The sequence below is a fragment of the Dermochelys coriacea genome, chromosome 1 (genome assembly GCF_009764565.3).
Source record: "Dermochelys coriacea isolate rDerCor1 chromosome 1, rDerCor1.pri.v4, whole genome shotgun sequence".
Lineage (NCBI taxonomy): Eukaryota > Metazoa > Chordata > Testudines > Dermochelyidae > Dermochelys > Dermochelys coriacea.
In genome coordinates, this window is record NC_050068.2 from 134,823,114 (window position 1) to 134,895,202 (window position 72,089).

The following is a 72,089-nucleotide window of genomic DNA, read 5'->3' on the forward strand; positions in this document are numbered from 1 at the left end:
GGCAAATAATTCTGAACAACAAATAATTAGAAGAAATTGCAATCTTTTTGCAGACAACCTGCACACAGAAAAATATGTAATTCAAATGAGTTATCCATTATGAATTAGTCACCCAGCTGTCAAGTTTAAGATTAGTTGAGTGAACTACATAAAACAAATTCTAAACATCCTCTTTTTAGTTTGCATTAAAGTAGAAACGAAGGATAGTTGGCTTTGAGTTCCAATGGCAAATATTCTAATTCAGATATGGGAAATAGAAAACGTGTTCAGACACAGATCTGCTTTAGCTATCGGCTAAGGTTCAGTGTTTGGGTTGCAAGATGGATCAGAGCTAGGGTTTGGATTCAGGTCCAGATCTAATGGCACTGAAGTATCACAAGCTTTTCTTGTAAGATTTTGGGCCCACATGATCAAACATCCACAAGTTAAAGAAATGTGGGAAATTGCGGTGATTTCATTGGCATTCAAACAGCAACTGAAATACTGGCCCTTCCAGTTTGAACTCCTACCCATGGTTAAATCCTCACCAAAATCCAGGAAAATTTAGCTCTTGGAATTTGAAGTGGTTTGGATTCAAGGTTCTGATTTTAATATTCAGTACCATCAATCTTCATTTAGCATGCAATGGATAGACCAGCCACACTATATGAGAAATTCCTAACTCTGACATCTAAACAGGGCCAAATTGTGGCCACTTCCTAGTGCAGGAGAGCTGGAGGAGAGAGGACTCCCACCCATGGTTGGCCATACATTGACTGCAGATACTGGCACGTGCGATAGAGGGGGACAGCCAGTACCACTGGCAGTGCTAACAGCTTCACTGAAGGTGATCCGGGTGAGAGTGGGCAAGGGTCCCACAGGCATACAGGGCTATAATGAGGGGAGTCACTGGTTACACCTGTTGTACCAGTGTAGTAAATCTCTGTTCCCACACAACACAATGGTCCTCTCATTTACACTGTGTGAATGGGAAGAGAATGTGCAAGTTACACACCCACCAGCAGGATAAGGTGAAAGAGAAGAAAGCACAGATGTGTGCTATGTGACACAGCTGTTATCGGCACAAGGTGCTGGAGGACAGAAAACCATGGCCATGGGTTGATTGTGTGCTCTGTATGAAAAGTGCGGTAGGCTTGTGTGATGCTGGAAGACCAGGTCAACCCAGGGCCAGAGGCCAATTTATTTGCTATTAGGATAGATCAAAGTACTATACTATAAATATGGCTTCAAAGAAAAAACCTGCGTCGGTTTGGATTCTAACAGGGAAAAGTAACTGAACAAGAAGACGGAGTTCCCCAGAGTTATTCTGGGTAGCCCTGAAAGACTTTTGGGAAATTGACAATTTATTATATCACTGCCACCATTTGGAGTTACAAACTGATTTACTGTTTTTATATATTATCTGCTTTAACCTCGCAATAACTCTCATTCTTTTTTCTTAGCTAATAAACCTATAGTTAGTTTAATATGGAATTGGCTGCCAGCATTGTCTTTGGTGTAAGATCTGGAGTACCAATTGATCTGGGGTAAGTGGTTGGTCCCTTGGGACTGGGAGTAACCTGATGTGGTGTGATTCTTACTTTAAGTGACCATTAAATCACAAAGTCCAGTTTGTATGGGTGGAGATAGGTTGCAGAGTTTAAGGGGACTGTCTGTGACTCCATGGTGAGATTGGTATAGTGATCCAGGAGTTTACCTTTGTTACTGGTTGGGGAAATCTAGTTATAGAACACACCACCAGCTTGTGGTGTCTGCTCTTGTTTTCCGTCAGTCTGCCCGGAGGTAGGCATTCACAGTTGTGAGCTACTCCAGACAGCATGATCTTCTAAAAGGAGATGTGGGCAAAGCCAAACCCCTGGTGCTATATGTTCCCCATTCAAAAGCAGCCTACGGGAAGTGAATATAATAATTAGCAACAAAACTTGCCCTTTCCCTTCTGCATACGAAAGCATAACTATCCTGTATGCACAGAGCATCTGTAGTCCTACTCTGGGATTATCACTCACTGGGAGGAGGGGGAGGCAATGTACTATTAGGATGCATTGGTTTCATACTGTTAAGAGCTTGTAAGCTTCTGGATGTGTGCTTCTTGCTTAATCTTTAGTTAATGTGTTGGGAACTATGTGATGTAGTCTCTCCTCGGAGAAGAATCAGTCTCTTGTACATATGATATCTGTGCTTTAGCTACTGTCTGTGGTGATTAGTATTAGTCTTTTCCTGGTTTTACAGCACATAGTGCAAGTCTATCATACACATTCCAGACTCAGGATGCTCCTGTCTCCTGATGTGGTCCCACGCACAAGACACAATATATGCCACATTAGACAGTGGAGCAACTTCAGGAGCTCATTAGTGTGTGCTGAAGTGATATAAGGTCACTGAGTTGCAATGGTGGAAGCAGTTGGTTTATACTGGTAAAGCCTTCTTATTAATTACTGCCAAAGTCTGCAATATTGTTTGCAGTGTTGTTGTAGCCAGATTGGTCTCTGGATAGTAGAGGTACAAGTTGGGTGAAGTAATATCTGTTATTGAACCAACTTCTGCTGGTGAGAGAGACAAGCTTTCTAGCTTACTCGGAGCTCTTCTTCAGGTCTGGGAAAGTACTCAGAATGTCACAGCTAAACACAAAGTGGAACAGATTGTTAAGCATAAGGAGTCAACACATGTTGCAAGAGACCATTCAAGGTGAAGTGGGCAGTGTGTGCACATTGTGCAGTAATAGGACAAAGGAGGGTTGGTGGGTTATAAATTGTTGCAATGACCCATACATCCAGTGTCTTTAGTGAGTCCGTGATTTTTAGTGTCAAGCAAAGTTATAAATTTAAGCTCCCAGGCTCATCTTTTGAAGGTGTTGTGCAGGTTTCCTTTGAGATTGAGGACTGAGAGGTCAGATATGGAGTAACTGCTTTGTGAAAAGTGTTCACCCATGGGTGATATGGTATTTTTGTCTGTTATTTTTCTGTGCAAGTTCATTTGAGAGAGTAGTGATTGTCTCATTTCACCCATTTCACTGCTATCCAGGCATTTAGTGCACTGGATGAGGTACACCATATGTTGTGATAGGCATGTGTAGAAATCATGAATCTTGCAAGTTGTGTTGTTGGAGGATGTTGATCTTTGTATTAGTGGAGATATGTCTGCAGGTTTTGCATCTGTTGTTCTGCAGGGTCTGGTGCTGCTTTGAGTGGTATGTCTTGGTTTGTGGAGAGCTTGCTTCAGATGAGCCTGATGAAGTTGTGGGTTATTTGAAGGCTGGGAGATGGTGTTTGGGAAAGATATCTTTCATGATGTGGGTGGTAATATTTTAATAATACCACATATGGGTTCCAGTGTGGGATATAGGTGACAACTAGAGTGTGTAGTCATTGGGGGGGTTTTTTGGTCCTGTATTGAAACAGGTTCTATTGGGGTATTCGGATGGCCCATTCCATTGTCCGGTCTACGTCTCTGGTGAAGTGGCCTCACTCGCTGAAGAAGGTTTTAAGCGTGTTAAGGTGTATATATCAGACTTTCTCCCGGAGCATATTTTGTGATATCTGAGTGCTTGGCTGCAGATAATAGATTTCTTGGTATGTTTGGGGTGGTTACTGGATCTGTGAAGGTAAGTGTGTTGATCCATGGGTTTTTTGAATACAGTTGTCTGTAGGAAGAAGAAAAGGAGTACTTGTGGCACCTTAGAGACTAACAAATTTATTTGAGCATAAGCTTTTGCGAGCTACAGGTCACTTCATCGGATGCATTTATATACACACACACAGAGAACATGAAACAATGGGTTTTATCATACACACTGCAAGGAGAGTGATCACTTAAGATGAGCCATCACCAGCAGCGGGGAGGAGAGGAAGAGGAGGAAAACCTTTCATGGTGACAACCAAGGTAGGCCATTGCCAGCAGAAACAAATCAGATGTCAAGAATTAAAACATTCAAAAACCAGTCAGAGAACACTTCATTCTCTCCGGTCACTTGATTACAGACCTGAGGGTGGTTATCCTTCAACAACAAACAAAAAAAAAACAAACAAAAAACCAACTTCAAAAACAGACTCCAACGAGAGACTGCTGATTTGGAATTAATTTGCAAACTGGATACAATTAACTTAGGCTTGAATAGAGACTGGGACTGGATGAGTCATTACACAAAGTAAAACTATTTCCCCCTGTTATTTCTCCCTCCCAACCCCACCCCCCACTGTTCCTCAGATGTTCTTAAAAAGAAAAGGAGTACTTGTGGCACCTTAGAGACTAACAAATTTATTAGAGCATAAGCTTTCATGAGCTACAGCTCACTTCATCGGATGCATTTGGTGTCCACCAAAGTGACACCAAATGCATCTAATGAAGTGAGCTGTAGCTCACGAAAGCTTATGCTCTAATAAATTTGTTAGTCTCTAAGGTGCCACAAGTACTCCTTTTCTTTTTGCGAATACAGACTAACACGGCTGCTACTCTGAAACCTGTCAGATGTTCTTCTTAACTGCTGGAAATGGCCTACCTTGCTTGTCACCATGAAAGGTTTTCCTCTCCCCCCCCCCACCCCGCTGCTGGTGATGGCTCATCTTAAGTGATCACTCTCCTTGCAGTGTGTATGATAAAACCCATTGTTTCATGTTCTGTGTGTATATATAAATCTCCCCACTGTATTTTCCACCAAATGCATCCGATGCAGTGAGCTGTAGCTCACGAAAGCTTATGCTCAAATAAATTTGTTAGTCTCTAAGGTGCCACAAGTACTCCTTTTCTTTCTGCGAATACAGACTAACACAGCTGCTACTCTGAAAGTTGTCTGTAGGTTTTCATTGCTGAAACTGATCATGGTGTCCAAGAAATTAGCGCTAATATGATATTGTTCTAGGGACAGTTTGATGGATGGGTGGTCTACAATATTCCAGATATCTACACTTCTCACTTCTCCTACAATAAACAGAACTACTCATTGATGAGCAGTTCTTTGTTCTGTGGTCCATTCTGGTGTACCACAATGTGGTACACTTGAGGTGTATCAGAGGTTCCCCCCCCGCCCCCTTCATCATGAGTAACTGTCAAGCACATGGAAAGAAAAATACCAGGGGTGAAATCCTAGTCCTACTGAAGTCAACAGCAAAACACCTTGACGTCAATAGGGTCAGGATTTCACCCAAGGTCTCAAACACCGGACTGATCAGTACAGTATGAAAGATTAGGGAAGAGAGAGCAAGAGACGCAACCTGTCTCATTATCCATTCCTTATGTTGGGAGCTGTGTACAGTATTTTACAAGTATCACTCTTATATACTCCTGAGTGGAAATATAGCTGCTGCCTTGCACTGCTTCATCAGTTAGCATAAACCTAGCTGATTGCTATGGTTACGCGATATCTGCTGCTGATCTCTAAGAAAAATAAGATTATGTGGTTTTTCAGCATTTAGCTAAACATTGCTTTTTTTCTTATCTGAAATTTCCCTACTCATTGAAACTACATTCACTAATAACAAATTATAGACAATTATAATTATTATTGAATGCTGCATTACATCTCCTCATAAGACAAGCTACCACATCAGACCTGTCTTGTGCATTCTATACTGACTTCTCATAGAATATCAAGTCAACTTCAAGGTCTTGGTTCTTATCTCCATGGTCAATGGCTTGGTCCCAGCATATGTAAAAGATTGCCTAGATTCCAGGTTGAGGACATGACATCATTGACCACTCCTCTGGCACAGTGGAGCTTTTTTGCCAAAAGGGTAAAATTCAGCTGCATGAGGGACGGAGCTTTTTCAGGGGCTGATCCAAGGCTGTGATATGAAATCCCATGGGAGCTAAGGACAATCACAAAGCTCCCCACCTTCCACTCCAGATGTCAGGCACATGTATTAGCCCTTGCCTTCTCTAGCTTAAACACATAGTAGCAGGAATATTTAAAAAAAAAAATCCTACCAAACTGCAACACTGCACTTCCAGCCCAGACCACCCTCTGCAGGCCGGTGTCTCACCTGCCACTGACCCCCATGTCCCTCCCGGGTTCTGCCCTCTGCAGTACCCCCCACAGTTTCTTGGTCTCCCCTCCCCAGGGAACCCCCAACCCTCTATCCCCACCTTGCCTCAGTGGCTACTGCCAGTCATTGTCTAGCCCCCCCCCCCTCACTGGGGCAGACTGCAGTCTGTAATGGCCACTCATCATCAGCAAGGGGGGTTGGACCAGCAGCCTCTGCCTATTCCCAGGCTACACCTCTGCAGCCCCAGTACCTTTCCTGGCTTTTAGCAAGGCCTGCAGCCTGGGGGTTTTCCAGGTTGGAGCTCCCAGCTCCTACAGCTAGAGAGAGACTGTTTTTGAGCTCCTGGCTCAAAGCCAGGGCCAGCTGAGGCCTGATTGGGGCATGGACCCAGCAGTGGCTGCCTTCCCAATCAGCCTAGGCTTTTCCCTCAGCCCCAGCCCTCTCTAAGGGCTGGCTTTAACCCTTTTGAGCCGGAGCAGGGTGACTGCCCCGCTACATCCCCCTAGAGAAAGAATGAAAGAAAAAACAAACCACACGTGACAAATATCAATCTAATGCACCACCTAATGCACTACTGGAAGGTACTCGGATACTATAGTGATGATTGGAGTCCCTTGTTTTTGATCCAAAAACTGGCATGAGATTGTAGCCAAGAGAGCAAAACCCTCCTAAAAAAATCTGAAGGACTAGAAACTGCCAGTCTCCATGTGGAACAGAGGTGAAACTAGGTAAGCTAGCAAGCATGTAGACTGCTTCTTGTTTTCTTATATGTTTTCTCTGTAATGCTTTTGTCCTAAAATAAATGTATTGTGTTCTGTGAAAGCTAGCTGTTCACTGGTATTCACTGTCACAGCCTTTGAGAAAGAGAGAGAGAGAGAGAGACAGACAGGACAGAGAGTGCATTTGGGGGTATACGCACAGTAAAAGGCAAGAAGAACTGCTGCCTAAATCCCCAGTCTGGAGACAAAGGGATGCAGGTCTTCATCTTAAGAGAGGTCATTGCTAAGAAGTCTGAGATCCTTAGTGGGTGCCCTGAAAGGTGGTCAGAGGTCTATTTAACCTCTGAACTGTGATAGTGACATCTAGGGAGTTATATTCAACTCTTAAATAATAAATAACAACACTAATTGTACACATTTTATATCCACTGAGGAGAGACTGTAGATCAGTACGTGCACATTGACCTCATCTCCCATCATTCCAAGATGTGACTCCACAATTTGGTGCTTTGCTGGGCCATGAATCATCAGCTCAGCCTTCTACAACATCCCACATTAAGTACGTGTCTGCCAGGCAGAAACCAATTGAAAAGAATGCTGGCTGCCATGAGAAAGGAGGAAAGACTTAGGTTGGTAATGGAGATGACTCACTGGGAGAAACAAAAATGATAATCCAGAGCATGTAAAACAAATATACCAGATGGGAATAGGATAAATTAGTACTTCAAAGAAGCAACACTGGACTCAAGGCAAATGAAGTACTTCAAGACGAATGCTGTGCATATGTTCTAATGCTAAAATCATCAGCAAGAACGAGAATTAGCGGAATATTTTAACAGAGCAACCAGTGAAGTTAAGAATTGCAATAAGACATGGAAAAAGGACAAATGTAGCTGCTTGTCTGTCCTGGCAGTGAAAATGAGGCTTGTTGTTGAAAACTGGAGGCAAACAGCTAAATAGAAAGAAGGGTGAACATGAACACTGCTCAGCTGCTTGGCAACAGAGAATTTTTAAAAGGCCAAAAGGGACCATTATGATCATCTAGTCTGAACTCCTGAATAATACAGATCATGAAATTTCACCCATTAATTCCTGGATTAAAATAAAGGCTAGGAAGAGCCTTTAAATTGAGCCCAGTGTAATGGGTGGCACATAGCCACCTCAGCCCAGAAGGAGTACCAAGAAGCACTAATGAGTAAGGTCCAAATCCAAAGCTTACTTGAATGGTCCCTTGAAATATGTGTTAACTACTTCAATCTGTTCAAACCTTGCATTTAGCAGTGACACTTTGAGTTAGTTTACCAGACCTGAAGAAGAGCTCTGTGTAAGCTGAAAAGCTTGTCTCTCTCACCAACAGAAATATTACCTCATCCACCTTGTCTCTCTGAGGTCAATAGGAATGATTATATGGACTTTAGTGGGCATTGGATCAGACCCTTAGAGTCACCATTCCTTCATTGTTCCCCTGTCCTCTAGGGAAACACAATCTCCTAAATGCTTTTACTGGGGTATAGTATAGTCCTCCTGTCCTGCTCCCCAGGTGCCTGACCAGCTCCGTGCCCCATCCCCATGCACTTGCTCACAGTGGGGAGTATCAGGTTTGCAGTCTTTGCTTCACCCATCCCCCAATCCCATGCCTGGAGCCACAATCCACTAGGAGAGGAGACTCTACTCCCTCTTGCTCCCCTGCTTAACTGCAAACGACCAGAGCAGAAACTCTCAGGGCCAGACTGTGAATCCCTTACATCAATGAGTGGTTACAGGAGTTGTTGTGTTGACTTTGGTGGGGCTATTTCTTTGAGGAGCTGCTTGCCAGTGTGGGTTGGGGGTTCACAATCAGCCTTAGACTAGTGAAACGTCAAATGTTTAGAATTAAATTGTGAAGTTAATTACTACTAGGTAAGTATCATCGTCTTATGAACATTTGCTAAATCTCAGCAACAATAGGCTAGTAATAGCTATTTTGTTAAGGCATCTGCAAAGGCAACTCTCCCTGAATAAGTGGAACACAGGCACTTCAATGAATTCTGCAACTACTACTGGAAAACACAGTCTGATGATAGGAAAACTCTGTTAAAACTCAAAAGTGGTTTGGGACAAGCATATGGGTCAGGTATTTTATCCAAAACAATTTCCCCACCCCTAATTATATAGAACCCTCCTGAATGGACTATAAATTTAAATTTATTTACAGAAGGGTTTTATTATGAAGCCTAGGCCCACTATTGCCACTCGCAGGTGTTCAAAAATCGTGAGACACGCCTCCAAAAATCATGAGACGGGCTTAAAAATTATGAGATTTTTATTTGCCTTCTGGTTTTTAAGCCGTTTGGGTTCATATTTTCAAGTTTATCTGTGCAACCATGAGGGCTAGAAACTTTTTGGTTTGGTTAAGCCCCCCCCCCCCCCAAGATTCCATCTTGAGCTGTAGCTTTGAGAAAAATACGAAATATGGCAAGACTGTCAATAAAACCAGAAGATATGGCAGCACTGCAGGCTTTCAAGGGAAGGGTGTGCTTTGGTATGGTCTGTACTTCTACAAAAATTGCACAAGAGGCATTCTGTGGTGATGGAGAAAAGACAAATTGAAATAATTTTGTTTGACCCTACTGACAGTGTGCAGTGCCAACAGATCCCAGTCATCAACGGCATCAAACCTGGGACCGCTGGAGCTTGATGCACAAGCTACTACTGCATGAGCTAAAAGATACCTCTTAGCCCAGGTGATAGCAGACTCATCAATCTCTAGCTGGTCTGAGTGCTAACAGAGGGGACAGAGTGCCACACCAAGCAGGCATGGGTTAAAAATGCCTACTTGATGCAAACACCTGGAAATGCGATTCTGGCCTACCACGCACCCTGTGAAACCTTACTGCACTTATGCAAAAGCGCTAGACCGAAATCATTCTCTTGAGCAAAATCATGGATTCTGAGGTAGTTGGCCTTGAGATGTCAAAAGAGTATTTTTTGTTTGAAAAAAATTATTGCCAGGCCAGTCGTCTAATAGGCAGCACAATGCACCAGAACACAGGAGCGTCAGTTTGGGGTCTCAGTGTCCTCTCCCAATCCCAGGGGTGTCTCATGTAAATGAGTATCACAATGAGTTGCAGCAAGCAAAAAAGAAATACCCTTTTTAATTGTCCCAGTTCAATGTGCTATTGGAAAATAAAGAGGAATTTCTGCTTTTTTTTTTTAAATAGCTGCAGCTGATTGTGTGGTCCCTGCTTTCTGTTTAACTGGTATTGAGGTTTGTTAATGGTTTTGTGCAGTCAGGCTCTTTCAACGCATCTCTCATCATTGCATGTTTCAAAAAATATGACTGACTGAAGCCGAGAGCAATGCAACATGCATAACAAAATATACAGACTCCAATGATCTACACTAGAAAATTAGGTCAGTACTATAACTACATCCCTCCGGGGTGTAAAAAATCAATACCCCTAAGCGATGCAGTTAAACTGACCAAGGTAGATAGCCAAAGTTGGCAGGGGAATTTTCCTGTCGACCTAGCTACTGCCTCTTGGGCAGGTGGAGTACCTATGCAAACGGGAGAACCACTCCCGTCAGCATAGGTAGTATCTGCACTGCAGTGCTATATAGCTGCACTACTGAAGCATTTAAAGTATAGACAAGCCCTTAATAGCAGAATTAGGGACTTTTAATGCAAACGTGCAATTTCTTTCAAGAAACGATATTGAAAAGCTCCAATCCAAGAGACTGGAATGTGAAGCTTGTGGGAAATGTTAACTTACTGGCCTCTTGTCTGCCAGTGAGTGTGAAATTGCCTTATTATGCAGGGAGAAATCAACTGTCATCCCATGCAGAGAAAGATTAATGCAAACTTGTTAAACCTTCAGTAACCACAAATAGCATAGAAGCCAAGGGAAAAGCCTTTAACACACCATATGTAAAAGTGAAGGGTTGGGTTGAGGGTGTCTGTTATAATAAATACTTGCCATAAAAAAATAAACCTTAGGAAAATGGGACTATACCATAGATGCAGCTGGAAGATCATCAGGCATGATTGTGCTGTAAACCAGCTATCATCTGTATAATCAATATGGCACAGAAGTTAAGACACAGGATTGCACAGGATATAAATCCAAGGTGGAATTTTGCACTAAATAAATGAGAAAATTGCAGGAAATTTGTACAATGTTCACTTCACTCTTAAGTGAGGAAAACTCTTTAATTCATTAGAAAGAAGGAGTGTTTTTAACTCAAGTTAGCTAACACATGTTAAAATCCTAATGTAGACAAGGAAGTTCACCCCAGGGTTTGTCTTGCTAGCTAAGATATCTTAACACCACACCTTTGTCCCTAGAGGAGATATGTTCTAGGATAGAATACAGCCAACCCTTAGAAGTCTCCCACAAAGCTCTTCACATCACCAAACACCAGCCCTATCATGGGAGTGTTGTAAGCAGAACAACCACACAGGGAGCCCACCATGCTGCCTGCAAAACAATGGGAAAGATGAGATGCAGATTGTGAATAAGCTGCCATACAGGGGAATATTTGGGGTGGACCAAGGAAGGGGAAATTGGATATTTGCTTTTATAGGTTCAGTGGCTCACTATCTCCAGAGAGAAAACATACAAGTGAGTGCCTAGCCCATCGGTCAGAACAGAATCCATAGAAGGGCTGCACTGTGGGCCTGTGGCCCATCAGCAAGTTGGGTAGAACAGAATTTACCCCCAGCTGCACACAAAAAGCCAATCTATGTGGGTTTTGCATAGGCAGGGGTGAGTGGTTCTGTTAGAGCACAAAAGTAGATCCTATTTCCCTAATGTAGTAGATGGGCATTTCAATAGGTAAATCAACAAAGAATTTGGCCACAGACATAGTTGTAAATGTCTGTTAATTTTCACAAAACCAATCCAAAACAACACCATTCTGCAGAAGGGGTCTCACCGCCTCTCTGGCCAAGCTTATTTTTGGTGGTATCAAACTTGCATACGTCATCTGGGAAGTTTCCCAGATTTGTTGTGAAAATTATGTGAAGCTACACAGTGCCACCAACAGTAGCACCAAAAACATTCTGAGTACATACTGGTTGCTGGCCATCTGGCATTTTAAATAAGCAATTTAGAAAATGGCAGTTTCGGTGAGAGCTGCCCACGCAGTACTTCTCATTGGACTAAATTCATGTAACTTTGCAGGGCTTTTCTGAGCCAAGCCTCCAAACCTTCTGAGACTTGTCTAATGTTATTTTATCCTTCACAGATTATAGCCTTAAGAAAAACATAAACTAGTCAAACACATTTATTCAAAAGTACATGTATTTAGACTATTTACTGTATATATTTCTGTTGCATCTTTTACCATCGTATCAAGTATCTTCACAAAAGCTTAAATACCACCGTTACACTAGCCTTAAAAGTTAGCAGTATAGCTAAAAATGCCTGACTGGATTCGTAAAGATACACCATGAGCTAAATGTTGCCAGGCCTGTGCTCTGGAAGACTATTAGAGGAATATAAGTGAGAAAAATATGATAGACTAGTATTGTACACAACCAGCTAAAAGGTCTGATATAGCCCGCAAAGACTGGGGAGACTTCTTTGTGTTTTTTTGTAAATTCAATAGAGCAGTTTTGCATACATTAAGGGCCAACTCTTGGATTCACTAAAGCTGATGGCAAACTGCCTCCCCCTCCCATTGACTTCAACTGGGCCATGATTTGGTCCTGAAGGAAATATGAATCAAAATAGAATGACAATAGATATTGTTTTCTGTTAAGGTTTATAGCACAATTTTAAACTTTAATTTAGAATATTTGACCAATAAAATATGCTCTCCTAAGGCCCTGGAATGAACAATAGAATCTGACTATAATAAGTCAAATAAAATAGGTTGTTTATGAGGATCTTGAGTTCATCATAAATATAAAACACATGCTTAAACTGTTCTGTACATTTAAAAATGTTGGAGAAAATATGTTAAACCTCTATTTTCGTTAGACATTTGTTCAGGAACTGTTTTAGTACTGCTCTGGATGCACCATTTGCTAATTACTTCTTGTGAGAAACAGTATTTAAAAGGCTTCCAAATAATCATTAAATGATTTTCTCCCCTACACAGCTTTATATTTTCAAAATGCTAATTGATGCTCACAACCCCCTTGTGAGGGAGTTTTAAAAGTGTTACTGTCCCCATTTTACAGAGTGAGTGGGAAACAGACTCAGCATGGTGAAGTGACTTGCCCAAAGCAAGTCCGCAACAGAGCAGGGACTTGAACTCAACAATGCTTTGCATCCAGAGTTGTGCTCAGTCCATCGTACCACTTTGCCCCCCCAAATGTATATGGGGAGGTATGTGAGGAGGATGGGTGGAACAGGGTGGAGTTTTTGCTCTGAAACATGCCACATTGGCTACTGTCCCAGGTAGGATATTAAGCTAATTAGAACATTACTGGCCTAGTGGATAAGGGGGAAGCTATAGACATGATATATCTTAATTTTAGTAAGGTTTTTTTGACACAGTCCTACATGAGATTCTCAAAAGCAAACTCGGGAAATGTGGTTTAGATGAAATTACTATAAAGCAGGTGTAAACTGGTTGAAAGACCATTCTCAAAGAGTTGTTAGCAACGGGTCACTGTCAAACCGCAGGGAAATTATCTAGTGGGATTCTGCAGAGGTCTGTCCTCAGTCTGGTACTATTCAATATTTTCATTAATTAGTTGGATAATGGAGTAGACAGTACACTTACAAAATTTGCAGAGGACACCAAGCTTGGAGGCGTTGCAAGCATTCTGGAGGACAGAATAAAATTCTATGATAACAATATGACAGCAAGTTTCAGAGTAGCAGCCGTGTTAGTCTGTATTCGCAAAAAGAAAAGGAGTACTTGTGGCACCTTAGAGACTAACAAATTTATTAGAGCATAAGCTTTCGTGAGCTACAGCTCACTTCATCGGATGCATTTTATGACAGCAAGTCATTTAAAATGTTGTGTTTTCAAGACAACTCCTCTCCTTCACACTGGTTATGTACTGTGGTATGTAATGCAATAGAGTGAAATGTTAGATGCGTGGATGCTAATGATAGAGAGATATACTGGCTTTTAATATTTCCTCTTTTATAAAAGATTTTTAAATATGGCAATACAGTACTGTATATCTAATTTAAGATATTTCTATCGTAATTTACTATGTAAAAATTACACCATCCTATCTGCACTAGCTCTGAGAGAATGCTGGCTAAATGAACTTGTACAAAACCCTAATATTTCTAGTCTTTAACCTTGTTATCCTGTTAATTAGGAAGTAGGGCAAGTCTACTAACATTTAGCACTTCCATCTGTTGCTGACTTACTAGTTCACAAATTCTGAAAGTGTGCCAGACAAAAATTCTGTCCAATATATGTTGTGTTATAGTCTGTATATGAAAGATGGTTTAGTATCAACAATTAAGAATTCACTGGCCTTTGTTTTATTTCAATATTTCTTTTGTGGAGAGGGAAGTACCCAGCTCCAGAATAAATTGCCAAAGTAGCTCTGCAGATTATAAAAGAACATATGGCACAAGGAAAATGTCTACCCCAGTGTGACTTGGAAATAAATGGCCAGATTGTGCAATCCTTACTCACATAATGCAGTATTATTTATTTCTTATACTATATTAGAGGAGTTCCTGGAGGCTCCAAACAACATCTAGGTACCCCCTTGTGCTAGGTACTCTATAAATATATAGTCAGAGATAGTCCGTGCCCCCAAAGAATTTACACTCAAAGTAGAAAAGATAGAGGAAGGTTGGAAGAAAGATTACAACATATAAGCAGTAGATTAGTAAATGACGAAAAAAAGAGATTAAGCAATTTGTCCTCAGTCACAAAGGAAGTCTATGATAACTGCAAATTGAACCCCATCCACTTGAGTCACAGTCCATTACTTCAACCACAAGATCAGCCATCCGGTCTTTACTTCCTACAATATTTCTAGCAACATGAGGTTTTTGGCATTATAGCAATTCACATTTACAGAGTATATTATTGTAAAATACTATAGATTAACACTATGGCAGCTAAAGGCTACACTGGGTAAAAGGAAGAAATCTCTCTAGCAAGTGCCTTTCACTATACTGGAGCCAAACAGAAATCAGACTTACTGTATAGAAAGGAGATATCTTCTATATGAAAATAGGCAGACAGTGGATTTCTGGAATTCTGTGTCTTAGGCTGATGGGTATATACTAATTTTCTGTTATTTTCTGTAGCAGCAGAATAGAATAACATTTTCCATTGGAACCTTGACACTTTTATAGGGACACATGGGGAGGCAGCGGAATTGCATTTTGTCCTGTGCACCTCGTAGTTCAGGCTGCACTTGAAGGAATTTAGTGACAATGTAGCGGGAAAACCCGTGGGGAGTACACCGTTTTGAAAGCAAGCAAACAAATTTTAAATTATAATCTATTTCTCTACATTACCTCCCACAATCTATTACCTTTTATCCTCTTATTTCATCTGCATCATTCTCTGAAAGCACCAGTATTAGTTAACATATCCAAGCATAATCTTGCCTCTGCGTCATGTAATAGACTACTAAAATCATTTGCAAAACATGGAATCCCATCAACTAGTACATTGCCAGATGATAAACTGCACTACGTAGGCTGACATCATAGTGTGCTTCACGTCTCATTTTCTAAGTTGGGTCAGGACCTAAGGGATAATTACTCTCCTACTTGCCTGCCTTATCTAGTAATATCAAATACGTTATAAGGTTCAGGATGGCATGGTGTGTCTGAAATCTCAGATATCCAGCTGCAGCTGGCATTTGTCAGGGAGCAGTTACTAGAATTGTACATTCCTTGCAAAGCTCTCTTAGCCATATAAGGATTATTTTTATCTGCCAATGGCACCCTTATAAATACTAGGATTTTTGCATTCCTGCAGAATGCAACAGATCACCTGGATTGCTGTGCTTATCAGAAATTTGTGTTCTGAAAAAAACAACCACCACATTTATCAATACACATGGCATGTTTGCTTCATCAAGCAAGAACCTGATTCAACATGAAGAGCTGATATTAAGGCTACATGAAATGTTCCTAGTTTTTAATGTGTGAATCAGAAGGTTCATTCACTTCAGAAAGAACAAAAAAGGAGGTATGAAAGTATAAAATATTATGTTAATATGATTCAGGTAGCATGCACAAACTGCTTCATATTCAAATTCAGATAAGAGAAATCTATATTTGGGGTAAGGCAGAGGAGTATTTCAGTTATACAGGTAACCTCTGCAAGCAGTTGACTAAGTCCATGATTTTCAAAAATGGGTCTCTGCTGTTACATATTTACCTAAGTAATATTTAGTCACCTGAATAAGCTGTCCGATTTTCAGAAGTACTGGGCACCCACTGAAGTCCATGGGAACTACTGAATGCTTAGGATTTTTTTAAAAAATCAGGCTATATTTCTCCCTAGTGACTAAAAATGTCCACTGGTTTATACTGTAGGCCAAATCCCACCTATTTTATTCATGCCAGCAGTGGGACTACTTGCATGAATAAGATAAGAGGGTTGGACCTGTCTTTAACTGTGTTCACAGTTTGACACCAGTTTATTAATATGAAATCATTGTGGGGTTTTCAATGCAGACTGCAGATATGTCCTTTGTTCAAACCAGCCTATTTATTTTAAAGAACCTAGAGATAAAACTGACTCTGAAAGACAGGTTTTTGAAGCTGTAGTCCAAAGAGCAAGAATAAATTCCCTGCTTCAGTAAAACAGGTTCCTGCACTGTCTGGTGTTAAGAAACTTTTAATCCATTTTATTTTCAGATTTTTAAAAAAGATAAATGATTGTGTTATTCCACAACCTTGTCATCTAATATTATGTATTGTATGTCCTGCATAAAGCTGGTCAGGAATGTTCTGTTTGAAAATATTGATTTTGCTGAAAAGTTTTGGAACTTAGACCCAAATCTGAATACTCTGTTTTTTTAACTGACCCTAAATGTATTATGTTGAATCATATAAAAAAATTAAACTGCATTTCCTATGGCAGATTGTCTTATGGGAGCTGTAGTTCCAGCCAACATTCTCCTCATCTACAGGTTCCCTGAAGGATTACATCTCCCCTAAGTCAATACTTTGATTTCCATCTGATTTAGCTGCTGGTGCATCATGAGTCACATGATTCTGGATGCATTATGGGAGATATAGTCTTGCCTGGGAGCCTGGCCCATAGATGAGAATGGGTGCTGGAACTACAACTACCATAGGGCAGTATGTCATAGGCAAATGTAAATTAATGTTGAAATGAAATGTTCATCTGCTGCTGACTTACCAGTTTTTAAAACTAAGCATTTTAGGTAATTGGGAGTGCTGAAATACTTTGTGTTGATCAATAATGTTGTAAGAAAATGTTTCAATATTTCCAAAATGATTTTTTTTAAAATTCTGTTCAATGGAAAATTTTAAAATTTCAATTTTTTGTCCCAGTTTAATGAAAACAAGTGTTCAAATGTCAGCATTTCCCACAGGCCAGAAATTCCAAATTTCACTTGCCTCTACTCCTGCATAATATTTTTTGTATTGTATTGAAGTATACTCTATAGTGTAACTGCAGTTGTGCTTGGACACTCATGTGTATATCTCATGCAGGCTTCCCTGTGAGCAACATGATGATTAAGTAAGTATACAAGGACAATAACATCTATGGAGGACTATTATTTACTGACACCAAAAAGAGTTTTTTTATGAGCTAAGGCTAATGTATCTTGACTCCCAAGTACATTAATCCTAATTGTATATACAATCCACATAGTTATAACAAAATATCTTTGTATAGCACACTTAATCTTTATTCCAAAGCCTGTTGCTAGGACTAGAAAGGCTACATTTAGTGCCATTGTGCTCCCCAATTCTGCAGCTGGAGAAACAATTCTGAAAAATTACTCCCTGACCTATGGCCAGCCCTAGGTTTTCTCAATTCCCATGAAATATAAAGCTTGTGAGGCTCCAATCCAGCTTTCTCTTCACCTGTGGTCAGACAACCACCCCACCTTTGTATACAAGACCTCCTAGCAGCCACCTTCCTGTAACCCCTCCACCCAACTTCACTCATTTGCAAGGCTCTGTGACCTGGAAGAGAGAGGAGGAACTACATATGAAGCTTCTGTTTGTTTCGCCATGCACCATTATGTTTGGATCCAGTGGGTAGTTTACAGGACTGAGAGTCAGGAGACCTGGGTTCTATTCCTAGCTCTACCACTGACCTCTTGCATGACCTTGGGCAAATCACTTCACCTCTTCGGTACCTCATTTTCCCCTCCTACTCTTTGTCTGTCTAGTCTATTTAAACTGTAAGTGCTTCAGGGTAGGAACTGTCTCTTCCTAGATTTGTACACTGCCTATCACAAAGAGACTGTAACCTCAGCTGGACCTTCTAGGCACTACTCTAAAGCAAAGCACACAGACACAGGATATTTTTTATTTATGTATTTAGTATTTGTGTGTTTGTTGGAGGATAAATACTTTTTTAAAATGTTTTTATTTATTTGCATGACTTGTCTGTAAGGAGGCGGGAGTTGCTGTGAGGGAGGAGTGGATTTCCTTCAAAACCAAAACCAAAAGAGATATATGATGAGCTATGACTGGAATACAATTAACGTCACAATGTCTCAAATCAATTGCCAGACAGCCAATGGATTTTTTTAAAGGACTATTGACTGTTCAGCAGGGCAATAGTGCACAACTTAGGTCATATATATTTGTCTCAAGCAAGGATTTAATTAAGACAAAGATTTGCAGGTAACCCGGGTGGTGGAGAAAAAATAGGAACTGGCACCTGGGAAGACAATATTACATTGTCATTCAAGAAAATGACATACGGAGTGACATGCAAGAATTGCCACAAGTCTCTACTGCCCTTGGGCCTCTTTCTTCACCTATGAATTCCAACATGTGACCTGTACATGTTTCTAGTTGAAAGAGGTAATCACAACAAAAACAGAAGAATGTATGTGCGTGGTGCTTTATTGTGCAAGGAAGTGGAAAACAAGAATGTGCCAGCCAATTTAGACTGTGGCAATCCAAAGTACGTTTGTGGAACAGACAGGTGAAGAGAAAATGCTTTTCACACATATTAAGGAATATATTGTAATATTACCTCGTAACAGTAAGAAGATTCCTCTGAAGCAGCATATTATTCTCTGAGGCCTGTGTCACAGACAATAGAGTTTAACTTCATCTGAAAGATGTCTCCTTTTTTCTAATTTAACCTAATAAACACAACACTCAAACCCATAAACACTTTATGCTGGCAATAAACTGTACAAAACATGGGAAAATCACAGCACAAAAGTAATAAATGAAACGCAGTACAAAGTAAGTAACATACTGAATGCAGCTGGAGAAATTAAAGACAGGTCAAAGGATCAGGGAAAATCCTTCTGACCTGCACATAGAACATTACTCACTTAGAAGAGCTGTAGTAGTTTCAGGATCTGGAACCAACAGAAGTCTGGTACTTTCAGAAGAAAATGGGCATTAGAATCACTAGAGATTATTTGAAAAACATTTATTGAACAGTTGTTTTGAAAAGATTGCTAAGGGTGTGTTGTAACCTCCAAGTTGCCTGGGTATTGGAAATCCCTGAGGAAACTTGTTACTTTTGTATGTTTATGGTAAGGACAGGGGTTTCTGGGGAAAACTGGTTAATTGCTATGGACTACACAGGTGATCCCAACTTTCATTATTGTTAGTATTAGAATAACACCTAAAAGCCCCAATTCAGCTTGATGCCCCATTGTGCCCTGTACAGACACACAGTAAAAACAGACCCTGTCTCAAAGTACTTACAATATGAACAGACAAAACAGACACAGAGGTGCAAGGGAAGGACCATAATGAGGGACCCAAAAAAAGTTCTGAGGAAGGAAGGTGTAGGATTCTTTTTTTTTTTTGAGATGCGTCAAGTTCAATTTCAGAACTCTACATTAGTGATGTCCTAAATTACAGTAACAAATAATGAAGTAACACTAGGTTTATAGGTTTACAGAACTAATGGAGGTGAAAATGAATGACATATCTTATTATTATTGACTGTCAGCTGTGTACTCAGCTTTGTATAAAAGACACACTGGTAATGAGGTATGTTTGACAGCCATGGGAGCGTTAGGCCCATGCAGCTGAAGAGGACTCTATTCGTTAAGGGGCCATTCACCACACATACTAAACCCAATCTCCTCTAACCGGTTTCAGAGTAGCAGCCGTGTTAGTCTGTATTCGCAAAAAGAAAAGGAGTACTTGTGGCACCTTAGAGACTAACAAATTTATTAGAGCATAAGCTTTCGTGAGCTACAGCTCACTTCATCCGATGAAGTGAGCTGTAGCTCACGAAAGCTTATGCTCTAATAAATTTGTTAGTCTCTAAGGTGCCACAAGTACTCCTTTTCTTTCTCCTCTAACCGTTATCCTCAATTCCCCATCCTGGGACTTGTCTTAGGTTGTGCAGGCACTAAATCCCTATCCTGCAAACTCTACTCATGTAAGTAAAGACTGTTCAGGTGAGTAAATTTTCCTGAGTTCTTCTGCTCCCCACTTATGGTGCACTTTGGTTCTACCTGTTGGATTTCATGGGAGGCAGTGCCCAGATTCTCAGACAGTTGAGAAGGGGATCACCACAGTTTTGGGACATGGGATCATAGCCAGGCAGGAATTGGCTTGGTAGAGGTGGGAAACCCAGTGATTTGTAACAAGAAAGGTAGCTAGGGCTCTGTAAGAGAGAACGCCAGAAAACCAAGTGCTGGCTCTGACTGAGAGGTAAATCCTATCCCTGGTTAGGAATTGAATCTTCTGAATGATTTTAAAAAAAACAAACAAAAAACCAAACCCATCCAGTGAAGTTTAGAAAATGACAGTTGCTCCCCTTTTGCAATCTAATCATGTAAGGCTCTGGTTAACTGACCAGAATAAAACACTGGCAATGCTTCGATACATCATTTAGGAGATACAAAGTTCTGACCTGAGTCCAGACACTTACAAAGAATGGTGAGTCTGCAAATTCCAGTTAGTTGTTCTTGGTCGTTCTGGTTATTCTTAGTCACCCATCCTAATTAGTTACTGAAATAAAGCTCCCTTATTTTAAATGTTATTGTCTAAATGAAACTTCAGGCTCCGCGCTTCAGTGCTGATTAGTAATGATACTAATGTCAGCAGTTGACTACATGCTGGGTGACTGCACAAGCCAGGCATTTAGCTATCGTTAGGTATCGTTTTGATTTGTTTGATGTTTGATAAAATGTTTCAGATCATTATTCAAATGAAGGACAACAGACCTGTTGTAAAACCAGGTATATTTTGAAATATGGGATTCTGCAAGTCCTAAAAGTAGATTAATTACTTTTGGGGGTAAGGGAGTGGGAAAGGACACAGAAATTGTGAGTTGGATATGTTTTTTAAAGCACCTGCTTTTAATATGTTTCTGCAAAGTTAACACACAATTTTTTGCATAATGGTTCTATGGAGCAATTGGGAATAGAGGCAGTTAGGTGGAAGGATAAACAAAAATAGATCTCCAACTAGTTTGAGCTCAGTTGCATGCAAAGTCTCTGAACAAATTTTGAAAGAGAAAGTAGTTAAGGACATAGAAGTAAATGATAATTGGGATAAAACACAACATGGTTTTACAAAAGATAGATCATGGCAGACCAACCTGATTTCCTTATTTGAGAAAATAACTTTTTTTTTTTTTTTAGACAAAGGAAATGCAGTAGAACTAATCGCCTAGATTTCAGTAAGACATTTGCTGCAGTTCCACATGGGAAATTATTAGTTCAATTTGAGAAGATGGGGATTAATATTAGAACTGAGAGGTGGATAAGGAAACAGCTAAAGAGAAGACTACAATGGGTCACATTGAAAGGTGATCTGTCAGGCTGGAGGGAGGTTACTAATGGAGTTCCTCAGGGATCAATCTTGGGACCAATTGTATTTAACATGTTTTTTGATGACCTTGGCATAAAAAGTGGGAGTGTGCTAATAAAATCTGTGGATGACACAAAGTTGGGAGGTATTGCCAATACAGAGGAGGACCAGAATATCATACAACAAGCTCTGGCTGACCTTGAAAACTGGAGTAATAGAAATGGGATGAAATTTAATAGTGCAAAGTGCAAGGTCATGCAGTTAGGGACTAACAACAAGAAGTTTTGCTATAAACTGGGAATTTATCAGTTGGAAGTGACAGAGAAGGAGAAAGACTTGGGTGTATTGGTTGATCAAAGGATGACTGTGAGCTGCCAATGGGATGCAACTGTGAAAAAGGCTAATGCAGTCCTAGGATGCATGAAGTAAGGTATTTCCAGTCGAGACAGGGAAGTGTTATTACCACTATATAGGACACTAGTGAGACCTCATCTGGAATACAGTATCCAATTATGGTCTCCCAGGTTTAAGAAAGATTATTCAAACTGGAACAGGTGCAGAAAAGGGCTACTAGGATGATTCGAGGAATGAAAAACCTACCTTATGAGAGGAGACTCAAAGAGCTTGGCTTGTTTACCCTAGTCAAAAGAAGGCTGAGGGGAGATATGATTGCTCTTTATAAATACCTCAGAGGGATAAATACCAGGGAGGGAGAGGAGTTATTTAAGTTAAGCACCAATGTAGACACAAGAACAAATGGATATAAACTGGCCATCAACAAGTTTAGGCTTGAAATTAGACAAAGGTTTCTGACCATCAGAGGAGTGAAGTTCTGGAACAGACTTCCAAGGGGGAGCAGTGGGGGCAAAAAACCTAACTGGCTTTAAGACTGAGCTTGATAAAAATTAAGGAGGGGATACTATGATGAGATTGCTTACATGGGCGACTGCTAGCAGCAAATATCTCCAACGGCCTGTGTTGGGACACTAGATGGGGAGGGCTCTGAGTTATTACAGAGAATTCATTCCTAAGTGTCTGGTTGGTGGGTCTTGCCTACATGCTCAGGGTCTAACTGATTGCCCTATTTGGGATCAGGAAGGAATTTTTCCCTAGGTCAGATTGTCAGAGATCCTGTTTGTTGGGTTTTTTTTCCTCTTCCTCTGCAGCATGGACTGTGGGTCACTTGCAGGTTTAAACTAGTGTAAATGTTGGATTCTCTTTAACTTGAAGTATTTAAATCATGATTTGAGGAAGTCAGTAGCCCAGCCAGAGGTTAGGGATCAGGAGGTCGGACAACATGATGGTCCCTTCTGGCTTTAAAATCTATGAGTCTAAAATTGCTTTGTGGATCTAGTTCTGTGTGAAAAGTTTATTATAAAAAATTTCAGCCACTTGTACCATGGAGTGGTGCAAAACTGAATATAGGAAAACTCATAACACTGCTTGTCTTTTATGCTTCTGCCAATTATAAAATTTAAATCCAATGATAAAGATGAAGTGAATTTTCTAAATTTCAGGCTATGTCTATACTACACAGCTTCTAGCAACATGGCTGTGTCGCCACAACCGTGCCACTAAAAGTTGTGCAGTGTAGCCGCTGTTTGTCAGTTCTCCTGCTGACAAAAATCTTCCACCCCCAACGAGCAGCGTTTGCATTGTTAGCAGGAGAGCGCTCCTGCTGACAACACACTGTTCACACTGTCACTTGTTGTGGCAAAACGTTTGTCTTTTGGGAGGGAGGGGAGTATTAACACCTCTGAAAGACGAAAGTTTTGTCATTCAATTGCCAGTGTAGACATAGCCAGAGTCTACAAAACAACTAGGTAACGGCCCTGCTGGGGGCCATTACACAAGCATCCATTGTTCTTGCCAAGAAAGTGGTATAGTGAGTCCAAACTTTTGAACTGTGACCAGAGTTATCATTCCTAAGTCTGGTTGGTTGTGTTTTGTTTTTGTTTTGCAAGAGGCAGGAATAGAAGACAGAAAAAAGGAAATTAATTTTCCTTTGGTTGTGTGGGGGGAAATGGTGCTAATTGAATGAACTTCCCTTAGGAAAAATATCATGATTTATAATGTATTGATCCTTATTCCACCTTTGCTTCCCCATCACAATAGCTATTGATAGTGAAAACTTCAATTAGCTCCCTGCTGTATGACATGGATTATATGCTACTTAGAAAGCAAGAGGAAGAGGCCTTTGAAACTAGGACAGTGAGATATAACACCAGCTAGAATCAAAGGAAAACATTTCTGTGTATATTCTACCAGTTGTATTCAGCAAACATGAGCCAGATCTGAGCAGCAGGAATGGACTAATCAATTATTGTTACAAATTAATAATATATTGGGTTTGCACTCCAATTTCAAATGCCAATCACAATCTGGCAGGTTAAAAGTCACCCATTTGCCTTTCATTTCTTGAAGACAGTTTCTACCCTTTCAAGTATTTTTCTTCTTTTTTAAAAACCAAAAGAGCTATCTTCTGGCTCAAAAAGTGGTTTGTGGTTTCTGGTTCACCTTATCTGTTCACTGAACAAATGGGCTCTGCTGCAGAGCAATCACAACCCTGAGCATTTAACTCCCATCTTTAGAGAAGCAAAAAGGTACTCCACATAAATGAAAGAGGGCAGAGCTTAGACAGTAATCAAGGCACGTACTTTCTCTGAAAGAGTCTCCTGGAGGGGTGGCAATCTGGAGACACTGACTATGTTCTGAAACTCTTTTCAAGAACTATCTTGAACAAATCTTTCTGTTTAAAAACAAAAAGAAGTAAAACTGTTGGCTGAAAACTACTCATGGTTATTGTGAACAATTATTGTCACTAAATCTGGCCATCCACACTGCATACCATTGTCTAGCACAACTGTGTTGCCTGAAACATTTTTCTTCCTGGATTATTGAAAATAAATTGAAAACCATGATCATTTTCTTATGTTTTTTCCACACTATTAAAACAAATGCCCTCCATGCCTCTTTGCTCCTCTATGTGGCCTATGTGCTCCGTGGGTCACAACATGGGTCACAACCTCTGGGCATGACTACGGCCCCCTCCTCTACCGTTGCAGGACTGGAGAATAGACAGAACCTTGGTTCTGACCCTTTCTCTGCAACGTACCAGTCAGCACACCTGAGCCTGTGCAGTGTGGGTACCAATAGCAGATCAAGAGGGGAGTTGGGGAGAGAACAGTGTCTCCAAAAGTCACCGTTCTCTCCCTGGATGGCTGCTGGGGCAGTGCAGCTATGTACTTTATTGTGGGCACATTGTAAATTGATGATCTAAGCTTTAGTTTGGCTTCTTAATCTGAAAAGGTCCACGTTGATTTATCACTACTTTCAAACTATATGCGCTCTCTCCCCTGGTACCAATGGTGGGAAATATTTAGGGCTGGTCAAAAAAAAAAAAAAAAAAAGCGTTGACCAAAAAACCTTCTAATAAAAATATGGGATTCATAAAAAGTAAAGTTTTTGCAAAAGCAAAAATTTGTTTTCCAAAAAATATTCTAAATTATTTTTTTAAATGGAAATTCGTAAAAAATTTCAAAATTCCCACTTTCACGTTGCTTTGTCTACTGCAGAAAGGAAAGGTTAAAAGTGATGGAAAGCACTCTGACTTTTTTACATCTTTCCTCTAGAAAAGTGTGGAAAAGTAGGAAGTGAGAAGGGGAAAAATACTGAATATTTGATTTTTTTTTTTAAACACAATTTAATTTTCCATCACTCCCACCCTCCTCCCACCAAAGAAAACAGGAAATGAAATGAAAATTGTTTTCTTTCAAAACAGTTTCGGTAAAAAAATCCCAAATATTAACCAGTTCTAGAAATCTTAAAGAAAAAAGCATAATATGATGAAGGCTTGTGCTTGAACTCTGCAAAATCATGGTTGAATATAGTATAGACATGGCCTGAGTGTCACCTGGACCATGAAATATGTAAAAAGGAAAGAGTGAAAAAATGGGATTTCTGATACCCCATTCCCATATAAACCCCCTGCAGAGAAATGTCAGAAAAAATAGCTTTACAAAAATGCTGAGTGGAAACTGCTCTACCAGTTAAAACCACTGTCAACTTCACTTAAAATGTCTGTATCCTCATTACTTTCAAATATAGTGTACGTGCCCTGATTGCTGTCTAGGCTCTGCCCTCTTTCATATATGTGGAGTACCTTTTTGCTTCTCTAAAGATGGGAGTTAAATGCTCAGGGCTGTGATTGTTCTGCAGCAGAGTCCATTTGTTCAGTGAACAGATAAGGTGCACCAGAAACCACAAACCACTTTTTGAGCCACAAGATAGCTCTTTTGGTTTTTAAAAAAGAAGAAAAATACTTTAAAGGGTAGAAATTGTCTTCAAGATATGAAAGGCAAATGGGTGAGTTTTAACCTGCCAGATTGTGATTGGCATTTGAAATTGGAGTGCAAACCCAATATGTTATTAATTTGTAACAATAATTGATTAGTCCATTTGACTACAGTGAAGACATGTTGCTTTTTAAAAAGGATGTGGTGAAGGTAAGAAAAATACACCAGAAAGAAGAGACATTTTATCCTCCCATACCCTGCCTTATTGCTCTCATTAACTGTTCTGTTTAGTTGGCTGAAAGGTGTTAGAGAGGCTAAATGTAAGAGATCTCTCACATTTGTTGTTCTACTTTAAATTTCAGATTACATGAAGGCTAAATAAGTTTGGATGAGATAAAATCAGAGGCAAGCCATAGGTTAAGGATTATGAGACTATTAAATTATCCATGGGAGGGTGTAATCCCCAGTGAAACCCTGTGGAGAAGATTTCTAGTTCACCTACAGTGTGTGATCATACTAAATCGGTCAGGGTTGTCAACCTTTATTTACCTCAAGCAGCTCTGTAAGCTCTCTAAGCATTTTATTTTCTGTGGTTAGGCACAAGAACACAATGTTCTTTGGTGAATACAAAGGCAAATCATAGCAATAGACAGAACAAACTGTATTGACAACTTAATAAAAACTAATGCAGGAAGTCCTGCTTTTATTTTAGTGCAAGTTTTATGATTATAGAGTCAAACTAACTTTATGCTGATGTGGATATGAAACAAAACCACATTATCTATTCCTGTACTGTGCAGAAATTAAAAATAACTGGCTGTTCAGCTTTACTTTCTATGCAGCATCTTTATTATTAAAGTCATGCACTTTACCAGTCACTGATAACCTGTACTTAAGCAAATATAAGGAGTACTTGTGGCACCTTAGAGACTAACAAATTTATTAGAGCATAAGCTTTCGTGAGCTACAGCTCACTTCATCGGATGCATTTGGTGGAAAAAACAGAGGAGATCCTCTGTTTTTTCCACCAAATGCATCCGATGAAGTGAGCTGTAGCTCACGAAAGCTTATGCTCTAATAAATTTGTTAGTCTCTAAGGTGCCACAAGTACTCCTTTTCTTTTTGCGAATACAGACTAACACGGCTGCTACTCTGAAACCTGTCATTAAGCAAATATGTGACTCACAGCTCAAAATAGCATTGAAGATGAAAACACTTAATATATTGCCTTTCAAACCAAAATATTGAACATGAAAAATGGAGGGTTGGATCAGGATACCTAAATATTATAGGCTCAATTCTTAGCCCCTGAACCAGATGTTTTGCCATGCTCATACAAAGCTGCCCTAAAAGGACAGCCCAAGGATTCCCCAACCAGAGGGAAATGCCCAGGTGGCATAGAGTTGGCATATCTGGCTCTGTGCCACAGGCTTTTCATCTCCTCCAAGTAGGACATGAGGAGGAGGAGGAGGGGAAATGTAGAGAGATGCCATGTTGGTGGTAGGGAGATTCAGAATGGCTCATGCAGCTCTCTGCTTGATCCTCAGCAGGCACAGTGGGACTGCTGCCATCAGTGCAATTTAGGGCAGCCCTCGGGTCCCTGGTTAGCCAATGATCAGGGAAGTATAAAGGTGGCTTAGAGCTCTCCTCAGCTGTATTGGGTGTAAATTTAGTGCAATTGAGGATTGAGCCCTAGAACTTAAATTAAAGACCTTAAATCTCAGGAAAAAAATGCTGTGCTATAAAAACCTATTAAGAAACATGCTATAATGTACAAACAAAATAAAGTCCAAACCAGAAATATATACACTCAGTGCTTTAAAAAGGCCAGTTTCACAAAGCTAAAAACAATTCTGAGTCAAATCAGCAAGATGATTTTAATCAGAAAAATGTGAATTGGAAATTATTTCAGAACCTTTAACTTGATGATTAAAAAGCCACAATCCCTAAAATTGAGGAGGAAGGCCATATTGGTTAAAAAAAACAAGCTGGTTTAAAGGGGAAGTGAATTCAGCTATACAAATTTTTAAAATAATATGTAACAAATTAAAGAAAGGGGAAGTTGATAGTAATGGATATAAATCAGAAGCTAGGAATAGTAGAAAATTGATAAGGGAAGTAAAGGGACACAAGGCGAAATCTATGGCCAGCAGAGTTAATGACAATACGAGGATTTTTAAGTATATTAGGTACAAAAGGAATTCTGACAATGGTATTGGTCCATTACCAGATGGAAATGGTAGAATTACCAATAATAATGCAGAAAAAACAGAAGTGTTCAATAACTATTTCTGTTCTGTATTTGGGAAAATAAAAGATGATGTAATCTCATCACATGATGGGTAGGATGACAACATTCTTTCCAGTCCACTAATATCCCAGGAGGATGTGGAACAATTTACTAAAGGTCATGGGGGACTGACAAATTGTAAATTAAGATTGGCTGCTTTTCTAAAAGATATGCTCTGGGAATTATCTGGGGGGGAAGTTCTATGGCCTGTGTTATGCAGAAGATCAGACAACATGATCATAATGGTCCCTTCTGGCCTTGGCCTCTATGAAAGTATGAGCAGCTGTTCTTTCAATATCTTACAAAAATCATTTTAGAAAATTATTTTGATGGATAAAGTGAGAGAAATGATCAGTCCTGGAAGACATTTTATTTTCTTATCACTTTATATTGCTTAATTTATCAGGTTTCTCTAAAAGTAAAAGTAAACTTCAGTTTAAACAATGGAGAAGCAGGGCTTCAGTTTCCATTAGAAAGATCCCAGTCCTGCAAAGATCTATGTACTTGCTTAATTTGAGTTCAGTGGGATTATTCATATGCTTCAATTTAAGCACATGTATACATTTTTGCAGGTTAAGGGTTTAAATCATTTATACTACTTACAATAATGCAATCTCAAGGGGCAGGGTGGAGCAACCACCTTTCTAGTTCCTTTTCTTCCACTAATCACCTTAGTAAAGTCTACAAAAGCAGAGGGGGAGGAGGGTGGGTAGTGGAATACACATAGAGATCACATATCTTGAAGAACTTGTTACTGTATGTGATGGGGCGGACTGGCCCCACACTGGGACTGAGAGGGTTAACCCTTCCCTGCTGGCAGAGGAAGCCACACCCCTGAGGCTCTGCTGGGCATGCTCCAACAGGGAGTCATGTATAAAAACCTGCAGAGCTGCTCAGTCAGGGCTGGTGGCTGAGGAAGGAGGACGTCCAAAGGAGGCTCTAGTCCAGGAGCAGTGGCGACTTGTACAGGAGGGAGCCAAGGGGACAGGAAGTGGGACTAGAGACTGGCAGCTGTGGGAACCCCTGGGAGTGCCAGGGGCTGAGGAACCTGAAGACCCTGATGCCACAGGGACTGCTACATTTGGAGAACTGGTAGGAAGTGACCCAGGGAAGGGCGTGGCATTTCCCACCACTCTGAGGGAAGCGTGTTGCAGTAGGATTCCCCGCTGACCCGGGGAGGATCACACCATCAATGACAGGGCCCTGGGTTGGAGCCCAGTGAAGGTGGGTGGGCCCAGGCTCCCCTACCAGGGGTCTCTAACCCCCCCCATCCTTTTTTGTGATGACATAGTTCACCGACCCCTCTTTTACCTCAAAGGAGATAGATGAACTCTGGCTGCTGGGCTTCACTATCCTATGAGGGGAAAGGGCTTAGAGGGACTCTGGCCCTCGGGTCAGACCGCTTTAGGAACGCACTATCGAGACTCCAGCTGCTATGTTGGATCATACTAAAGAAATTCTGTATTAAAATCACAAATGAGTTTGATTCCCCATAGTTTAAATTCCAGGATATTACTAATTAAGAGGTCTCTTGGTTTTTGGTACCATTTCTCTCCCTCTCTGTGTGAAATTTGCAAGCTGCTAATTGTGTTAGTACATTCTAAGATAGAGTCTATTCTCAAAGCAATTCTTTGTAACAACAACTACTCACACAGACAGAGACTCGAAGCAATACTCTGTAACAACAGGTTTCAGAGTAGCAGCCGTGTTAGTCTGTATTTGCAAAAAGAAAAGGAGTACTTGTGGCACCTTAGAGACTAACAAATTTATTAGAGCATAAGCTTTCGTGAGCTACAGCTCACTTCATCGGATGCATTTGGTGGAAAAAACAGAGGAGAGATTTATATACACACACACAGAGAACATGAAACAATGGGTTTATCATACACACTGTAAGGAGAGTGATCACTTAAGATAAGCCATCACCAACAGCAGGGGGGGGAAGGAGGAAAACCTTTCATGGTGACAAGCAGGTAGGCTAATTCCAGCAGTTAACAAGAATATCAGAGGAACGGTGGGGTGGGAGGGAGAAATACCATGGGGAAATAGTTTTACTTTGTGTAATGACTCATCCATTCCCAGTCTCTATTCAAGCCTAAGTTAATTGTATCCAGTTTGCAAATTAATTCCAATTCAGCAGTCTCTCGTTGGAGTCTGTTTTTGAAGCTTTTTTGTTGAAGTATAGCCACTCTTAGGTCTGTGATCGAGTGACCAGAGAGATTGAAGTGTTCTCCAACTGGTTTTTGAATGTTATAATTCTTGACGTCTGATTTGTGTCCATTCATTCTTTTACGTAGAGACTGTCCAGTTTGGCCAATGTACATGGCAGAGGGGCATTGCTGGCACATGATGGCATATATCACATTGGTAGATGCGCAGGTGAACGAGCCTCTGATAGTGTGGCTGATGTGATTAGGCCCTATGATGGTGTCCCCTGAATAGATATGTGGACAGAGTTGGCAACGGGCTTTGTTGCAAGGATAGGTTCCTGGGTTAGTGGTTCTGTTGTGTGGTGTGTGGTTGCTGGTGAGTATTTGCTTCAGATTGGGGGGCTGTCTGTAAGCAAGGACTGGTCTATCTCCCAAGATCTGAGAGAGCGATGGCTCGTCCTTCAGGATAGGTGTAGATCCTTGATGATGCGTTGGAGAGGTTTTAGTTGGGGGCTGAAGGTGATGGCTAGTGGCGTTCTGTTGTTTTCTTTGTTGGGCCTGTCCTGTAGTAGGTGACTTCTGGGTACTCTTCTGGCTCTGTCAATCTGTTTCTTCACTTCAGCAGGTGGGTATTGTAGTTGTAGGAATGCATGATAGAGATCTTGTAGGTGTTTGTCTCTGTCTGAGGGGTTGGAGCAAATGCGGTTATATCGTAGCGCTTGGCTGTAGACAATGGATCGAGTGGTATGATCTGGATGAAAGCTAGAGGCATGTAGGTAGGAATAGCGGACAGTTGGTTTCCGATACAGGGTGGTGTTTATGTGACCATCGCTTATTAGCACCGTAGTGTCCAGGAAGTGGATCTCTTGTGTGGACTGGTCCAGGCTGAGGTTGATGGTGGGATGGAAATTGTTGAAATCATGGTGGAATTCCTCAAGAGCTTCTTTTCCATGGGTCCAGATGATGAAGATGTCATCAATGTAGCGCAAGTAGATGGAATTAGCCTACCTGCTTGTCACCATGAAAGGTTTTCCTCCTTCCCCCCCCTGCTGTTGGTGATGGCTTATCTTAAGTGATCACTCTCCTTACAGTGTGTATGATAAACCCATTGTTTCATGTTCTCTGTGTGTGTGTATATAAATCTCTCCTCTGTTTTTTCCACCAAATGCATCCGATGAAGTGAGCTGTAGCTCACGAAAGCTTATGCTCTAATAAATTTGTTAGTCTCTAAGGTGCCACAAGTACTCCTTTTCTTTCTGTAACAACAGAAACAGCACCCAGAGACTCCCCGCCCTTTTGTTGTATTCATCTCGCTTTGTTAACAATTGTGATTAAAATAGAGATAGAGCATGTATGTGGATGGATGCTTGGTGTGGATAATAACTGAATGATCAGGGACGTGCCAGCCTAAGAATCCAGTGTCCATCAGCTGAAAAAGGCGTCAAGTGGAAATAACCAGAGGATCCCCAGAGGGCAGACTGGAATCCACCCAACAGCCTCAAGGATGGGAGAACCAAAGAACAAGATAACATCTGGCAGCACGGAGCCGTCAGGAATGTGCCATCTGCTGATTGATTCAGCAACAGCATGATGAAGCAATTCCCACAGAGTGGCATAGGAATTTATTCCTATAAAAATGGGCTTTAGAAAGTGAGAACTTTGGGGTCTGATTCTGCAAACCAACTTTCAGGATCATCAGATGTGCATCTGACAAGGCCCTGCTCCCTCCTCATGTCCAGATCACCTGGCCAGGGGCTTGGCATGAGCAACTCTAAGGCTGGTAACTATAACAACCTTGCAGAACCTGTGTGTGTGTGGGTGTGTGTGTGTGTGTGAATAAATGAGATTGAATGGAATGTTATAGCTATAACTAACTGCTTACTATGATTCTTTCTGTAGTCACAATAAATGTGGCCTTTTTCCTTTTTCCCCCTTTAATAAGATCCTGCTGGTTTTTATTTTATTGGTATAACAGCTAGGCCATGCTATCCCACCGGGGAAGAGAGTTTCGGGAGACTCTGGCTATTGGGCCACGCTGCTTTAGGAGTGCACTATAGGGACTCTGTCTGCTAGGCTGCGATATCCCACCCAGGGAAGAAGATTTAGAGGAACTCTGGCCATTGGGCCATACAGCCCTGACTACCGGGGAGGTGGTAGAACCGGTGTAGAAGCCGGGAGGCGGGGTTAACTCCCCTTCCCCCGCCCAGAATCAAAGGGGTTGACAAGGTACAAAACCCACCACACTGTACAAGGTAAGTAACCAGAATTTCTTCTTCAAGTGATGGTCCAGTCAAGGTGACTCACAAGCAGTACCCATTAAGGAGGAGGGTGCAAGGAGTCCTGCTGGACCACAGACTGCAAGACTTCTGTGCAGAAGGCTGCAGCTGCAGAAAAAGCTTGAACAAGGGGTAATGACTACATTCTATTGATCTCCAGGAGGGGAACACCCTGAAAAAAAGTCACTGTGGTAACCTGGGCTTTGGCCAAGTGGGTTCTGACAGCCTGAGGAGGAGGTTTCATCATCAACTCGTAGCAAAGAAGGATGCAACCAGAGATCCATTCAGAAAATCTCTGTCAGGAAATAGCTTCCCCTTTCATACATTCAGCAAAGGAGATGAATAGTCTAGGAGAATCCCTCAAGAATTTTGTCCTCTATAGGTTGAATGCCTTTGCTGGATGAACATCCAGAGGATAGAGTTTCCTGTCTTCTCCAGTGGTTTTGGGTAGAAAACAGATAGGTGTATGGCCTGATTTAAATGGAATTCAGATGGAACCTTTAGAATGAATTTAGGGTGTAACTTCAAAGAGACCTTATCATAATGGAATCCATGTGGGGAGGGTCCACAGTGAGAGCCAAAGCAGACCCTTATGGTGAATGTGATTGCAGTCAGATGGACAGAGCCATGGAGTGTTGACAATATGAGACTGAGGTGAAGGTACCAGGAGAGGTTTCAGTACCAGAGGAAAGGTTCTGTCAAGGCCTTCTGAAAACCTCAAAGTTATAGGATAGAGATCTCTGAGTCCTCTGGAAGTATCCAACAATATTGGCACCAGATTGAAAATCTCTTCCATTTTGCAGCATAACATTTTCTCATAGATACTTTCCTGCTATTATTAAGGATGGACTGTACCACCTCTGAGTGTAACCTCTCTAATTATCCATTCACATACCTGCCTGTTAGATGGATTTATGTTTGGGGTGGTCTTGCTCTTGTCTTGAGTCAACAGGTTTGGAAATAGCTCAAAGCACATGCACGGCCATGAACCCATCTGGAGGATGCTGGTGATCCAAAACTGACTCGGCCATCAGGATGCCACTAGGATTACCAATGCTTTCTCCATGTGAAAATAGGTGTTCTTTAAATCAAGAGCTGCGAACCTTTGTTCAGAGAGGGGATTATAGAGACCAGATGATAATTCTGAATCTTGAACAGCAGATGACAATATTCATTTGTCTGAGTTCCAGAAGGGGTCTCCACCCTCCGTTCTTTTGGGGAATGAAGAAATATTTTGGAAAAAAACCCTTTCCGCTGTGCTGTGGAGGAACCCTAAAGCTCCTATCTGCAGTAGGGATTCTACTGCTTTTCCGAGTGTCCTCTTATGAGATGGGTCCATGAAGAGGGACACGGACGGGGGCTTTGTTGAAGGGATTGACAAATTCTATTGTATAGCTGCTGGTAATGGCTCTGTAGGACCCACTGTCTGAAGTGATATCATGCCACACCAGAAAGAAACAGGCCAAGTGGCTACTGAAAGGAGTGTGGGTGTCAGGTGATAGGAGGGCTGGTTTGTGGCTCTTGGGGGTTCTATCAAAATGATTTCTTGGTGGGAAGCTGGGGCTGGGGATTAAATGACAGAGGGATGTTCTGTCTGCTATGCTACTCTCTGGCTCTTCCTAGGTGGTCCGGAGGCCTTTTGGTGTTTAAAGGGCTAAGCAGCAGGACATTGCTTATATAGTGGTAGTTGGGAGTAGTTGCTGGAGAGTTTATATTGAGGAACAGATGGTTGTGTGAGAGTCCTTATGGGTTTGCAATGACTCATCCCTTCTGCCACCGAAGGGGTTGTCCTCTAAGGGAACATCATCCACAGTGGCTTGTATTTCCTTTGGAAACCAAAGGATTTGGGCCCTCAAGCTTGTTTAATGACAAGAGAAATCAATATGGAATGAGAAGCCAGTCCACTGCATCTACTGAGTTAGATTGACCCTCCTCCAAGCTTATCTTACCATCAGCGATGGCCCGGAATGGTGTCTAAGCTCTTAGGGTAGTGTGTTGGTGAACTCAGAAAACTTATTATAATTAACAAAATCATATTTAGGTATCAAAGTCTGATAACTCACAATGTGGAACTGTAGGCTAGTCACGATGAAACTCTTTTTTCAGAAGAGGTCTAATCATTTGGTATCCTTGTTGCAGGGAGTAGACCTTGGTTGATGCAGTTTATGTTCAGTTATGGCTTGTGCCAATAGAGTTTGTGGTGGGGTATGAAAAGAAGTATTCCACTTCCCTTAAATTGTACAAGTATTTTTCTCCGTTCCTTTCATAGTGGGGTTGCAATTGCCTGTGATATGCCAGACCATGTTGGCTGGCTCTAATATGTCCTTATTGACTGAAAGTGCCACCTTGCTAGGGCCTGCACTGTGGAGGATATCTAGCAGGTTGTGAGTGATATCCTGAACTTCCTACAGAGGATTCTGGAATGCATTCACAAATATCCTCGGGAGGTCTTGGAATTGCTTATAGCCATCAGGTGTGACTGCTTCATCAGGAGATGAAGATGAAAACACTGCTGGGGCAAGTCGGTCCATTGTTCAGGGTGCTCTTTCTCCTAATAGTGCTCCTGAGTGGTCTGAGGTTGTTCCCTGTGGGGTGACTTCTATCTGAACTCCTGCTCTGATTCTCTGTAATCCGGAGGTCTCAGATACAGATCCCAGGATCCCCAATAGGGCCAGTATGTGGGATCATATGGGTAAGGAGGCGGTACCCATGAGGAAGAGTACCGCTGGTCCTGAGCCAGGTAGGGCATCCTATGGCAGTAGGAGGGTACCCAAGAGACTCTGTAACCTCTTTCAGGACTAATCTTGCATAATCTTGTACAGTTGGTGGAGACGCTTCTGACCTGTATTCACACCTCACACACTACTACGATGATGTTTATACAAAATATGTCTTGTAAGATATTTGAAAACTAATAGCACACTGATAATTAATACCATTGTAAAATGCATGTGTTAACCTTATAGGTGAAGTTATGAATTCCCTCTGTATGATGTTGCTAGAACAAGTTTAAGGCAAAGACTGCCTAGCTTTGATGAAGGTGATAAACATGTCTGTCCTAGACAAAGAAATGTGGGTTTACCTCAATATACGTATTAGCCATAAACAAAGGTATCATGGGGGGTTTTTGTCTTGAATTTGAGAGATGGAGAATTAACATGGCTCCTGCACCCCAGAGAGACATAGGAGACTGAATTTCGAGGAGGCCTTCCTGACTCTGACAACAAAGACAATTCTATGGAAATATAAAGGACAGAGAGACGCCTTTAAAATAAGGGAAACCAGCACCTCGTACTTGCATAGAAGGTCCTGACAGAGACAGTCAGTAATGCTGGACAAAGAATAATTGGTGAAAGAAACCATCTTAAACAAAGACTGCATCTTGCTAGATTAAGTGTTTAGAATTTTAGATGTGCGTTTTCACTTTTATTTTCCTGTAACCATCTTTACCTTTATTTCTTTTACTCAGCTTCACTTAACTTATGTCCTGTTCTTAATAAACTTGTTTTATTTTAATCTAAACCAACCTAGTGCTGTTTGAATTGGGTTAATTCCAGTTAATGTGGCGAGCTGCTGGGTATTGATTCTTTAAAGGAGCAAGCAAACATTATTATTTCTCTGAGTGGTCCAGGAAAAGGCTTGACATTTCAGGGCAGATGGTTTGGGGGAAATTTGGAGCTGGGGGTGTATTGGAGTCACTTGCCTAGTAGTAACCAAGGCTGGTGGAAACCAGAGTGCAGCTGTAGCATAACTGGCAGACTGCTGGAGCCAGAGTTGCTGAACCAGGGCTGCTTAACATACAGACACTCAATGCATGCTTGCATGCTGGCTGGAAGTGTCCAGACAACCTCTCACTAATCTCAGTGGCACCCCAAAATGTGACACCACTATCTGTCTCGGTCTCAAAATTGCCAGAGGAGGATGCGTTCTCAGGCTGAGCAGCTGGTACCCACTGCTTGTACTGCCTCAGCTGGTCGATGGTACTAGCAAATGGCAGACAGACAATGTGAGTACCTCTGTGGTGGTTACCAGCTCCAAGAATATCAACAACTCTGGGTCAGAATAGAGAGCTAAGTTGTTAAGGACAGCATACCCAGTCCTTGAAGATAGGCAGAGAGAGAGGGGCTGCTGCCTCATGGCAGAGCCAACAGTGCCGATTTAGGTTGTGTAGAAAGGAATCTTCTGAGCTGGGATTCTTGAGGTTGCAGGGTTCAAAGAAAAAAGGAATGATGGATATTGCACTTGGAAGGCATGGGGGCTCCCCAGAGAAATATAAACTAGTGCTGTGGAAGTCACTAACCGGGAAGTCCTGAGGGCACAGCAGCCCATGCAGGACTTGAAACAGGGGGTCTTGGGAACACTAAGCAAACCATGGGGATATCAGGGAGAGAGCCTTCAAACCCCTACTAGCAGTAACCAACCACTAAAAACTATCTACAAAAGTGTACAACTATTTTTGATAGAGTTACTGGCCTAGTGGCTGGAGGACGCAGTAGTCATGATATATGTTGATTTTGGTTGGGATTTTGACAGTCCCACTGACAGTCTCATAAGCAAACTAGGGAAATACAGTCTATCTGAATTTACTATAAGGTGGGTTCACACCTGGTTGAAGGACCATTCTCAGAGTAGTTATCAATGGTTCACTGTCAAACTTGGAGGGCATATTTAGTGAGGTCCTGAGGTAGTCTGTCCTGGGTCTGTACTATTTAAATATTTTCATTAATGACTTGGTTAATGGAGTGCAGAGCTAAGAGTATGCTTGTAAAATCTGCAGATGACCCTAAGCTGGGAGGGGTTACAAGCACTTTGGAGGACAGGAATAGAATTCAAAAGGACCTTGACAAATTGGAGAATTGGTCTGAATTCAGCAAGATGAAACTGAATAAAGACAAGTAAAAGTACTTCACTTAGGAACGAAAAACCAAATTGGGGAATAATTGGTTAGATGGCAGTATTATGAAAAGGACCTGGGGTGATGGTGGATCACAAATTGAGTCCACATTGTGATGCAATTGAGAAAAAAGCTAATATTCTGGGCTGTATTAACTGCAGTGTTGAATGTAAGACATGGGAGGTAATTGTCCCCTTTACTCGGCACTAGTGAGGCCTCAGCTTTTCTGGGTGCCGCACTTTAGGAAAGATGTAGACAAATTGGAGAGAATCCAGCAGACCGCCACGAAAATGAAGTGAATTCATCAATCATAAGGTGTGATTGCAGCTTGTGTAGACATACCCTAGCTAGCTTCAATCTAGCTAGCTCAGGTATTGATAGCAGTGAAGCTGTGGCAGCATGGGCTTCAGTGCAGGCTAGCCACTCGAGTATTACCCGGGGGTTCCGGGTACCTCACCTTTAAGACATATACACTGGTAAAACTGAAGCAAACTTAACGTTTCCAAAAAGAACAGGAGTACTTGTGGCACCTTAGAGACTAACAAATTTATTTGAGCATAAGCTTTCGTGAGCTACAGCTCAACATTTCCAGACACTCAAAAGGCTTTTCTTTTAAAATGACAGAACAGTAGCTTCCCGTTACTGCTGTTTTTAGTTAACCAGTCACTAAGCACCATGAGTGGTGCTAATTAAGTACTTCCTACTAACAGTGGCTGTGGAGCTTGCCTTTACTATCAGTCCAATTGGATTTAATTTTAAAGGGCAATTTAGAAGGGAATTTCCAGAGAGGGGGGAAAAAGGTTCTCACTAGGACCAATAATAGCATCTGTAATTACATCAGTTGCTAAGATAAGAGTAAATTCAATCTTGTGCTTCATATTGCATAGATGAGACAGAAGGAATTTCCCTCTCCATGTACCAGATTGCAAGATTGGGAAGGTACATTAGTGTATATTATGGGCAGGAGTGCACTTTCCACTGAAACATTAAATATTGATTACTAGAAGCAATAGATCAGATAATGTCTATCAGATGAGGCTGAAGTTGGAATGTCACAGGGACATGGCACTTGGGATGACCCGAAAAGAATTATGTCACTTAGAACCATTCAAAACACAGTTCCTTATTCAAGGAGCATCTGCAAAATGAAAGTGGGGTGGAGTGCGACATGTGGCTGCATATTGTACAGAAATAAAGCTTTGAGTCAGGGAGCAGAATGTGCCAGTTACTTCAGAATAATGTAACAATTACAAGCTCATGTCACATGAGGTAACCTGAGAAATATTTTGTCATTTATACATCTTCAAATCTTAGTGATATATTCAAATTAAGAGACAATTACACCAGGTGGGATTGAGGTCTCTCCTCCAATGCAGAAAACTCAGTTCTTAAGAATATAAATACATATTGCTATAAAATTCAGTCAAATTTATTTTGGTGACATTTCTAAAACTTTAATCTTACAGCAAAGAAATTAGGAAAAAAATACCTTCGAATAAGGAACCAACATTTGTCTCGTGTCAAATGAGCCTCTGCCAGAGTCTGGCCACCTTTTTCCCATACAGCTACTTGCTCCACATCTATGTGGAGTAGTTGTCCTTGTTAGTAGAGCTCGTTGCAACATTTTGATGGATGGTTTTCTGTAGAAAATACAATTTTGTCAAAATCAAAACATTTTGTGGGAATGAGATGATTTTAATTAAATTTTCCATGGGAAAAAGTCTACATTCACCATTTTGACTTTCTCATTTCAGTGATGTCAAAACATTTCATTTCTATGTTGATCCCTCTTTATTTTTATAAGATAAAAATTATGTGTGTCAACTTTCTTTCTGGCTTGTTTCATTTTAACTTTTATATTATATGTACTATTACATTAAAAAGCATAATACAGCATTTTAACTTGCCAAATAACATGCTTCTGCCTTATTGAAATGACACATTATTTGATAGTTCTGAATCAAAGTTTGTCCAAATTTTTATTTCACAGGAAATTTCAACTTTTTGTTCCAATTCAGATTTTTTTTTTAATATCTTAATTCTCTGACCAGCTCTAGTTACTAGGTATGGTTATAGGTGTGGCTGCAGAGACCAAAGGTCATTCTCCATTTTGGAAGACAGAGAATCCTTGACTGCAGGGGGCAGAACAGATTGTGGCTGGCTAAAGCTTGCAGAAGACTCACATTGCTGTTTTATGTAACGTTTAAATAAAAATAATTTAGTTGATAAATACCAGCTGAACAGCATGTACACAACCAGCAAGGATGGACAGCCTGAAACCATCACCTGAATTGAGGTTTGGGGACAATGTGGAAAAATCATGGAAACATTTCAAACAAAAGTTCCTGTGGTATATGCCAACAGTGAATGCACATACAGTGAGCAGTGCAGGAAAGTGCCCTTATTGTTAAGTGTAACTGGTGCAGTGTTCCTAGATTAGTTTTCAGCTCACACTCACAGAAAAAAAAATGATTCTGTTAGATTACTAGCATAGCTGGAAGCTTATTGTGTATGTAGAAAGAATGAAAGCTATGAAAGATTCCGTTTCCATCGGAGTATAAATGCCACAAGAAAATATTTTAGGAACTTTCCAGATTAGAAATTCAAAAGCCAGTCTTGCAATTTTGGTTACTTAGAGATTGCCTGATAGACACAGGCTAATGGTGGGCTGTAGACCATAGATTTGTAAACTTGTGTGCTTAAGTCATTGAGGTTTGGTTTTTTGTTTTTGTGCCCTAAGTTGTACATGCAAACCTGGCAATTGCATACGTACTTGTGAATGAACCACTAAGAAACTGCAAAATACATGTTTTGTGCATACAACTTGGTGACCAGTTCTGAAAATTTGGTCTTAAATGTTTGCACTGCTTTTCAACAACCAGATCTTTTCTTCTAAACACTGTTTTCCACAGGCTTTGGCTGGGATTGTCTCCACATTACAACTTTAAAAAAAAAAAAAAAAGTTTGTTTGTTTGTAAATGTGGACTGAAAGGTTAAGGCCCTTGGCAGAGTGATTTGGGAACAAACTATGATGTGTCCCATCTTGAATGTTAGCTCCACTGTATGTTATATACATTCATGCAATGCAATATAACCAGATGGGATGCATCACTGCAATGACAAAGCAGAAACTTAAACAAGGGCCTTAAAAAGGGGGTTGAAGTTTTTATCTTTGAAAATGACGTAAAGTTGAAAGTCTTATTGCGGCTGGTTTATTGCAAATCATCAGAAGCTGAAATGGGGGAAAAAAAAAGTAGAGCTATTACTTCCCTATATAGAGAGTTTGAGGTCATCTATCCCCTTGCAGAATCCAGGGCCTTAGGTAGTGCCGACTCCTTGAAGTTTTAGACACTCACTTAAAAGGACACAGTCAAATTATTTGGGCTTCAGTGATTGTCCATGGACTGGTAGTAGAAAATATGCCTAAAGTGCCAACTCCAAGATCTGTTTTGTTTTGTTGTTATCTCTATTTATTACCTATATATTGGTGTGAGAATGCTAAACTTTTTGCTCCTTTTAAAAATTTTTATGGCTGAGACTTTGTGATAGCTATTGCAGCCAGGTGAAGTTTCTTTGGGGACAATATTATATTAAGTTTATGAATGTTTTATATATCATTGTGGGCCAGGGATTGGGTTACCACAGCTCCTTCAGGAACTAAAAACAGCAAGGGGGATTATTCCAGTCCCTGAAATTGTAAACTGCTCCAGAGACACACCATCCACTGGGTTGGTTTGCATATACTGGTTTAGGGCAATCCCCCAGGAGAGGCAAGAGACACAGAAAAAAATTGGAATAGAAAGGCTGAGTTTAAACAGACTCAGTGTTTTCCTTTTGATTCAGCAAATGGACAGGACCTTTGGACCTAAGAGGGCCCCAAATTTGCTGAAGCATTGGAAGGACTTTGGCCTACCACAGCCCCATAGGACTGACAGATGATTTCTGGTACACTTAGTATGGGTGTGGAACCTTTGATTGTTTTATTGTGTTTTCTCTGTGATGCTTTTCCCCAAGAAAAAACATACTTTGCTTTGTGAAGTTGGTAACCGAGATACACTGTTGTAGGTCTCCCTGCCCTTGAGAAAGAGAAAACTACAGATGCTGGACCCTGGTCAGATATGCTGGGGAAATCACAATGAGGTGCAGAGGGACTGCAAGATTAACCCCTGGTGTGGAAGGAGAGACATGGGTCTCTGCCAAAGGAAGTGACAGCTAAGAAGCTTGAGACTTTAAGTGGATGTTTAAGTGGTCAAAGGTGAAGTTAACTCTGAAACTCTGACAGACTTCTCTGTGCGTAAATCATTGCAGCCCCATTGCACCAATAGATTATTCAGACCTGTTTCAGAGGGTCCCTAATCAAACTCCTATCTCCTGTTCAGCAATACATTGCCTACTCATTGCATCTTCACTTCTCCTCTGTCCTTTGCTATTGTTGTGCCACTTCTTATTTCAAATGCCAAGCACAATCAGTTGTACGGAGCTTGGTACCACTCACTGATACTGTGACCAGGCCCCCTGTAACACATCCTCATTATAATCAGGCCTTTTGTGAGAAGGAACATCTTTAGCAGGAGAGACTGAAGGAGATCTGCATCAGACTATCCCAGGGTCCAGTGGAGCACTCTCCTCCGAGATGGGACACATCTGTTCAAATCCTTTCCCCCCATCAGGCAGAGGGGGGAATTGAACTTGGGGCTCCCACTTTTTGGGTGAGTGTCTAACTACTGTGCTAAAAGTCACAGCCTAGGTAACATCAGTACCTCCTCCTTGTTTTGTGTGGACCCAAGGCCAACACCTAATTCAGTCTCACAAGAAACAGCTTTGGCACCTAAACTGCCTGACTCCAGGAGAGGGACTTCCAGCTGTGGATTGCAAGCACAGATTGGAACCTCCCTACAGCCTAGACTTGGGCACTGAACTGCATGAGAGAAGTGGTGTTTATCATACACCCCTCTCTTTGGCATCTCCCTTTGGCGTAGGCAGCTCCCCATCGAGCATGCTGGCTTCCATGGATCCCATTCTTAGGTGCTTATCTCTCCTCATTCATTGTATAGGGAGCCTAGGCATCTAACTCAGGCTTTGAGGATCCCATTGTTGTTTGTATGATTTCCTAGATGAGTAAAAGTTAGGCATTACGACGTTCAGCATCACAACAGTTAAGTCCCTATGTGGATCTAGCCCTCAATTCCTGTTGATTCATATTTCCTGATCCTTGTGGAATAAGCTGCATGCTGCCAGTGAGGCTCATTAGCATATCTACAAGGATCACCCACTAACCCATCCATTCATGTTAAAGTGTTGGGGCGGCTCATTTTGGGGAGAGTGGTTTTACCCTCCTCTTCACAAGACCCTATGGGCAGTTCCTTCCCTGCATCATACCGTTACACTAACTTGGTAGCTGAGCTAATGAGTCCTGCAGAGCAACGCTAAAACTAGCTGCTCAGCATTCTTGCAGAGAAAAAGGAAACTAGTCTGTCTATATAAGAGGGAAAACAAATTGAGCAGCATCAGCCATTTACAAAAAACTTAGCATGTTGCCTGCTGACCCAGTCAGGCTTCAGGCTTTATCAATAAATTGACTTATTTGTGTCTGAATTATTTCCAGTACACAGGGTATCTCCCAGGGTTATCATCGGGATCTGTTGGTCTGAATATGTAGCCGGGGAGACGCGCTGGATAATTGTTGTTTGACATTTTTAGGCCCCAAACTGGGTCATCTCTTAAATATTAGGGTATTGTAAACATTATTTTATTGTGTATAGAAGTCAGTAATGCAAGCCTAAAGAGAAACACATGTTGTGCCTTTGCACACGTGGATTCTGGGTAGGGTGGGGGAGGGGAGGAAGGAGGGAAGAGAAATGGCTCTGATTTGAAACAGGGAAGCCCCTTTTCATCTCTTAGATAGAGGGATTCTTACTGCTTTGTTGAATTTAATGATAAATGCATAGCTTTCAGTGAAGCTCCAGGAGGAACTTCATGTGGGAAGATTTCACTCTACAGATTGCCCTCTAGAAAAAAGTAATCCAATTTAGGAACCTAAACAAAACATTTGCTGTGCTTTGTGGGTGGATTGGCTCTGGCAGCACTGCAGCAGCTGCAAGCTCAAACGTCTACGTGGCTGGGGTAATCTGAAACATGTTACATGGACGCAGCAAGCTTAAAGAGCTTAACAGCCCAGATAGGGGGCCTGTCATTTCCTTCAGGAGGCTGCAGCAGGGTAAAAAGACAGTATATGCAGGAAATACCAAAGCTAATGGTCTTCTTCCTACCTCACACAGCTAAGAAGAGATATGAGCAAGAGGATATCACTAAAAAAACTAAAATAAAACCACAATAAAATAATTTGAAGGGATAAATAATCTACCATCACCTGTTGTCATGTAGGATAGTTTTTCAGTATTTCCTTATATCCAATGTGTAGGTCCTTTGAATTTGAAAACCAAACCCCTTCATTAAAAATAACAGGCTTGCTAAGTGACATCCCTTTATTCACCTATCAAATAATTTACAACACTAACTAGCATCATGTCACCTCATCCAGACTCTTTGTGTAACAACTGAGGCTTTTAATGGAAAGAAAAGAATAATGGGGCCAATTCTATCAAGTACAAAAGAGATATATTTTATCACCACACAACCACCATAATTCTGGCCCATGGACATTTTTTTAATATACTATTTGTGTTATCTTGATTTCAGCATTTATATATTTTCTTGTAATCTTTACTTTGTTAAATATAGTAGGCTAATATTTCACATTTTTCAATTGCAAAATGATTTGGTATTGTATTTATAACTGACGTTTCTGGAGACTGAAGTTGTTGATGTAGGCAATATGTCCAAAAGAAGACGTATGTAACATTGCTGATTTATAAATGTGGACTTGTGTTTGAGGTGTCATTAACACGTGGTCTGACCTTGCAAATGTTTCCACATGAGTTGTCTCACTGAAATTAGGACTATTCTCCTTCATGAGTATTTGAAAAAAGAAGGCCGTGTTCCTTTTTCAGACATTGAGGCTTAAAACGCTACAGTAATCCAGTGCTGCTGTAATACTTCAGCAGACACTCACTACAGCAATGGGAGAAATTCTCCCATCACTGTAGTTAATCAGCTTCCACAAGAAGCAGTAGCTAGGTCCATGGAAGAATCCTTCCATTGACCTAACGCTGCCGACACATGTGGTTAGGTCAGCATATCTACACCCCTGAGAGACATAGCCATGTTGTTGTAAGTTTTCAGTGTAGACCACCCTTAGATTTGCTATTTCATTATCATAGTGCCTAGGAACCCTAGTCATGGATGAGAACCCAATTGCATGAGGAGCTGTATGAACCCAGAACAAAAAGATGGTCCTTGTCCCAAGGAGTCTATATTTTGGTCAGAGTTAAGGCTGTTATTTCATGATGAAATATACTTCTATTTATTCTTGATAAGAATAAAATGTTAATGTCCACAGACAATGCAATGTTCATGATATCCTTAATGATTCATTCCCTTGTTTTCAAGTATGTGGATTTTGAAAATGATTTGATAAGTAACTACCTACTGGTCACACTTAGCACCCTTAAGTTGGTGTTTTAAATGAAGTTTGTTGTGTTGGAATCTACCTGGTTTTAAACATCTTCATTTTTCTTTTATTGTAAGTAAATGCAGACACTGTTTTTAAAGTTTTAAATAAATGAGATGGAGAGAATCAAAGGTTAATTTAATTAAAACAGGGAGGGGGCACCAGCCAAGATAATAAGAGCTGGAAACCAACAGTCACATTCTCTTAATAGTTGTGAAATTGTAGCAGAAATGATATACCAATGAAAATGCAACAGTAGTCCATCATTCCAACCTCTTCATGGGAGTGTCATTGAAAGCATTCATTGATGAGAACACTAAGGGCCTAATTAACACAGAGATGAGTCAGACCTACTGTGTACAAGTACTACACCACTATACTGTCTTTCTTTGTTAATTAATTCAAGCAAGAAGATATGGAAAGACAGATATGGTCACTCTGCAACTAAAATTAGCTGTGCATACCCATGCGGTACCACCGTTCCTTCAGTCTGAACATTGGCAATAAGTAATTTAAAATTATTTAGCAAACCTTAAGTGTCAGACCCAAGAGTGGAGCTCAAGTCTTTCGGCATGATAGTGAGAGCAGGCTGCAGTGCCTCCCAGCCAAGTCATTTCTGTACTTTGGCTACCCATCTGGAAAATATGGCCATTAATAAGCGCTTGTGTTTATACAGTACTTTTAAATCTGTAGATTTCAAAGAGCTAAGCGAAGATAGGATAGCACTATTAATCTAACTTATAGACATTTTAAGCAATTTCTATGAAAGCTACCATGGTCTAGTGGATAAAAGCTTAGTTGAAGTGAATTCTGTTTCTGGTTCAGGTACAAACTTTGGATATGATACTTGGAAAGCCACTAAAGTGCTTCAGTTGTCCCCATCCCAGAAGTTAGGGTGTAACAATATCATTCTCAACCTCACCAAGGTAATGGTGTGAACTAAATAAAGGTTTCTCTGAAAAAGCTGGACCTAGAACTCAGGATCTGTGCATGTTCTCCATTGAGCTAGGGGACACTTAGGTGTGGCATTCAAGAAGAAGAGTCATATTGCCTCTGTATAAATCCATAGTATGCCTAAATCTTGAACACTGCGTGCAGATCTGGTCACCCTATCTCAAAAAAGACACATTAAAATTTTGTTCTTTCTCAGCTTCACTGAGCAGGAATCTGGTGGCAATATCCTAAATATTTTACTACTCCTGTCCTTAAACTCTCTTATACACAAGGCAATGTCAAAATCAAACTATGCCTCAGATTCTATAGTGAAGTGTAATTTTATTGAACAAATAGAGGGACATAAATAGTAGCCACACTTAAAAAAAAAAAAAAGAAGAAGAAGCCATGTTATAGTCTTTTAATCTAAAAAAGTTTGTGCTCAATTTATTCAAACTTTTGAGAACACATTCTAATTACCAATGATACTCCCCTAAAATAAAGTATATGAAAGCACGAGATTCTCTTTTTTTATCCATGTTCCCCTTTTATTTTGTTTGACATTTAGAAGATCAAACCAGGACCATGGCTTCAATATCAACTAAGGACAGACTGCCACCTCTCCGAAATAACTGGAATGCAGAGACAAGAATGCTAGACCTACAGCTGCCAACACCTTAGGTGTCTACCATACTTTAGCTAAAGGAAAAACAGTGTTAGCTACAAAAGGACCCTTATTTTCTTTGTAAGCTGCAACCAGCCAACAGAAGGCAACATGCTCACCCCCCTTCTACCCACTTGTGCCTTAATGAATGAACTCCCATTGAAATAAGTGGAAACGTGATTAAGCTCAAAAAGAGCCACAACAAAAACTCATTAATGCTTAGCTTAACTTCTACTATTTTCTTTAAATATAATAATTCTAGACCCAGTCCAAAGCTCACTGGAGTCAATGGAAAGATCCAAAGTTCCATTGAGGCCAACAGGAAGATTTTCATTGACTTCAATAAACATTGGGTCAGGCCTTATGTTTTCAAGGAGACTTAACTATATGAAAAGTTTGAAGGGGTAGTAACAAGCCATTCTGAGCTAAAGGTAGACATTGGAAGCTGACTGCCACCCCTACAAGACTCTCATCAATGGCTAGGCAGTTGGCATGGTGATTGTTGCTTATTATACTAATGTGATGTTTCATCTGTCAACACTCTGCCTCTCCACTTCCTTTGTTCTCTACTTGTGGGTTTTCATCAAATACTAATACTGTAAGCTTTTTGGAAGAGGGACTAACATTTTATTACATGTGCGTACAGCACCTAACACAATGGGGGCCGTGATTACTGACTGGTGTGTCCAGGTACTACCACAAAATAAATATCTTTCCCCCTATTAACACAGTGATGTTAATACCTACTTGCCTCACAGAATAGAATAGTGATTATGAAGAAACTACTGATTCTCCATAATATGAATGGTTGTAATACAGAATAAATAGAGGTCTAAATATTTCAACTATGCAGTTGCTACTGACACAGAGGAATCCAAGCCAGCTACGGTTTGCTGCTCAGAACAGTTGCTGGAAATTATTCACACAGGATGAGTTTTTATCTGTTCTGTGGGTTTTCCTAATTACTGCAATGTCATTAGCTATGCTACATAACTCCGTTGCTGTAGGAATAAGAAAAGCTTTTAAAGATCAGCCATGGATCTGAAACTCTCATCTGATAGTTAGAAAGCAAGAGGTAAGCCACTTCTAAATCATACAGTCACTTAGCTAGATCAAGAAACACAACAATTTTCTCCAAGACAATTGAATAAGAGACCCTGATTTTTTCAAAAATACACTCTTGGTAATATTTTTACAAATTGTATTTAAGCTAATAAATAAATGGGCCAAATTCAGGTCCTATTCCACTATGTGAGGCGAAACAGTGTTGCTACATTAACCAATACCTCAGTGTTGCTACATTAACCATGCAAAAACAGCACTAACAAAAGCTGTACTCTCACTTGGCCACAGTTAGTACAAGTGCAGGAGTCCTGTGCATGAGACATGGGGCAGCAAGATCAAAAGACAGTACAAATAAAATATACTATGCTAAAAGTATGCTAAAATATACTGACTATGCTCCCTTGCCACAAGAATGTTCTTCCGTGGCTCTGGCCATTGAGGATCTATAGAAGGTGAACTGGGGGGAGAGGGAGAATGGTGAACAACAGTTCCCCACTTTTTCATATTTGAAAGCAATGGCCTGAATATTCCCTTGAATATTTTCCTTGAGGAATAACTTTAGTGCAAATCATGATGCAATGAAAAATGTCTAGTAAATTTGCTCCAGCACTTCACACAGTATAGCCTGTAGTGATCAATGGACACTTATCTGTGTACTTGATTCAAATGTGGGTTACAACTTTATTTTTGTATAGCACCCTTCATACAGTACCCAAAACACTTAGGAGTTAAAGTTACAAGGAAAATTGTTTTTATTTAGAGACTCATTCGTTAGAAACTAGAGTGAGATTCCAAATACATAGACTACAAAACAACCATAACTGGTAACTTCAAGTTATTATTCTCCAAGTTTTCAGAAGTGGCCTTTTAATTTTGGGTCCTCAGTTTAGAAACCTATCTGACCTAAAATGGATTTGAACTTCCGTGGTGATAAAGCACTAAAAGATTCCAATGCCAATTATCAATGTTCTGAACCAGCCAGTCTCCTGGCAGGTTTTCTATGAGTACTAGAAGCTGGTCATTTTCACATCTGCTGGTGCTAATCAGATCTCAGTATCCTATTAAGTCACTTCATGCCCACTAATTAGTTTTTGCCTTTTACAATTTTTAAAGTAAAGATTCTTGCCTTCCCAAATATGTCTAAAGATACAGGCCTGAAAGTACACAGAATATGGGACAGTGTTATCGATCATGTCCTTAACTTTAATCTTTTGACCAATTAATTTTGGCCAACAGGCTTTACAAGCACTAATTATAACCTCTGTTTCTCTGCTCATTTGTGGCCTGTTCACATGTGCACTGAAGTCTTTTACAAAACATCCATTGGGCCACATCTTCCGCTGCGCTAACTGAAGTCAATGGAAATATGCTGATTTATGCCTGTTGAGGATCTGTCTCATTGACTGTAATGGGAACAACAGGATCAAGCCCACAGTTAGCAGAACAGATATGACCTCTTAATATAATCCCAGTCTTTTGACCAGTACACAGTATAAATCACTTTCAATACAGTGACAGCAGAGGATCAGATCAAATAACCTGGAGGCCAACTATTAAACAAAGAAAGAAATGAGGAAAAGAGACTCCAAAGAAAATAGAAGAATTCAGAAAAAGAACAATCAAGCATGATAAGATGCTTTCTGCAACAGTCTTAAGGCTATGTTGTAAGTGGATGTAAATAATTTAACGATGCCCATGCTTTTCATTAGGCCCATTCCTTAAATTCCTATTGACTTCAGTGAGAGTGCTGCCTAGCTAAAGCTTTCACAGTGGAGCCCAGTGGGTAGAAGATTTGCATTAAAGCATCAAAAAACAATTCTTGACCTTAGTCGGCAACACCTGAATGGGAAAATATCCTGGATATGACATCCTCACTCAGGGATTTCAGATGGGTTTTCAGGAGAGATTTCATGAACAGGAAACAACTCCCATGGATGAACTGTATGCATTCTTGAATTTGCATTATTACCATGGTGACTGGACACTAGATAGATTAGACTGGAGAGACACTTTCAAATATACAAGTCTAGCAGATGCACAACTATATCTCAGGATGAATTTATAAAGGGTACATCTAAGTCATCAGCTCATCCATGATCATATTTTTACTGCTCCTGTTGGCAATGCATTTTTAGCTCACCTGTGGGAAATACTCATATGTAACGAAGGCTTGTATCTTTAATCCACCAGACCTGCTTATTTAAATGGCCATTGGGTGTTGATTTCTCTATCATACATAAAACACCTCAACTTCTTTTAAAACATGCTGGCATAAATTTTCATTGAGTTTAGAGAGATGTATGGCTAGAGCACTGGGCAATTTGAAAATACACCCTGAGAAATAGAGGGCAGGACTGGTCTTGTGGCAAGAACACAGGATTAAGGACAAGGTGGCCTTGGGTTCTTATCCTGCCACTGACTTCCTGTGTGACCTTGGACAAGTCAATTCACCTCATCTGTTCCTCAGTTTCCCCATTCACGATACGGGGATAACAATACTTGTCTAATGGGTTTTGAGAGATTAAACTTACTAAGCGTGTGATCCAAAGACCACTGGAAACACATCAAAGGGTTTTAAATGAGACGCTGGATGTTTGTGAAGCATTTCTAGATCCTCTGGTCTGATAGTGTAATATTAACACAAAGGATTATTAATTATTATTATAGTGCTGAGGAAGAAGAGAAGTGCAACTCAATCTTATTTTTCTTTCCTTGTAGTTTTAGTAATATTGTCATCTAAAAATATACTTAGTTAAATCTTTCCTGCATCCAGGCTTCTCTTTCAGTGCTCAGTCAAACCTTAGCTGACCACACTACAACTTCAAGGGTTTTTTGGATCATCCTGAAACTTTATAATGCCTGAAGGCAGCTGCCTTTCTACAGGAGACTGGAATGTCCATGGTGTAAATATACTTTTAAACTATATGTGTACTTTTGGTATTCATTATCTATCAGTTGCTACAGTCAAACTGAATTTCAAGACATAGTTACAGTCTTGGGAATATATTCAGTTTGGATATATCTTGTTTGTTATAATGCTGGGAAAACTCCCTCCCTGACCCCCTCAAAATTCTCACACTTGTAGTCAACATGCTTTATCACTCAATATATTTTGTTCGGTTGCCTATAACTAATTCTCTTTATTCTGAGAAAATTGTAAATATCGGTACTTATGAATACATTTAAATGAAGCATAGTAGCGGACTTTCCTCGACAATTTATGGTCAGTATTTTTAAACTTTATGTAGGGTTTCACCTCAGTGACTTGCATTAAAATGGATGGAAGACTTATGGTTAAGCTTTCCAAATTGCTGGGGGGAAAATAACCAAGTTTTAGCACTCCAAGACAGACATAATCCTCCCTAATCATATATTATATTGCCACAGTTTAAGACTTCATGCTTTGATATAAAAAGCCTGCAATTTAGAATGCTATATCAGGTATTATTTTTATACCAAGGGTGGGTCAAATTCATCATAGACCTTGTTCTACGAGGGTAGGCCATTATGTCTATCTGGAACCCTCACGGTCACTGGGGTCAATACTAAATTGATTCTGAGGCCTGTTACACCCATGCAACCTGGTGCAGAGGTGGAGCAGCAGAGCTGTCCCTAGTGTATGTAGTATACGCAGTACTGGAAATAATGATGCACTCAACTTTTTAGCACTCTGGCAAGTATAAGAAAATAACTCTATAGTAAACAGTTAAGATAAAAAATGGGTTCAAATGGGAAATATATTGTGTTAAAGTTGGAGGCAACTAGCACTAAAATAACTGTTTAATACAGCTGTGCCCTTGAGGCCTTAGTCTCCAGCAGACACTCAGGATAATGGGTGGGGGAGATGGAAGGATAAGATGGAGGAGAAGTTCTAACCCAATAAATCCAGACATTTTGCAGGCAGTAAATGCTAAAGTATTGTCATAATAACTGACATCACAAATGCCCTAAGCTAAAATGTATTGATTGCAGAGGTCAGCATTTTAGGCAGAAACAGCAGGCATCCTTATCCATTAGCCCTGAAATATTGAATATAACCAGGAAAACAGAGGAGGGGAAAAAAAAAGGTCGAGGAAGGACAGGAATTCTTGAGCAATAAAATTATCTTTGTCTTTAAATGATGGGAACTTGTACTCCATTCAGCATATGCCAGCATTTACAGCATTGCTAAAGACTCCTATGGATTTCCCATTCCTCAGTCTACTCAACATGTGTTTGAATTCAGAATAGCCACAAGCAACGTAATTTAAAATAATGCACATCAGACTACATAATGGTGTATCTATTACTGTGTTACTACTCAAATGGGTATGATGATTTTCAAATCTGCAAGTATTTCTGTCAATATTATTAAAAATACAGACTCAGAAAAAGGTGCAGAGAGCTTTGAAAAGGAAACCATGTAAGGCTATGTCTACACCTGGAACTAGAGGTGTGATTTCCAACTTGAATAGACAGGCTAGTGTGCTAAAAATAGTAGCATAGCTGCAGTAGTGCATTCACTGGCAAGCAGCAGTTACAGAGGACAAACCTGGCCAGACCCCAGAGTATGTGTTCAGGATTGCTATGCTGCATCACAGCTCGAATAGGTCCATGCGAACTTTAGTGTCTCTGCAGAGCAAACATGACCTCTGTTTTTAAGGTGAATGACTCATGCAGTAAGATACTGAATGATACTCATTCAGTCTACTTCTTCAGGAAAATGAAGGGATGCATCAACCCTACTTGAACTTCAACATGTGGTTCCAAGGATTCTATATATACCAAATCTGATGCTTAGAGCACTAAGAGATCCCTTCCAGAAGTGGATAAGCACTCACATAGTTGAACTATGACCAATTGGACCAGTAAAGTGAAGGCTTAAGGATGTAATACCTGAAAGAAATAAAAGCCAAATGAAAAGTACAATTTAATAGTGTTTTACAAAGTTATAATTATTATTACAATTTATTTGCCAATTTTGTTTCATTCTATTGATGGAAACAGAGTAGACAAAGATCTCTTCAGCAGCCACACATGGAATCAGGGTTGGGCTCAACCCCATGTGGATGGAAGGCCCTGGTTACAATAGCACAATAAGTAGAAGCTGTGCCTTGGGAAGAAAGATGATTTTTACAGATCTTTAAAATAGGCCCTGATCAGTAAAAGCCAGATTCTGATCCCTTGATGCACGAGTAGTATTTTGCTCCACTGAAGTCAGTGAAGTAAGATGTTATTCAGGGTGAATACAAATATTCCAACTTGGCTTTAGCATTGTGAAAACCTAAGTTAAAGACCACTGAAGTTAGTGGAAATCTTGACTTCAGTGGACTTTAGATCAGGCCCATTCTGAACAATATTCTTCACTTTCTGCATCTGATGAAGTGAGCTGTAGCTCACGAAAGCTTATACTCAAATAAATTTGTTAGTCTCTAAGGTGCCACAAGTCCTCCTTTTCTTTTTGCGGATACAGACTAACATGGCTGCTACTCTAAACCTTAATGGTCACTCTCTTCCTACTTTTTTAATATAATAAGACAGTTCAGTCACACCACTTGTGAGACAAAGCAGTTTACAGCCCATCTTAGTGCCTACTAGGGCTGTCAGCGATTAAAAAATTAATTGTGATTAATCACATGATTAAAAACATTAAGCACGATTAATCGCACGATTTATCAGACTTTTAAACAACAATAGAATACCATTTATTTAAATTTTTTGGATGTTTTCTACATTTTCAAATATATTGATTTCAATTACAACACAGAACGCAAAGTGTAAAGTGCTCACTTTATTTTTATTACAAATATTTGCACTGTAACAAAAGAAAGAAAGAATATTTTTCAATTCATCTCATACAAGTACTGTAGTGGAATCTCTTTATTATGAAAGTCGAACTTACAAATGTAGAATTATGTACAAAAAATCTGCATTCAAAAACAAACGAATGTAAAATGTTAGCACCTACAAGTCCATTCAGTCCTACTTTTTGTGTAGCCAATCACTCAGACAAACAAGTTTACAATGTCACCTGAAAGTGAGAACAGGCACATGCATCAATGCTGATGACAGGTTCTGCTCAATAACAATCCAAAGCAGTGCAGACCACCGCATGTTCATTTTCATCATCTGAGTGAGATGCAACCAGCAGAAGGTCGATTTTCTTTTTTGGTGGTTCAGGTTCTGTAGTTTCCACATCAGAGTGTTGCTCTTTTAAGACTTCTGAAAACATGCTTCACACCTCATCCCTCTCAGATTTTGGAAGGCACTTTAAATTCTTAAACTTTGGGTCGAGCGCTGTAGCTATCTTTAGAAATCTCACATTGGTACCTTCGTGTTTTGTCAAATCTGCAGAGAAAGTGTTCTTAAAATGAACAACATGTGCTGTAACATGAAATATATGGCAGAAAACAGGTAAAACAGGGCAGAAGACATACAATTCTCCCGCAAGGAGTACAGTCATAAATGTAATTAACATTATTTTTTTAACGAATGTCATCAGCATGGAAGCATGTCCTCTGGAATGGTGGCTACACGAAGCATGAAAGGTCATATGAATGTTTAGCATATCTGGTATGTAAATATCTTGCAATGCCGGCTACAAAAAAAAACATGCATATGCCTGTTCTCACTTTCAGGTCACATTGTAAATAAGAAGAGGACAGCATTATCTCCCATAAATATAAACAAACTTGTTTGTCTTAGCAATTGTCTGAACAAAAAGTAGGACTCAGTAGACTTGTTGGCCCTACATTGTTTTGTTTTTGAGTGCAGTTATGTAAAAAAAAAAAAATCTACATTTTTAAGTTGCACTTCAACGATAGAGCGATTGCATGACAGTACTTGTATGAGGTGAATTGAAAAATAGTATTTCTTTTATAATTTTTACAGTGCAAATATTTGTAATCAAAATAATACAAAGTGAGCTCTATACACTTTGTGTTCTGTGTTGTAATTGAAATCAACATATTTGAAAATGTAGAAAAAAAATCCAAAAATATTTAATAAATTTCAATTGGTATTCTATTGTTTAACACTGTGTTTAAAACTGCAATTAATCACAATTAATTTTTTTAATCGCAATTAATTATTTGAGTTAGTCCCATGAGTTAACTGCGATTAATTGATAGCTCTGGTGCCTACTGCTCTATTTGCAAAAATAAAACCCTCACTACTACCCAGAATTCATCTGTACAACTTGGAAAACTCTTCAAAAAAAGCTGATAATTCAATAATACACCAAATGGAAATATTAACTAATTACTAACTCTAAATGGTTAACATATTCAAATCAAGATACTCATCACTAATGGAATCCAGCAAACAAGTGGGGTAAAAAGGAAAGGAGACTCTAAGCCCACAAGCTTTTATAGCTGTTTGAATTCACCAACTAAGCCAAAGAAGCCCCTCCAAATTTCATGTTTTAGCTGCCACCAACTCATATATCCTTTCTACATACTGATCTCCAATGTATCAGTCAGCACAGATGCGAAGGAGTGAGGTCTGCTTGGCATATAGACAAGTTCACTATTTTTTTTTTTTCAAATTCAGACAATTTAGATAAAGGTCATGAAGACCATTGTATTTTATTAGTTATATACCAATTTCCGTAGTGCATTTCATGGTAACACCTGGATGCTTTTTACAAGATTTATTTGGCCCAATCTACTGTCATACCAGGTGTACATCTGATTATTGACTTCAATAGTATTACTCTGAATGTACACTTTTGTAAGTGAGGGGAGAATCAGGTCCAATATATATACAAAATACCAATTGATAAGCTGTCTCCCTCTTTTATTAATTAAGCTATCTAACCCTGGTTTTAGGGTTTTACTCAGGAGGAAAAATCCTACAAGAACTTAAAAAAAAAAAAAAGCTACAGAAATATTTTTGATGGAACTTTCCTCCACTTCTCACACCTCAGAGATTCAGTCTAGATCTACAACCACAACAATTCAGTCTAGATAAACAACACCACTGGAAGACAAGTGACAACTTATTAAACATTTAACAGATTTTAATTAGAGCAATATACTTTAACAGCCTAGACCATTAACTTACCTGGAGAAGTTGCCTGAAACGAAACGGTCAGCATTTTCAATATACAAATTTACTCCATCCTTGACTAAATGCAAGATAGCAAAATTCATAGAGCAAGTAGCAGAGTTACATCATAGATAAATAGTAAAGCAAACTTTGCATACATACATGTACAGTACATTGAAGTAGAAGCAGCAAGAAGACTAGATGATCATAATGGTCCTGTCTGACAGAGATGAAAATAAGCCGGCTTTCCCAGAGAGCAATTTAAAGCCCTGGAGTAGCAATGGCGGGGCTGCGGCAGGGATTTAAAGGGCCCCGGAGCTCCAGCCACTGCTACTGCCCCGGCCCTTTAAATCGCCATCTGAGCCCTGCTGCCTGAGTCCTGGGGTAGTGGCGACGGGGCTCCGGAGCGGATTTAAAGGGCCGGGGTGGTAGCACCTGCTGGAGCCCCAAGCCCTTTAAATCTCCGCCTAAGCCCTGCTTCCCGAGCTCTGGGGTAGTAGCGGCGGGGCTCTGGTGGGGATTTAAAGGCCTGGGGTGGTAGCGACCGCTGGAGGTCTGGGGCCCTTTCAATCCACGCCAGAGCCCCCCCACCCCTACCCCAGGGCTCAGGCAGCAGGGCTCAGGTGGGGATTTAAAGGGCCCTGGGGCGGTAGTGGGGGCTGGAGCTCCGGGGCCCTTTAAATCACCGATGGAGCCCAGCCGCCGCTACCCCAGGGCTCGGGCAGCAGGACTCAGGTGGGGATTTAAAGGGCTCGGGGCTCCAGCAGCTGCTAGCACAGTGGAGCCCCAGGCCCTTTAAATCCCCAGAGCCCAGAGCCCCAGGGTAACGGTGGCAGCCGGGAGCCCCCAGGGCTCCTCAGTGATTTAAAGGGCTGGGGGCTTCACTGCAGTAGCGGCAGCTGGAGCCCTGGGCCCTTTAAATCGCCCCCGGGGTTCCCAGCCGCCTCTGCAGCTGGTAGCTCGAGGGTGATTTAAAGGGCCCTGGGCTCCCAGCCGCCACTAACACAGCTGGAGCCTTGGCCCTTTAAATCTTGATTTAAGTCCCTGCCTCTTCTGGTTAAGGCCACACCTCTTCCGGTTGAGGCAACGCCCCCTGCTCAGGACTCCGGCATACCGGTAAATCCTCTAACTTACTTTCACCCCTGCCTTCTGACCTTAATATCTATGAATCTATGAATCCTTGGTTCTGCTAAGCCAACTTTGCACTGTTTGTTGGTTGGGGGGCATCAAAACAGAATTGCAAATTAGAGCAATGCCATCTCTAAGTTGCATGAAGGACTAAAGAGGTCCCTGCTGCCCCATGATCAGAGAGTGTATAGGAGGCATATAGCCTCCTTTGTTCCCTCCCTCTCACATCCTGCACCAAGTACTAGAACTGATCATGAGAATCTGATCCACAGTCTATGTAACTGCAAATTAGTCTGCTTCTGGAATAAACTAAAAAAGTACTAACACAATTTTAGACTTACCCTTCTAGATATTCAAGGACATCCTAGAAACAAATAAGGAGCTGAGGAAGGAGTTTTGCTGAGGTCATGTCTAGTCACCACAAAATTAGTTCTGCAGAGATGTAAACTATAATATTAAGCTCTTTTATTAGTACAGTATATAGGGATCAATGGAGAAATCTTGCTTTTTTGTAAAATCTTTTCAAATAAATAACAGAGAAATTTCCTGTGAGCTAATCTCTTTGCAGAATTGGACAGCTTCATTTTGATGTAGGTACATAGGGATTATATGGGCCACATGTAAATATTAAGAAATAGTTTTATGTTTGTTACAGTTATTCTATACATTGCTCTCTTCTGATTTTGAAAAACACTAAGAATACAGATTGTAAAAAAATATATTTTAGAAACATACATAATACATGCATATACATATAATGGCACCAGTTGTGCAAATGCAAATTCACATGAGTACTTTTACTCATATATGTAGTCTCATTTAAATCAAGGGGTGACCCCCGGGCTCTTAATCCCATCACTCGGGCAATGAGGCAAACCAGGCAGAGGTAAACCTAGGCCCAATTCCATTAAAGGGCCAGCTCACCCTGTGACAGAATCCAAGGAAAACTCTGGTAATAGCCATTCCATTGGTCACAGAGAAAAGTGATGAGCATTTTCATACTGTTGCACATGAAGCAGAAAGTAATAAATGACATTCCTCCATATTCGGCACTGCATAAAATTGCATTAGAGAGGCTTCTGTCTTCTTCTTCCACCTGTCTATTGGCCACTGCTAGAGCTGGGATACTGAATTTGACGGATGAATGGTCTGAGCTGATATTGTAAATCCTGCGTTTCATTTTCACAGGTGAACCAGAGCAAAGAGGAATAAAACAAGTTGCATAAAATACACTAGATGGATGAATTGTAGAGAACTTCTATCTAATCATAGCAACCTCTCTATTCACTCATTCAGGCAAACTTAAGTGAATTATCTCCAAAAATATGTCATTGCACAAGTGTGTGCATGCACACACACTACTACAGGAACTGGGTGTACATTCACAAAAGTATTGTCATTCTTTGGCCTTTTGTAGCAATCTCATTAGCTCTATCCCAGATCAACTCCTTTGTGGATTTGACATTATTGTTCATACATTATCCCCCCCACACACACATTCCGCACACACAAATTAACACTGCACAGTCTTGGTGATTATTTATATTTGCTAATCCATTCTGGATGCCTCTCTTTGGTCTTCATTTGCCTAAATATGTACAATACTCCCATGGTAAACTGGATTAGAAGGAATCCTTTGGAGGAAAGAATGCAATAATTCAAATCTTTATTCCTCAAAAAATGAACAGTAAAAGAAACAAAGACACAGTTGGATCACATTCTAATAGTGTTTTTTAAATGTCATAAAAGATGTAAATGCATATTATGGAATTTTATGCTAGCTATTACACTATATACATTTTCCTGGATATATTGTTAAATTCATGGGATGTATGGGTGTGTTAAATTAGGAAGACATTTTAATCTCAGAAGAATAGCACTAAGGACCTGATCCAAAGCCCATTGAAGTCACTGATTTCAATGGGCTTTGGATTATGCTTCAACAAGTAATATAATAATTGTGATTTTTATTTTTAGTGACTAGTTAAACTGACATTGGACGAGACATACCAAAATAATTGTGAAAATGCTTCTCAGAGCTACATGGAATTATTCTGTTTTAAAAGTCTATTTTTTAAAAACACAAAGCAACTCACAGGTCACCATGTTTGCATGATTCTAGACCTACTCGTTGCTTATGTTTTCATGTGATGTCTTTGGCAAGTTCAGTGAGAACAAATAAACCTGATCAATAAATAGAGTGTAATTTATCTATATGCAGATAAAGAAGAGAGCTGCCCCAGAGAACTGTTTCTAGGAAATAGCATAAATGCTGCACAGAGGACATAAGCATTTGATAGGGAACAAAGTAATTGTGTGGAATCCTCTCCCTCTCACCCCCACAGTTAGTAGGTGCTCCTAAGGGAGGTCACACACATGCAATGCATTCAGTGCACGAAAGTCAAAGCTTTGCATTTCCATGCTCTGATGTGTTCAGTTCAGTGTTGCTTGCACATTTGTCCCTCTGTTATTTTCTTTTTAATCACTCCTATGATCCCAATTTGTCACTCACAACTGGTTCAAAAATACAGCTCTCTACTAGCAAAAGCATATAATTTAAGAGAAAGCTGCCTTCAAAAACTGCCTATGAACTAAGGTTAAATGTACTCAAACTTGAGCTCTGTACTAATTAAATGCTTCTCCCTGACCCTCCTTCCCTTTCTTCCTCTTTCCTTACAACAGCCCAGTCTACCTGAGAACCCTGTTTTCTGCCCTAAACATCCAAATCACAGTGTGTCACAATAAACTGTACAGCACAAAAACTCTCCTGGATTTTCACCGTATCCAGGGTCTCATCAGTAAGAAGACATAGACGAAAAGGATGAGGATTTATTTATTTTTAAAAACGGAGAAAAAGCCCAATGGGCTGCAGGGAAAAAAGAGCACAGATCTATCAGCAGCCATTGTGGCAGCATTACTGTACTACAGCCCACTGCAACATTTAGCAGAACACTTTCCTCAAAAGAGCTTCAAGTGAAAGGCAATTTGAAAACAGGAGAATGACTGTGGGATGCAATTATGGTGATTAGTTCCACTGGAAATAGGGCTTCCTAACAATCCCCTCTAGGGCTTATGTTGAAGTCCATGTGTTTAAACCATGCCCACTGCTGTTTACAAAGCAGCCTATACTTAGCTTAACAGCAAGGATATACTGGGTTCAAGATACTTACAATTAGGGCTGACTGGAAAACAAAGTCTGTTTTGTGAAAGAAAAGAAAAAGAGAGAGAGAGAGAGCACCTAGAACAGCCAGGAAACAGAGATCCAGGTTCAAGTACTGCTCTGAATAAGGCAGAGCTATTGGCTATATTCTAGAATCTCTCCTTCTCTCTGACAAAACAAAACGAAAAAACCCTTTTAATTGAAAATTTCTTTACCAGCTCTATCCACAACCAATCACTATGAGCAAAATAAATGTAGATAGTTACAAGATAAAATTATTGTAAATACATGATCGTATTAGTAGACACCACTATAATTGAATTTTAGCTTCTTTGAAAGTGTAAAGTTATCTGTAAACTGATGTTTAAGAAACCAAATTTTAAGCAACAGCTACAATTCACTTAGGGCCAGATTGTGACTGCCTTACTCACATTAACCAGTACCTTACTCCATAATGGTATCACTAATGTAAGGTATTATTTATCATTAGTACGGATATCACAACCTCACCCTTAAATTAGACAATTAGGGGGAGATTTTTCAAAGGCACAAATAGGAGTTGTGTGTCTAATCATCCACTGTGCCTTTGAGAAATCTCTCTCTTAAAAGGCAGTAGCTTTTTAAGAGTAAAAGGATTCGTTCCAATGACAGAAATATTTCATTGGTGAATGTAAAGAATTAGGTCTTCCCAGAAAGCAGGTTTTAAAAAGTCATTAATTTTATTCAAGACAGCCAGGAAATCCTTGAGAAGTTATCCATACAAAGTAAAAGGTTAAAAGAAATAAGTAACCTGGCTTATTAAATTTGAAATTCAAAATGGAGTTCACAGAATTACTCATTTTCTAAAAGCAACATCCAGGGGATTGTGCAGCTTGCTCACATACAAGAGCACATCCTCACAGCACCAAAATCGCTGCTTTATTACTTTATATAGAATTGACAGGGACAGAGAATTGACTAGACACTTTCATCAGAAATTTCAGGAGTGGAAGGATGACAAATCACATGGGACAGTCAAGTCTGTTTGCGTTCTGTCTCTCACACACAGTCTCACAAAAGCTTCCTCCACTGGACACTCCTCAGGTGGCTGTGTTGGGTCCCAGACCCATTTACTTCCCTGGATCCAAGTAGGTTCCAGCACTTTCTTTTGCCTCTCTGGTACATTTACAGTGTGTCAGTTTGTTACCCTTTCACAGAAATGGGATCACACAGCGCAGCTGCCCAAAGTCCCCAAGTTCAGTGCTGATCCCTAAGACTCTGCCAATGGCTTTATCATGCCCTCTTCCACAACTCCAGCCATGCGGGTGCTCTGGGTTTATAGTTTAACTCTTCAGGGGCAAATGACAGTGAAGGTTGAAGCAAAAAGACATGCAAGTATACCCTTCTGTCCTGTCCAAAGCCAAGCTTCCTTCTTCCTGTTCTCTGACTAAGGGCATGTGTACATGTAATGGTGGTGGTCGTCCCTCCCGCTCTGGGTCGGAGGGAGGCCACCTCATGGTGGTCAAACAGACCACCTCACTAAGCCTCTGGGATCTCGGCCTATTATTGGGGGAATTAGCAGTTAGGCATTAGCGTCCCAACTGGCCTAATGGGGTTGAACTCTCAGATAGGCAATTAGCTTCGGCAAATAGTCTATAGCCCTTGGGCTCTTTAAGCAGGGACTGGGCAAACACTGTTGGCTATTGGCTCTGGTCTCTTGATGCAGAGACAGAGCAAACCCAGGGATCGGGCGCCCTAGCTCTGGTGGATGACTGACGAATGTAGGCCTCTGGACCCGGCAAGGAGAGGCTGCCTCCCCAGGGGTGGTAGGTGGGGCCCAGGCCCACCCTACTTCACCGGACGCCAAGCCAGGGCCCTAACAGTTTCGGAGTGGTCCACCACTGGGTTAGCGGGAATTCCAGCTGCAACATGCGGACCCTGCTGTGGGCAGAGCTACAGCCAGACTGAGGTCAGCTGTCCCTGGGCCACTTCCTCCCCTCCCCTCAGGGTGTACCTGGGTCAACAGGTCATCCTCCAGCCCTTCTGGGTAGGTGGTCAGCGGCAGTACCGGCAGACCCATAGCAGAAGCAAGTTCCACAGTGGGAAGGGGGCCACTGGGATCAGCAGTGTCAGCGGCCGGGAGCAAGCAGAATTCGTCTGCCTCCCTCGGTGTTGGGAGCTCCCACTCTTTATACTTGTGTCCTGGTTACATACTTCTGGCAGGAGGGGCAAGGCAGGCCTGGCTGCCCACGTGGGCACAGAGGGTGGTTCCTATCCCTCTGGCTCAGAGGGAGGCCACAGTGCCTCTACACTACACTACACTTGAAAATTGAGTCGACTTAAGTTATGTCATCATATAGCCACCACAGTAATTCATTTGATTTTTAATAGCCACACTATTCTCCTTCTGTCAACGGTGCACATCCTCACTGGGAGCACTTGCACCAATTTAATTGACAGTGCCCCACAATGCCCCACACTGACATCCTGATCTCTGCTGCCCAGGGCTGACAGCTGGAGCCCCACTACCTAGTGAGGGATTGGGGAGGGTGGGGGCAGGAGAGCCCGAGCCTAGGCTGCCTTTTGGTGAGGAATTGAGGTAGGGGAGAGGAGAGCCTGAGCCCAGGCGGTGGGGCTCCAGCTGTGAGCAGCAACAAGTGACATAAGCAACAAGTGTCTACACCGTTACTGTGTTGACCTAACAAACTACATCAACTTAAGCACTAAGCTGCTCACAGAGGTGAAGTTATTAAGTCGGTGTAGTGGGCGACTTATATCTGTGTGAGCGACATATTAGCGTACTTACAGCGTTAGGATGATGTAAGCTGCCTTGCATCAACCTAATTCTGTTGTGTAGACCAGGCCTTAGTCCCTCAAGTTTGTGTGTTCTACCGCCACCACCATCTGGTTCCTTTGTTCAGCTGCTGGGGATTTTCCACTCTCCACACTCAACCCCCTGCCAGAGGCACCGACCTTCTAATGTGCCTGGGGGTTCTTGACCTCTGCTATGCCCCAGACCTCACCCCCACTCCACCCCTTTCCTCAAGGCCTATCCCTGCCCTGCCTCTTCCTGCCCCCACCCCGCCTCTTCCTACCCCTACTCCACCTGCGCTCCACCTCCGCCCGCCTCTTCCCATCCCATTCTGCCCGCTCCCCTGAGCACACCCCACCCTCGCTCCTACCCCCCAGCGCCTCCTGCCCACCACAGAGCAGCTGATCATGACGGGCAGGAGGTGCTGGGAGGGAGGGGGAGGTGCTGATCGGTAGGGGGCTGCTGGTGGGTGCTCAGCACCCACCATTTTTTCCCATGGGTGCTCCATCCCCAGAGCACCCACGAAGTCAGCGCCTATGCCCCCTGAAGAGAAGTTGGAACAAACTGGCTTCCTCCAGCCATTCTATTGATCTATCTGTGCCAGTTCTATTCATTAGTTAATAGGTCTTAATGACAGTCTCTTCAAAGACAGATGTACAGGCTCCATTTCCTCATGTCACCACCCTTTGGAATTTCAGTCCAACATGGAGGTAAAAAGTCAACAAAGAAGGTAACCAGCTTTACAATCAAAATAGAGTTTGTCATTTGATAAAGATCTATACAGAGAGCTGATAACCTCAAAACAGAAATTTGTTAGTTATACATTAAAGAGAAAAGGTGGGTGACATATCTTTTACTGGACCAACTTCCTTTGAAGTTGAAGTTGGTCCAATAAAAGATATGAGCTCACCCACCTAGTCTCTCTAATATTCTGGGACTGACACAGCTACAACTACACTGCATACAACAATTAGTTGTACATTGACAGGTTCCCTCCAAATCATCACAACACAACTTTCACTTATGCTACTTCTCAAATGTTTGTTTCACATCTCCTCCTCCCCTGTATCAAAGGCTCACTGATCTATAGGTTTAAAATTGAAGCTTGAAGGCAACTGGGAATGTCTGGAAATATCTAAAGCTACACAGGCAAGAATGAGGAGCATAGTTGTTTTGGAATCAATGTGACCTACTGTGTCACATTATAGAGAAGCAGTAGTTAACGTTGCAATCTACTTCCATTGCTAAGCCCTATTTTGTTCTCCTATAACTTTGCCTAGGAAGATTGGTTTGACCTGACCTGAAAATTGTTTCATTTACTGTGACAGCAAAGGAGAATGAGGAATGGTCTTCAAACTTGGCAAAAAAAAAAAGTCACAGGGCAATAAAAACTACCCCAATTTTGAAAGTGTGGCTTTTGTCTATCATTTCTGTCCTTTTAATACACAACTATTAGAATGTACATAAAGCCCTACAGAGCCCCACAGATCTCTGGCTGGTTTGAAAAATTGTCTCTTAAAAATGACATTGCTTCACTTTCCATCCTTTTGGTTCCTGTTTCCCCTTCAGTTCCCCCCGCCCCGCCCTCGCAAATTACTCGCCCTCTCCCTCTCTTTGTGGCAACTGACCTCTTTTTGCCCATATATGCAGTGCAAGCTCCTTTAAAGGCTGCTCAGTGGCCCACTCTCCCTGCTGGTTGTCTCTCTCAACATCTGGTTCTCAGTTCCACCGCCTCCCCAAGACACATGTTGCTGATCTGAGTACACCCCATCCCTTTGGGGGGCATATCCTACAGGTGGGATAGTACTGATGCAATTCTTTCCAGTGGCAACTTGCTTTTCAATTTTAATATTTTCTTGAACGCAAGGCAGACAGTGATGATCACCTCTAAAGTTAACACATCTCTCACAGCCCAATCCTGCAAATCCTTACTTATATGTGTTGTCTTGACTTCAGTGGGAGTACTCATGTGAGTAATGGAAATTTGCTCAACTAAAGGGATTACAAGTTCAGGCCAACACCGAGTTGTATAAACACGGTAAACCATTGTCATTTTTGTACACAATCAGATCAGTCCAAGTGTTTCTCGAAGGGAAATAATGAGACCACATGAGTAGAGGCTGACTAAAGTAGCAAAAATTAATAAATAGATTTATCAGGTCTCCAGTATGCAAACATAAGTTTTGGATGGCCTGAAAATTATTTAACCTAAGACACGAATGTTCATAGTAAAGAAAGGGCTGCTTACATTTCCATTACAACACAAATAATGGAACTGTCATAACAAATAATAATAATGAAAGACAAAGTTGGACAGGGTATGCAAAATTTGAGATATAGCCCAATTCTTAGGATCAAATCAACACTAAATATAAATATTTCTTGCCTAGCTAGTGTATCCTGCCACAGTAGTTCTAGACTTAAAAATGAATCTGTGTTAAACACAAAACAATAAACAGTAAGAATGATTTGATCTTATTGTGTTTTGTTTAATATTGCACATAACTTGTTATAGGTTAACTACATTAATTGCGAAGTGGAGCTAGTTCCTTAAAAGGAAGGCTCATTCAGATCTTAGAAGCCTTCCAAATAAGTATATAGAAGTATCTGTTGAACAATCTAAGGTGCCTCATAATTTGCTACTTGAACTTCTTCTGTAATTTCTAGAGCAAATGCTGTTTTGATTTCATGCCAGGATGAACTATTTTAGTTTATCTGGGGTTGATTGCACTTTGCATTATTAAGGTTGCCGAACACTTTCCATTGTAAGATCCACTTTTCAGTTGCTTACAACTTTGCTAAACCTTAACTGTTTGGGCTGAAATTTTCCATGCCAGTTGTCTACTTCAGGCTCTGTCTACACTACAGAGCCTATGCCAGCATAGCCCCATAGTGTAGATGCAGCATATACCACAGACGGAGTTCTGCTGTTGAAGGAACACCACCTCCCTGAACAATGTTGGTTATGCCAACCAAAGCCGTTTTCTGTCAGCGTATCTGCATCTACACTGGGATTTTCTCAGCATAGCTATGTTAGTAGGGTGTACGGTTTTGTCACACCCCTGACACCATAGCTATGACAGTACAAGTTTTAAGTGTAGACCAGGTCTCAGGCAGAACTTTCAAAAATTTATCAAAACTGTTTCCCCAGTTTCTGAGAACAAGATTAGGAAAATGTACGTTGTTTTGCCCATGTTAAAAAACATCTTGGCAATCTTTTCTTTTAAAAGTTCTAGCACCTCTATCTTCAAGCACAGACTTGAAATTTGGCAGGGGATGACAGGAAAACTGAGCCTGGAAATTGATGAGTTGAGAGGGTGGAGAGGCCAGAGGGGTGAGACTAGGGTGTCTACACTAGAAAGTTAGGTCATCTTAACTACATCGCTTCAGGCTGTGAAAAATTTCACACCCTGTGCAATGTTATAAGCCAACCTAAGCCCTGCTGTAGACACTGCTAGGCTGACAGAAGAATTTTTCTGTCAATCTAGCTAGTGCTTCTTGGAGAGATGGATTTATTACATGATGAAAGAATCCCTTCTGCCACTGTAGTAAGAGTACAGAGCTGCAGATATACTGCTGTAGCATTTCTAGTGTAGACATACCCTGAGACATACCCTTAGTGGGGCCCTATGCACAACTTCATTTTCAGGGCGGCACCTGGGGACCCAGCCAAGAAAAAGAACTTTCTCTCTTATCTCCCCCCCATTTTTCATTCTTTTTTCTTCATCCTCCTCCTATATTATAAGTAATGGGAAGTAAATGAAAATAAAGTGAGGTACCTTGACTGGGGCAGGGGGTTGGGGTGAAGGAGGGGGTGCAGGGGGCAGGCTCTGGGAGGAAGTTTGGGTGCTGGGTGTAGGCTCTGGGCTGGGGTAGGGGGTTGGGATGCGGGAGGGGGGCAGGGAGGCAGCACTTACCACAGGCGGCACAGCTCCCAAAGCAACTGGCACACACCGCCTCTCCGGCAGTGGCTCCTAGGCGGGGGGGGGACATGGGGACCTCTGCACGCTGCTGCCGTAGGCGGGGACCCCCGCAGTTCCCACTGGCCACAGTTCCCAGTTGAAGTGAAGCCAAACTGTCTTTAAGGAAGATTATAAATCTTGATCTGCTGCCGTAGGCGGGGACCCCCGCAGTTCCCACTGGCCACAGTTCCTGCCCAATGGGAGCTGTGGAGTTGGAGTTTGGGGTGGGGGCTGCGCACGGAGACACATACACACCCCCAGGGGCCACAGGGAGATGCCGGCCACTCCTGGGAGCGAAGCGGCACGGAGGGAGGTAGGCAGAGTGGGCTGGGAGCTGCCTTAGCCCTGCTGCTGGCACATTTCTGCATGCCCCTTGGGGATAGGGGGCAGCAGGTCTCCGTGCACTGCCCGGAGCGGGAGCAATTTGCAGAACCGCCTCCCCCACCACCAGGGGCACGCAGAGATGTGCCTGCAGTCGGCCACTGCCAGGAGCAGCATGGGGCCACCAGCCTCAGCATGCAGGCAGCCTGCCTGCCTGAGCCCTGCTGCGCTGCCAGCTGGGACTCTGGGGCAGGTCATCAGATATTTGTCCTGCATTTTGGGGGGTCCCCTGTCATTGGGGGCTTTGTGCCACCTCACAGTCTGTTTCATGGTAAATCTGCTCCTGGGGACGAGGAGGAATGGGGAAGAGACAGAACTGGAATAGGGACAGGTTGGACGTGATGGGACAGAAAGGGTCAAGCTAGGGGGGAATGGACCTCAGAATGGCCTCTTCCCTCCCCTCTCCACACTGTTCCCAGTTGAAGTGAAGCCAAACTGTCTTTAAGGAAGATTATAAATCTTGATCTGTTGGATGGTAGCAATTAACACTGAGAAGAACAAGTGAGTAAAGACAGTGAATGTTATGTGTCACAGCATACAAACAGAAAAGTAGATAAAAACATAAATGCTCTTGCTGAGAGATTGTAGCATAACACTACATTATTTCTGAGAATTCAGACAATACCACACACAAACCCAAAACAAAGAGAGAAAACAGGCTGCTCCCTAAAGCAGAAAGGCACAACTCACCCCACCTTGCTTTAAGCTGGCTCTCTCCAGACTGACTCTGCTCACAGCAACGGAGCTCTCTAGCCTGCAAGTAGGACTAGGAACCATCCACACGCCCCGCTCTTAAAGCAATAGTTTGTGACTCCAACACAAATCCTCAATACACCACAGTGGCCATCTTTGTTAGGGGGAATGTATGGTCTCAGGCCCACTTAGTATGATAGGAGATGGCAGCCATTTTGGAAGAGGACTGTTATTTGTGGGAATCTCTGTAGAATGTTATTTGTCGGCCTCTGATGAAGGAGAGCTTTCAGTTTTGAAAAATAGGAACAAAAAAGACCATTAAACCTAAAAAAACCTCAACCTTACTCAAATGGAACTTACACATAAGGTTTCAGTTCATTTTAAACCATATGGGAAGTTGAGTAGTCAATTATTCCATTATTAAGATTAGGGGAAAAAATAAATCTGACACTGGGTACTAAATTATAAAAGGGCCAATTTTCAATTTATTTCAACTCTAAATTAATAAACAGATTTGAAAATTCTCAGAATATTCATTCTATGCTCAAAAAGTAAACTCTAATTTTGGGGAGGATATGCTATTTCAAACATAATAGTGAGGAGATAGAGAAGGGATACAGTAATGAGTTTCAACTTTATTGAGCGAGCAGGTGGTTTCAGTGCAAAACCTCAACTAAGCCTTAACTATGGACTCTCAAATGATGCCTCCATAATAACATTTCACCCACCTCTGAGCTCTGATTGGTTTTACTCCTGGCCTGAAGACATGAGGCCTTAATGGTGATTTTCTACACTGACTTCAAGGAGCTAGTGAGCATTTGATAAGGCACAAAGTATGCTTGTGTACATACACACACACACACACTATCAGCTGGATTTTTCCCCATTGGGCACTTTTAACTGTGTTCCATTAACTTCCTCTGCATGTGTGCAGAAACATAGAGTATTCCAACAAAATCCTTTCCTCTTCCTCATTGCTGTTTTCCCCTTTCTGCTCTTAAAAATAAATAAATAAATACTATATTATAAAAGCCCATGCATCACAACTACACAAGGTATAAGGCAGTGAAGAATCAGGCCCATGGCATTTTTCGGGCTGGTGATGGTGAGAGCAGGGCCGGTGTAGCCACTAGGCGGCTGCCTAGGGCGCCAAGATTTGGGGGCACCAAAAAGGACTCCGGTGGGAGGCAGTCGGGCGGAGGAGGGGTGGGCTTGGGGTCACCCCCTGCGCTGATCGCTATCCCCCTGCAGGTGCCAGCCCCATGCCCAGACCCGGCTCCCCGGACCTGAGGAAGTGAGGCGGGCGGCGGGGAGGGAGCGCTGGGTGCCCGGGCAGTGGGGGCGGGGCGAGGGGGAAGGCTCGGACTGCCGGGGAGGGGACTCCATGTGCTGCCCAGGGGGCTCTGCCCTGTGGGGGGGAGGCAGGAGCCTGCTGGTGCCAGGGGCTGGGAGGGGGCCCTGTGTGCCAGGCTCTGGGGGAAGGGGCAGCATGGCGTGGCTCTGGAGCGGGGGTCAGGGTCTCATGGGTTGGCCAGGCTGAGGCGCGGGTGAGCTGGGCCGGAGGGGGCTGGGTGCCATGCTCTGGAGACAGGAGCAGGACTCAGCTGTGTGCCGGGCAGGGCTGGGGAGGGGGGGCATGCTGTGTGCTGGGGGGGTGCTGTGTGCCGTGGGGGAGAAGACGGGGGGGGTGCTGTGTGCTAAGCAGGGCTGGGAGGGAGAGAAGGCGGAGCGGGAGGGTGCTGTGTGCCGGGGTGGGGAGGAGAAGGCAGAGGGGGGTCGAGGGGGCCTGCGTGTCTGGCTGGGTGCTGTGAAGGGGGGGCTGTGTGCCTGGTTGGGGGGGCTCTTTGTGTGCTGGGCTAGGATTTGGGGGGAAGGTGGGGGACCATCAGGCCAAGCCAGCCGGGGTGGGGGATGTGGAGCGAGGCGGAGTGCGCTGGTCCGGGTTTTGGGGGGAGGTGTGAGGGATGCTGTGTGCCTTCCCCGGCTTCGGGGGGAGGCAGGGGGTTGTGTGCTGGGGGGCTCTGGGGAGGGCTGTGTTCCGGGGAGAGTGTCGGGGGTGGGTGGGACAAGCGTACCGCTTCACTATGGTACAAAGTGGCAATGACATCTTTTTTCTCATCATGCGCAGCCGGTATCCGTTCTGACAGGCTCTTTATAATGCTAAGTTTACTAGTTTTCGGAGGTTGTCAACTGAGGCTAACTATTTTTGTTGAGTTGTTTCAGATCTAAGACTCTGGCAATTGCTGCTGCGTCATTTTGCTAATACTTTGTGTCCATTATGTGTGGACGTTCCACCTAGGGCACAAAATATCCTTGCACCGGCCCTGGGTGAGAGGGGGTTGTTTGTATCCAAATTTAAAACCACACTGATGAGATCACATGACACTGCATATTTTGAGTTAGTATTTAACTAAGCTGACCTAACTCTGGAAGATACTCAGAATGGAACCCGCTGCAGCAAGCACTTGCTCAATTAAGAGTTGAAACTAGGGCTGTCAAGCGATTACAAAAATTAATCATGATTAATCGTGCTGTTAAACAATAATATAATACAGGGGTGGCCAACCTGCGACTCCAGAGCCACATGCAGCTCTTCAGAAGTTAATATGCGGCTCCTTGTATAGGCACCGACTCCGGGGCTGAAGCTACAGGCGCCAACTTTCCAATGTGCCCAGAAGGTACTCACTGCTCAACCCCTGTCTCTGCCACAGGCTCTGACCACACTCCACCCCTTCCCGTGTCCTCCCCTGAGCCTGCCATGCATCACTCCTCCCCTTCCTCCCCCCAGAGCCTCCTGCACGCCATGAAACAGCTGATTGGGAGGTGCAAGGAGGGAGGGGGAGGCACTGATCGGCAGGGCTGCCGGTGGGTAGGAGCAGGGGAGGGGAGGAGCTGATGGGGGGCTGCTGACATATTACTGTGGCTCTTTGGCAATGTACATTGGTAAATTCTGGCTCCTTCTCAGGCTCAGGTTGGCCACTCCAATATAATACCATTTATTTAAATATTTTGGGACTTTTTTACGTTTTCAAATATATTGATTTCAATTACAATACAGAATACAAAGTGTGCAGTGCTCACTTTATATTTATTTTTATTACAAATATTTTCACAGTAAAAAAGAAAATAAATAGTATTTTTCAATTCACCTCATACAAGTACTGTAGTGCAGTATCATGAAAGCTGAACTTACAAATGTAGAATTATGTACAAAAAATAACTGCATTCAAAAATAAAACAATGTAAAACTTTAAAGCCTACAAGTCTACTCAGTCCTATTTCAATCACTAAGACAAACAAGGTTGTTTACATTTATAGAGATAATGCTGCCCGCTTCTGGTTTACAACGTTACCTGAAAGTGAGAACAGGCATTCTCATGGCACTGTTGTAGCCAGCATCACAAGATATTTACGTGCCAGATGCACTAAAGATGTATTTGTCCCTCCATGCTTCAACCACCATTCCAGAGGACATGTGTCCATGCTGATGATGGGTTCTGTTCAGGGGTGAAAGTAACTTAAAGGACTTGCCAGTACTCTTGAGTCCTGAGGAGGGGGCGAGGCTTCTACCAGAAGAGGTGGGGCCTTTAAATCCCCGGGGCCTTTAAATCAGTTTTTAAAGGCCTGGGGCTAGGACTGTGGTAGCAGCAGCTGGGAGCCCCGGGCCTTTTAAATCAACCCCTGAGCTCCCAGCTTCAGAGGTTGCTGGGAGCCCTGGGGTTTGGGGGCAATTTAAAGGGGGTGATTTAAAGGGCCCAGGGCTCTAGCTGCCACTACTGCAGTGGAGCCCCAGGCCCTTTAACTTGCTGATGGAGCCCCGGGAGTCCAGCAGCAGGACCTGGGGCTCCAGCTGCCGCTATCCTCCAGGGCCCTTTAAATCGTCCCCGGAGCCCTAGGGTAGCGGCAGCGGGGCTACAGCTGCGATTTAAAGGGCCCAGGATGGTAGTGGTGGCAGGAGCCCTGGGCCTTTTAAATCATCACCCAAGCCCCGTCGCTGCTACCCCAGGGCTCCAGCAGTGGGGCTCTGGCAGCAATTTAAAGGGCCCAGGGCTCCAGCTGCTGCTGGGAGCCCCAGGCCCTTTAAATTGCCACTTGGGGAAGCCGGTCCACCCCGGTACGGCGCACCAGCTCTTGCCGGCAGGAGTGGCAGGTTTGTAGAAATTTTGGTGGTGCCCGGAACCTGCTCCTGCCCAAACTCTGGCCCCCACCTGCCCAAGGCTCTGAGAGGGAGTT

The 72,089-nt window shown here is 41.7% G+C and overlaps 1 long non-coding RNA gene across 1 annotated transcript; it reads left to right on the forward strand.

Annotated features, from left to right (window-relative positions):
* The first annotated feature begins 20,110 nt into the window (after window positions 1-20,110).
* Window positions 20,111-42,551, forward strand: LOC122457788. Its single transcript, XR_006277465.1, has 3 exons — window positions 20,111-20,216; window positions 38,948-39,065; window positions 39,533-42,551. It is a non-coding gene; the product is annotated as an uncharacterized LOC122457788 (long non-coding RNA).
* The last annotated feature ends 29,538 nt before the right edge of the window (window positions 42,552-72,089 follow it).